Raw genomic sequence first — 71,152 nt, 5'->3', positions numbered from 1 at the left:
TTTTTGTTCGGTTCTTGTGTCTGAAGGTCGGGGGAAATGAAGTGTCAATTCAGGCTGATGTTAACAAGTGAAAAACGGGGGGGGGGGGCTCATGTGTTTGCAGGGTATCGAACAGGATTGTAAAGTGGCTCAGCTTAAAAATAAATAGGAATCAATATTTCATGAAAAAAAATTATAAACACACATTGTGTGGACGAGATGAGCAAATTAGCGTAAAATTGGGAGCATGAAAAGAGCCAAAGGGTCAAAGTGTAAACGTCACTAGTTTCAAGCGCCACCGTCAACCCACCTGACTCGTCTTCTTCGCCGCACTCTGTGGCGCGTGACTCTTTCTGTGTCAACACTCTAGGTAACTCTTACGTCGCCATTCTGATGTCCAGATTGGTGCGTTTAAGCTTGGAAGTGTACAATATTTTCACAGAACAGGTTGGGAGCCACGGATCTGGCCTCTTGATCGAAGTCGGTGGTGGCGGGTTCCTCTCCAACGAAAAATTAAAGACGCTTCTTGGAGCGCTTCTTTGACACTATGACTGGAAGACTTTCAATAAACGTGTTCGACATCTCTGCCTCAGACAAATGATTATGGAAGTAAAAATCAAATTTTCTCTTTTCCTGGACGGCATAATCTTGTTCCAACCGGTCTCGCCCACGTGTCTGAATGACCTCCATCTAAATGTGACTCTGTGTGATTCATTTAGGGAACGTCAAGCGGTCCAGACTCCGCTGTCACGCACCAGAACAACCACCTGAACGACGCTTCGCCAGATCGTTTTCTGGTTCGTCCTTTTCCTTTCAAAAATTCCCAGATTGATTTATTATTTGTTCTCATGTCACAAATCCAGCTGATCGCTGCCACGTGGTTTAAAAAACCCAAACAATCCACTTCCTCGGCCCTGTCCTCCTTAGTTACTGTTGCTACACCTATGAAGCGGCGCCATTGTTGCAGCCACACACAAGGTTTAGCATAACAATGGCGACGGATTTATTTTGAATTCTTTAAACAATGGGTCGTTGATTTCAGACGTCAGCAGGCAGACAAAGGCCGGAAGCTCTCGACTTGAATAGCTGAAATGAAACACGATGTTTGTATTATACATTTTTATTCATTTAATTAATTTTAAGCAGCCAGCGAGCTAATTTAGCTAACGTTGACTCGTGGGTAGAAGACACGGAAGACAAAGAAGCGTCATTGTCCTTGTGTTGCAGTGCAGACGGTGGCTCCACCTATCAAAGGGAAACGGAGTGTTTGTGATTTTTTAGAGGGTCCGTCAAACAAACAAACCTGAAGTGCGTGTGTGTGTGTGCGCGCATCTGCCTGTGAACACTCTGGAAGAAAGTCTAAAAGTGTTTGCGGTAGCAGGAAATGGCTTCCGGGCAACATTTTAGCAGCTGCAGAAAAACAGGAAAAATTACACAGTAAAACAAAAAGCCGTAATTAGCAGGTGCTTCTGTTATTACATGTCATTACATTTCATTTAGCGGACGTCCTCTGATTGAAGAACGGAGCCAGTCAGCCCTTGTTATGCTCAGAAAATCCTTTCACGACTCCTCGGTGGACGCGCTAGTCGTCAATACTGCTTTCACACAACCGGGGGGGTTTTGAAGGTGAGATGTTTACATCTGTGAAAACCACACTGAAAATACCGCAGGGCTAAATGTGGGTACGACGGATTTACAAGAAGAATACATAAATAACATAGAAGACAACCTGTGCGCTCATGTTACAGCCAAGAAGTGGCGGCTGGCCAATAGGGGGCCACGGGGCCTGGTCCCACCCACCTTGAGCTACACTAACAAATTATTATAATTAGATTTAGAAATTATACAAATTGTCAATATTTGTGCTTTGGAAATATGGAATATCCCAAGTATCGTTTTGGCCCAGAAGAGACCAGTTTAGCCTATTACTGGTTAAAGATATATATGAGTGATATATAATTTAGCCAATCAGCGATCAGCTTTGACCAAAGCTGCGTATTCTCGACAGGCGCCTTTTTAAAGACATGACAACGGGAGCGCGAGCACTTCTCTTCCAGAAAGACCCGACCCGGTAAAATCAACGGGGACGGATCCAGCGTGGACAGTTACGGGGAGTAACGCTACGTTCACACCAAAAGCCAACATTTTAACAGTTTAGCTCCACACCTTCCTTTGTCTTAGTTGTTTTCATCCTGTCTCACTAACTTTCATGTCATTCCAGATCCTGCTTCCCATCTCATCAGTCCAACTCCCTTCACCTGCCTCGGATCACTCCCTAATCAATTCCTCATTCCCTTCACCTGGTCCTCATGCCCGTCTCACCTGTTGCCCATTCCCTCGTTAGTCCCTGTCTACTTAGGTCCCCTCACTTGCCCTCTGCCAGATTGTCTTGTGTTTTCACCCTCGTGTGGTACTTGATGAGTCAATGTATTTCTTGGTGTTCTGTTCTGGATTATTCTCTCAGTAAAGATAATTATTTGCAGTCTGTCACCGGAGTCATGCATTTGGGTCCACCTTAATACTCCCGTGACAAAAATACTTGTATTAATAATTACGAAGTTATCATCCATTATAAAGAACTAACTACTAGTTCTGCTTTATACTGGTTGTGGAAGTCCCACAAACGTCTGAACATCCAACGCCCTCGTGTTTGGGTTCATGACATCAACTGTAGGCGCACACAGCTCGGTGACTTTCACAGACTAAGTTAACTGTTGTGAAATTATCGCCCCAAAGTTGAAATATTTCAACTAAGGGCGAAAATCGCGTTATCAGTGGGCAGGACATATATACTCTCAGATCCAGTGCTTCGCTCTCTCGCTTCACCTCCCAGCTGTGAACAGTCTGTGGTATGTGGCCTTTGTGTATTTTTGGTGAAGCTTGTGTCGGGTTCTCTGTCATTTTTGTTGGCTCTGTTTTCTCCTGTTTTGTGTTTACAGGGAGTTCAGTATTGTTTTTCCTTTTGCTACGGTAGTTCAGCGTGACCTTTTATGTTATAGTTAGCGTGGGGGTTTTGGTTTATTGTGTTGGCCTTGGAGACCGTGACACCTTTTTGCTTCCCTTTTAGTTTACATTAGTTGAGCCTTAAAGCTGTCAATAAATATTCCTTGTTTGCTGCTCAAGTATTTCACCTGACTTATTGTTTGCCGCCTCTTCTTCCACCCTTGTCAAGGCTGTATCTCTAATGCAAGTTACGGCCTGTGTACCCCTAGGCAGCCGAGCGAGGCCATAACATATTTCACTTGTGCTATTAGATTATATATATGTGATTTATATTATACTATATTTATAATATGGGTATTGTATATTTACATAATATGGTATTTATATATCATATTATACTGAATATTATTATATTTTGTATATATATATATTTAATCGTACGAGTAAGATGTCTTTATTATGTCAGTCTTGGAATAAATGTTAAATATATAACTACAGAGGAGAAATGCGTGTTTGTCACCCCCAGGACTACCTCCTCTTCTTCCTCCTTCCTCCTACTCCTCCTCCCTCCTCCTTCTTCTTCCCTCCTGGAGGCCTCCTCCACACACATGCCACTTTAACATACACTTTAACTTGAGGCCTTCTCCACACACATGCCACTTTAACATGCACTTTAACTTAAACACACGTCACATGTAACATACACTTTTAACTTAAGCACACTCCTAAACACTTTAACATTATTTGTTGTCTGAGCTCTTTATCTTTATCTTACCTTTCTGATACTTAAGTTCACTGTTGCTGTCGTGTTGATTGTTGTTTGTCTTGTCTAAATGTTGCACCTACCGCCAAAAAAAATCCTCGTTTATGTAAACATTCCTGGCAATAAAAGAGTTTCTGATTCTGATTCTGATTGATACTTTTTTTTGCTTTGAATCATCCTGGGATGTCTGCTGAAATTGATTGGATGACCCTACTAAAATTAAATGACCCCAAACAAGACTTTTTTTCCCCCATTTAATCTGACAAAGAGATGGACCATGAATCTCTTATTATCTCCCCTAACATTCAGAGCAACCTTTTGGATATTTAGTACCGTATTTTTTGCACTATAGGGCGCACTTAAAAGCCTTTAATTTTCTCAAAAAACGACAGTGCGCCTTATAATCCGAAACGCCGTATATATGGATTAATTCTGGTTTTGCTTACTGACCTAAGCGATTTTGTGTGGTTCACGGCGCTAAGTCAAAATGTTTTAGTACGACTTTGGTAAACTACAAAGCCGCACCGCTTGCAGCATTACGGCTACCGTAGCCAGGAGCGTCGCGGAGTAATACATACTGTGCTTCACCACAGCCGCTAGATATTGGTGTCAACAGGGCGTTCAAAGTTAAACTGCGAGCTGCGTGGGAGCAGTGGATGACAGAAGGCGAACACACATTCACCAAGACAGGGAGACAGCGCCGGGCGACTTACGCCACTATATGCCAATGGATCGTGGATGCCTGGGCTAAGGTATCAGTCTCAACTGTGGTCCGAGCTTTCACAAAGGCCGGAATTATCACTGAACTGCCAGCTAACAGCAACGACACTGACTCGGATAATGACGAGGGGAATTCGGGCATGTTGGATGCCGTAATCGCCCAACTGTTAAACTCGGACACTGAAGATGAAGAATTTGTGGACGAGGAATAAACTGAAAAAGTGAGTGTATTGTGTTGTATTTTACGTTTTACAACTGAATAAGGTTGGTAGTTATTGTGAATACGCTCATTAACGTTTGAATAATGTTGAGAATTATTGTGAACGCGTTTAATAAAGTTTGATCGACTGACTTATCTGACTGTTTTTTTCCGCTTAATGCGCCTTATAGTCCGGTGCGCTTTATATATGAAAAAAGATCGAAAATAGACCATTCATTGACAGTGCGCCTTATAATCTAGTGCGCCCTATAGTGCAAAAAATACGGTACTATGTCATTTGCATATTCACGTGGATGCATTTTAATTTGTATATCCAGCACAAACTACTCCTTATTGACGCCGGTGTTTTCGTTCCGAGAGAAAAACAACCAGGTCCCAAATGTGTCCATGTACACCAATACATCACGACCTGCTACACAGTGAATGCATCCATGGAGGTGACCCTGTGACCTTTTTTCCTCCGGCACCATAATCTTGCCAAATGAGCGTGCTTCCTCACACATTATTCATAATGCATTTCCTTCCCCGACCCTCCATCATTTTAAATACTCGTCATTCTGTGCACACGCACGGCCCCGACACGCCGTGACCTCGCCTTTCATGCACCCGGTGGGGCTGAAACCTGAGCTTTCCCCGTGTAAACATTATCCTCTGCCGAGCACAATGTTATATACGTGATAGTATCTTCTAAACACTGAGATGATGATGATGCTAAGGAGGCTTGCTTATAAATTTCCATTACGCTTCTGCAGTTTACGCTGAGAAATAAGGCAATTGAGGCTCGGTAAAAGTGGTTTCAATCAGCGTTACTGCAGCAATAACCAAAGACCTCTTCTCTGAGCGATGACCACGACGGACAGAACGCCACAGCGAGAGCTTGCAAGGTTATTTACCCCACCCCCGCAACACCGGTGCATGTTGCCGGAGTCTTTTCAGTGTGGTCACTGTGTAATTCGACCTTGTGGCGTGGCCGTCACATGGTGTTGCGCAACTCAAATCAATGGCCAAACTCTCCATATTTAAAGGCTGCTTCGTTTCAATGCAAGATACATCAACCTGAACAGTAGTGACATCTCCTCCAACGTTACTCAATTCATTCTACATACATTACAACATGTATGCATCCAGTAAGAATTTAATTAGTTTGTACTCACAAAAGAAAAGAAAAAAAATCGTCAACAAAATTCTAACATAATATGGAAAAATATGTTGATAAGTATTACCTCAGCTTCAATGCCGAATGGTAATACGTATAAAAAGAAGCACAACTAAGAACAGGAAATTACATTACAGAGTAATGCTAGCGGCTCTGAGAGGCGGTATTAGTATTAGTAACATGCTTACAGTTACAATGCTAGCATTCCATTTTCAAGCATTTTCTATTTTCGTTTACTGTGTTATACGTAGTTTAGCATATTAGCATGCTAATATTTGCTAATTAGCACGAAAGACCAACAATCGGCACGCACAGCTAAGGTTATACAACCAGTCAGAAATAGAAGTTACAGGTCACAGCTGAAATGTCAGTAATAACGTCATTGACATTGTTTTTATGGGATAAATCACTTTATAAATGAGGCCATCGCTAATCAAATGTATTCTTGTCATTCCGTGAGACGCCAACATCGAACAAGATGCCGAGGCACCGTTAGCTCAATGCGTGAATGAAATAAACTGGACGAATAAAGGAAGTTACACTCTAAAACAAGGAGTCAGCTAAATATCATCCGATGGTCTTTTTAGACCAAACGCTAATAATTTGTATCAAATATATCATACGTCAGTTTAATAATTCAAACCCATCTCTCTCCATCTGAAACTTTCTCCTATTTTTTTGTTGGCGTGCATCATTTTTGGGGAATGCCATGAGAGAAACAAGCCAACCAATTTAAAAACGTGATCACAATGTTTCTACCAACACCGATATAGATATTAAGCTTTAAGCCGAACAAAATAAAGATTATGAAGACCATGTACATCGGCAGTTGTGCAGCAGTTGATGCTCATGATGGCGAATGGCCGACAACACGAGGAAAAACATGAGGTCCACTTCGGTGTCAAGGTAACTTAACGGGAACCATTCGTTTCCAGTTGCATCCGCTGATGTATTATATATATGGTGTCAGAAATTACATGGAGCTGTTGTGAAATTACACCACAAAACATGACAGGATGATGTTACATCATCATTTGGGTCCGAGCGACTCTCGTAGTCGCCCTGAATGTCCGATTGATTTTAATTTGTTCACGTCAATCTCCACCTGCTCAGATAAGGTAATGAGCGTTACGTGACCAACGGCTACGGATTTACACGATAATTACAGGAGGTGGTCGTAGAGATGCATGTATATGTTATACATAGCGCCCCCTACTGGCAAAGGGAAATGACACACTTTATCCTAAGATGTCCTCCTAGTTTAGTGGCTTGGGATGCTCGAAAACTCATGCAAATGTATAATTACAATGCTAAGCTGACCATTATGTATGTTATGGAAGTGACAATTACTGTTTCAAAGTTCAATGTATGAACTTTTTCGACACAGCCTTGCACACTTGGCAGTGTGAAAGTTTAGAACTTTGAAAAATCGTCAACGAATATACCGAAAATTACCGTATTTCAGCTTCTGGCCTGGTGTGAAAAGGCTGACACCTCATACAACAGTGATGGATGCAGGCAGCGGTCACCTTTTGGATTCGACGATGCGTTTACTTTAACAGCGAACATTTATTTATATTTCTATGTTTTCTAATGTCTTCTCTAATGCCAGGCAGAAGTGTGTGTGTGTGTGACGACACACACTGAAAGGGGGAGTGTGTCAGTGTCACCGAGATTGTCCGTTTCAAATGTTAAGGGCCTCCACTCGACATGTCCCCTTTGAACATGAACGTGTGTGTGTTTTCCAAAAAGGAGTTTTGAAAGTTTCTGAAAGTGTGTGTGGGTAGGGGGAGTTTTGGAATGTGAAGGGACCGTTGGTGTTGAATTTGATATAAAGAGTCCCCCCCCCCCCCCCCTCCTGACGCGCCGCCACATAAATAAGGAGCGTGATGTTTTTGGGCTTTCCGGCTGAAGGTAAACTGTGACTTGACGTCGGTGCTGCGATAAAATGAAATATATAAGATACTCTTATCAAAATGTCGAGTGTGCCGGTTGTCGGGACACTCAAGGGGCCATTTGTTTTGTTATTCCTCTGTCTGGGAGCTGACAATTCACATTGGCAGTTGCAGCACATCCGGCTCTGCCCTCTGACCCCCCCCCCCCTCATCTCCTGAGGTTTGCTCAGCTGAAGTGGGACGACGCTCTGATGGGGCTTATCGAAATTCACGAGGGAGCTCTGGCAGCATCCAGGTTTTTTATTCTTCTTCTTCTGCTGGACGTGCCACGGTCGTTTTTGGAGAGCGACGTGGCGAATCGCTTCGTTACATTTACACGGGAAATGGAAGCATGAAGATAACGGCGTTTGAAGCCAGCGTTTGGAACATTTCCACGTCTCCTCTTTGGGTGCATGGATGGAAGCGGAAGACATCGTATAGCACGGCAGTACGTGTATGATGTATGCCTGACTTTGGTATCGAACAGGATGAATGTACTCTTTAAAAAAGGTTTAATACAGCAGAAAAACTGCTGTTTGCTCAATAAAGTATCCTCCGCCCCCATATGTGTGTGTATATATATATATATAAATATATGTGTGTGTGTGTATCTATATATATATGTGTGTATATATATATGTGTGTGTGTGTATATATATGTGTATATATATATATAAATATATGTGTGTGTGTGTATCTATATATATGTATGTGTATATATATATAAATATATGTGTGTGTATCTATATATATATGTGTGTTTATATATGTGTGTGTGTGTATATATATATGTGTGTGTGTGTATATATATATATGTGTGTGTGTATATATATGTATATATGTATATATGTGTGTGTATATATACACACACATATACAATATATGTATATGTGTGTATATATATATAATGCCATTAAATTCAAATTGACACCGATCTGGACAATTATAATAATGTATTAAAAACGTACAAGACATATACTAATAATAATAATAACTTTATTTATATAGCACCTTTAAAAACAAAGTTTAAGAAGTGCTCTACAGAGAATAAAGGCAAAACAAATGGAATGGTAAGATACAAATACAAAATTTAAAAAACAGAAACTGCATTCAGGGAACCAAAGAACTGCATAAAAGGACGACATCACTTAAAAGCTGTTCTATAAAAATGGGTTTTAAGACGTGATTTAAACGAAGTTACTGATTCTGATAATGTATATGTTCTCCTCAAAGACGCCAGAGAACAGTGGTGTTTACCTCGCTGGTCGCCATTAATCACACGTGATTCACGCATCAACCCAAACTATAAATAAGTCGGTCTGTCCACCGCCGACAAGTCAGCGAGCGTTAAATCGGGGAGCAGGATGGGGAAATAAACCGGTGTGTGTGCTGCTCAAATCTACCAGACTCCATTGACAGAAAACAGTCATTTTACCTCGGTAAAAACTACGCATTATGTGGCCTTCAGGAGCCTCTCCTCTGTTCTAACCACCAACTCTGAGTTTGAAAGTGAGACTGAATAAGTATGAGGTGTATAAGAAAAGCGTTTTCCTAACCTGCGTCTGGCTCGATGGTATGGAAGTCCATTCCGGCACTGAGAATGAAATGAGGCTCCTGCTAGTCATCATTATGAGAAGCTATCTCATAATTAGGAGATACTATCAAACTTTTGAGATATTAAGTCATAATTATGAGAAATTATCTAATCTAGTATATAATTATGACTTACAAGACCCTCATTTCTTTCACAGTGGCAGCAATGGGCTGACACACCCGAAGAAGTCCAGTGCAACAGCACGCTGTCCTCGTGATCGGAAAAGGAGTCGACGGCCTCTTCTCCAGGTTTTTCCCGTTGTAGCGTAGGATTCCGTTATTTTTTTGTTACTTCATCAACAAGGGGGTTTGTCTGGATAACTAACTCCTCCACTGCAAACGGTACGTATCGAACCAAATGAAACACAAAACACAAGCCGGAGTACAGTTTCATTGAGTTTCATTTAGTTTCATTTAGTTTCATTTAGTTTGAGTCTTCCTCGGTTCATCGTTCACCAGGACCAGTCAACACGACACTGGAATGTTCTCCACACACTGTCCTCTAACCAAAGAGACTCAGAGTCTGGAGACAACACAACATTGTTTTTTTTCTTTAACTCTTGAAAGTTCAAACGGTGTACAGAAGCTGAATCCTCCCTACGACTTATGTTCCTTCCTTCTTTAGCCTCTCTCGCTCCTCCCTCTGATCTTCATGCTGCTTGTTTTAACAGTTTGTTCTTCCCCCTCTTTTCTTGCTCACATGTGTTCTCATTTATAACTCATTCATAACTTTTCCTGTGGTGGGAGGGAGGGGGCCGTCCTCTGCGTTCCCTTTCTGCTACAGCGTGACGCAACATTTTTCGGCAAGACTAAATATTTCAATGTGTCCGTTCAGGATGTTCAGTTCCATTTCATATCCTCAGTGAACTCCTCATCAGCTGGTGGCTGGATCTGTGCTCCTCTTCTGGGGGGGGGGCTCAGCCCGGTGACAGTGAGGGACAATGCGATGACTAAACACACGGCCACAAATTATTTAAAAACGTTTTTACCGCTGGGTCTGTTAGGCTTGAATTATGCACGCCGTTCATTATTCATGCTCATGAATACATGACTCAGTGAGCAAGAGGCGGAGCAAGAGGCGGAGCCTCCCTCTCTCAGTTACAGCTGTAGTGGAGAACACCGGCACGTCGTGTGAGAGCGCACCAATGGTTAACCCCCAAGGCTCCACGTAACCAATCAGCAGCGATTATTTCTCTTCTTTTATGGGGGGGGGGGGGGTTCTCTCCCCTCGGATGAACCCGCCTAACGCCGGTCCGACCTCCAGCTCCGTTTAATGAGCCAACATCTCCGACCTCCGTCATCTGCAGGAAAGAACCGGGTCAATTCAGGAAGAGACGTCTCTCTCTCTCTCTCTCTCCCTCATCCCGGAGGCCCTGGGGGGCAAATCCAAGGTCAAAGGAAATGTGGCCTCCAGCCGGTAGAACTTCCACAAAGCAGGTGGGGAACACCGACACGTATTCTGCAGAATTAAGTCATTGTTGGACAGAAACTACACCGGTGGAGGAGCAGGTTGCTGGTGAGCAGGTTGCCGTGGAGCAGGTTGCCGTGGAGCAGGTTGCCGTAGAGCAGGTTGCCGTGGAGCAGGTTGCCGTGGAGCAGGTTGCCGTGGAGCAGGTGGCCGTCCAGCAGCGACACTTTATCACAAGGAGAGACCGGCTCAGTGGTTCTCAAACTTTTTCTGTCGCGCCCCAATTCGGAGGAAGAAAGACGTTCAACACCCCGACGAAACAAATTGGTCCACGCTGAATATTTAATGAAATAACAACTTTGTGTGACTCCTCCATCGGAGCTTTTTCCAAATAATAGAATCGCTCTGCAATCCCGTTAAAAAAAAGTGCATCGGAAAAAAAAGTGTTCAATCTTTCACAGAATACAAATACAGTGCAAACAACAACAATATGTGGCAACACATTGCTTAAAGAGATTTCAATTAACCTGGTATGCTCTGAATATATTTTCAAGACGATAACAATGAAGTGAAACTCAAATCTATTATTTCCACAAAAAAGTCTGCATTTCCCCCCCGCGCCCACCTGTAATGCCTTGGCGGCCCACTAGAGGGCCCAACAGTTTGAGAACCACTGGACCAACTCACCCAACCCCTGCATTAAGGGTGTAAGAGCCATTTGGTTCAACTTCGCGCCACCAGGGGGCGTAGAGGCCCCTGCCAATGAAGACGCAAGCCAATATTAACTTTGTGTTGAAATTTACCTGAAATATTCCAAACCTAAAATGAAAATCCCAGCCAGGTTATTTATTATCTAGCGAAGAAAAGCCACTAAAGGTCTCTGTGTAGTTTGGGTTTCAAGACTTGGTATCAATCAATCAAACTTTTATTCTGGATTAAAGGTCCAGGTAGTACAAAACATTCAAATAGAATAAAATACATACAACATCACAAGAATGTTATTGTTTTCTTGTTTGATCCATTCATAAAGATGGAAACAGCCGAGGTTCAAATGGGTCAGGACTTGTTTCTAATACCAGAGCTTTATTCTGAAGCACTCGATGCTGAGTGAGCCTCAGTTCAGGGCTGAAGGGCACAACAAGCGCTGTGATTGGCTGCCAGGTTGTCAGCCCGAGGGAAAGCTCAGCCTGAGGACCAGGACCAGGACCAGGACCAGGACCTGGACCAGGGTTGGTCTAGAGAGGATTTATGCACTGACCCCGTTGAACACCCATCAGACTATTTTCTTGAAGCCTTTATATTTTCTTTACAGACTCTTGACTTCATTTGCATTTTAAAATAATTTCTTGAATATTGAGGTGACAAACCGGTGAAAGTGTTTCACGACATGAGGAATGACAAGGCAGCTGCAGCGGATGAAATCAAGGTGAGTTGAGTTCTGTAATTTATTTACTTATTTGAGTTTCCAATTGCTCTGTGGGTGTCACACTGACAGGCACTCTGGATAACCAGGTTGCCATGGTTACGCAACCTGGTTTCAAAGTTTCTTCAAGCTCTTTTATGAAACTCGTGGAGATAAAGCTGACTGACACACGTTTCCTGAACCGGTGATCCGGCTCTCTGTGTTTGGTTGTTACAAGTGACGAGACCCTCATCGGCCGGAGGAAGGACCCCCACCCTCCTCCTCATCGCCTCCATCATGTCGCCTCCATCGCGGCCGACTCGCGGTCCTAAAAGCCTGGATGGGAACCATGTTTAGACGCCGTATGACTTCCACACATTATCTTCAGGGGCCGGCGTCCTCCTTTCCCCCTGATTCATGAATACACTCCTTTTTCCAAATAATATTCTGATATTTTGGATATGACTGCAGACAGGTGCACCTACAGGAACAGGGAGGCGCTTTGTGGAGGTCACGTGAGCTTCATGAGCACAACAACAACAGAGGAGGATTCATGGGTATTAACCTGGATTAATATATCTTTATTTCCTGTGATACCCTACATTTGTAATTGTGGTTGTTACTAAAAACTCACACTGTTCCAGTCTCAGTCTCTGGCCCAGTGTAACAGCCCACTCAGCTACTCAAATAAATGAATTATGGAACTCTAAACACCAGCATTTGCAAGATTATTTACATTTTAAAGATATCAAGCAGCACGGTGTTTGACTCTGCGGCCTCGTCATCGTCATATATAACAGAAATAATGTGTAAACACTCATTTGAAGGTTCAACGTGTTTCTTTTTGCTCTCAGTTGGTTAAACAATCTACTTGTTGAATAGTGAACTAATCACGGACACCGGGCCAATCAAAGCGCTTGAATGCCACACAATGAGCGGTGGGATTATTTTCACTTCGTTCATCAGGGGAATGAAAAGAATAAGTTAGGATCGCAATAAATGACAAGATTAGAACATTAAAAACAAATGTATATAATACATTTGCAGAAAAGTTGTTGGGGTAAGAAGTGGCCACTAAATGGGCGACTGTGGGTCAGTGGTCCGTCCTTCAGTCAGAGCGGTTCGATGCCCTTTAGCAAGAAGTGACCCCGAGCTGCTCCCGTAGCCGCGACTCTACGGGGTATCAAGCAAGTCAGCTAAACGTAATGATTGGCCAAACCGTTGGCTAAGAGGCTCCATACCGGAGTCCGACCAATCGGAGCCCTTCATGGTGTTTGTCCATCAATGGACACGTTCCACTGTCATGTGGCTGGGCATCAGAAATGTCAGGGTTTAAATGGTATGTTTTTTAAAGGCGAGACCGGATGACCTCACGACATCACAGCAGCTCAGCAGACACCGGACCGAGGCCTGAATCTCCATGCCCACGCTGGCATGAATATAGATATAACACATATATATATAGATCTATACACACCGGGAAACATTTTACAAGCATCACACGCCACACATGGTACATTCGGCCTATAGCAGAAATGCTTTTATGGCAATATTGGATTTTTCTCACATCAAGTATTTAATGTGAGTTATAGGAATGAACACTTCTGGTTTAGTTTGATATTTTTGGAGAATACACCATCCCACAACCTGTTAACATCAGTGATTACATTCAGAGAATTATTTTATTAACCGCTCCATGTTTAAAATATGCATGACCTCAAGTTCCCATCAGTTATTGCCATGCATAAAGGCAACTGGCTGATTTGTTATTAAAACAATTCTTTTACGCACCCTGACAAGTTTTATTTATTCTAAAGGACTGTTCATCTCGCCCCCATCACACACACCTCAAGACATTTATTCCCCTATTTGAGCAAAGTTCACTTAATTTTTCCTCAATCTCCCCGGGGAATAACCAGAAATTAAACACTCAAATAATATTAAAAGGACTCGGGCTGCAAAAAAATTGGAAACTATAAAAATAAAATTAAAAAAATAAAATTAAAAAACCATTCAAGAGACTTTACAGTTCATTTAATCCCAAACATGTGTGGGGGAGGGGCAGCTGCAGAGGGAAGAGCCATACAAACACTTCACTGTACACAGATTTACATGTTTGGGGACACGATGTATGGTCACTAACACCTGGTGTGTGGGTTTGTGTGTGTGGGCGGGGCCAGGCGGGGGGGGGCCGGCTGCATCACAGCTCCACACGTGCACAGCCAATACGTCCGTGGGGCGGCGAGGTGGCCGTGGGTCCAGGAGGCCTTCGGGGTCGTCTCAGAATGAACCGCTGCAGAGCTCCTCTACCTAAACAATAGACTCTGAAACTATTCATTACTACGTTATAACATAAAAGAAAAAAATTGGAATGCACACCACAGCGTAGGCAAACGGGAACGCCGCAAGATGATTTCAGTCTTTTCTATTATTTTTATGCAAACTCGTCCGGCGGAGCTGGGATGCAGACCGGACCGACAGGAAGAAGAGGAAGAATGTTTTTACGCGACTTCGTAAAATACTGCATCCGTCTCTCAGATATGTGGGAGGGGCTGACGTCACCCTCCTGAACCATGAGTCCACTTGATTTTTTTCTTTTCTCTTTTTTGTAAAACCATACTTTGTTCTGATAATAAAATCAAAAGCATGAAAATAAAATGAAAGTATATATAACTCTTTCAGGTCCATTTTACGTGCGATCGGCATTCCTTTCCCCCCCGCTCGTCTTCACTCCTCTTCGCTCTCGTTACCGGGCTCCATGTCTTCCTCTCCGTTTGCTTTGGAATCTGTTTTGCCGTCTGGACCTTTCTCATCCGCCTCTTCCTCCTCCATCGCTGCCGCCAGCTCCTCCTCCTCCTCCCAGTTCTGAGAAGGACCACAAAACAAAGTGTTGGTCAGCGGCCACGTCATCCAACGGTTACACTTCTGGAAACCCCCCGTTACTTACTTCAGAGTCGTCATCGTCGCCTGGGAGAGCTTCGTCACCAGAGGCCTCGTCTTCATCGGATGATTCTACCAAGGGCACACAGGGAAAAACAGATCGTAAAAACGTTATCCAGTCCATCAGTAATGGTACGGCCCACTGAAGGGGACACGACAGAGGCAGAGGAGCGAGAGAAGAGAAAAGCAAATAGATTTTTGCTTAATGGAAACATGTCGGAGCGAAGGGTCGTTTGGTTATGACAACAATAGCGCCTGAGGAGGAGGGGCGACGGGATTGGCCGACGCGGCAAACAGAGCGATATTGCAAATATGCCTTTTGGGCGAGGCTGAAGACGAGGGAAACGAGGCAGCGGTAATCATCAAGAACAGAAAGGTGTGTGGAGGCGGGATGTGAGACGTGGTAAAGTGATCATCCTGCACACGGAGGAGGAGAACCGTGGAGAATCAGACGGGTCGCAGCGAGAGCCCACAGCAGCGTGCTCTTGTTAGCTCCATCACCCCCGGGGGACGGTTTCTAGAGGCCTAAATCTAATCTGGACCGCCTCCTGTCACCGGACGGTTAATCAGTGCGTAATGAATGTTACCGACACAGATCAATTAGTTCCTGAGCACGCTGAACTTCCCATGTCAGAGCCATAATCAGCCCGGAGCACCACAACCTGTAACCAACGAGTCTCCTGCTCATCAGCTTGCTTTATGAACTTGTTTTAGCATTCTGGCCCTCTTGTGGAGGAGGAGGATGGGGGGGGGGGAATATGAAGTTTGTCTCCGGGGTTCAATAAGCACCTCATGCAGCACGGTAATGAGAGACCAGAGTGAACAGAGCGAGGCATTGTTGTTCCGCTCAAAAAAATACTAATAAGTAAATACTAATAATGGGGGGAGGATCTGAACGCTGCTGTCCAGGTTGCCAGGCAACAGGAGTCATGTTTGCGTGCGGTGCATCACCAATAGCGGCCGTAGGACGTGCAACGCCGGCTTCGTAATTATCAGCGGACTCGGCGCCGTCACGGCGGGTAAGGTCCTGGAGGACTTTCGGGTGCACCAGACGAGATAATAAATGCCAGTCATAAATAATCAGAAGCCGGCGTCCTGACAGCGCCGCCGTGGCCCGCCACGCGCGTCGATGTGAAACGTACCACTTGAGTCGGTGACGGCGAAATTAGATAATTTAATTTCCATCGGCTGCTGCTCAACTCAAATCGGTTCGTTAACAATGGAGCCGTCACCGGGGTCGACGGGCTGCGACCCCGTGTGAGGTTCTGAGGAGTTCACCAAGGAACTGAGACGCCAAGGAGGGAGGAAGGGTTTTCATAGCGGAAGGGCTTCTAGGAAGACAGATTAGGGAAAAGTGAACACGGAGAGGGACGCCAACACTCACCTTCTTCATACACCAGCTTCGCTGTGTGGTCGACTTCTGTAATGGTTTTGCTGCTGTCACTTGTCGCCACCTAGTGGTGAGAGGGGAGAACGGCTTTAGAGAGCAGCGTCCCGACCAGATGCACTTTAATATTTATTCACACGTCACTTTGTAATTAAATGACTCCTCACTTTAAAACGGTCATGTGGTCCTCCAATGCAATGTTTTACGATGTTCTCAAATCTGCTATTTAAATACCAGGCTGTGGAAAAAATGATATATGCTGCACATCCAATCCAAAGCTCTATTGATATTGATGCTAACAAAATATTAATTGATAAATTAGTTTACAAGAGCACCCTGATCTGCATTGACCGTAGAAGTTTTTTAAATGCAGGGTAGCTGCACTTCAACATAACATTTGGGCAGCAGCTCTGGAGGGAGATTCGTCTCCTTCATGGTGCCGCGAGCCGCTCCCAGTGGGTCTGGGTGTGTTACATCATTCTTAAGCTAGTTCATGGAGGCTGCTCTCTGTAAATGTATGACGAACATTAACGTCACTTATTGTGATCTCAATATTGACCAAAATATGGGTTTGATTTCTGCCAATCACAGCCAACGAGTAATAAGTGACATTTGGAAACATTTTTACACTTCTGCGGTTGCTGCAGGGTGCATCATCAGCCCTACATACAACACCAGTGTTATTTAAAAACCACTTGAGGGCAACGTGCAGTGCTCATTCGTGCGCGTGTGGACGCCTACCTGAGTCATCAGCAGGTACAGCTTCCCATGCAGCTTCGTCAGCTTGTGGAACATCTTCACCCGGCTCTCGATCATGTGGTAAAGCACTCCCAGCCGGGAGACCAGGTCTGGCAGCTGTCGGGGAGACAGATGGATCGATTGGAGGTACAAAACTAAATAATAATACACATTTCAGCAGCGGGGGAAAACAAAAAGCAGGCACTCGATGAGCCGACCTCTGCCGAGGTGCCCCTCCCCCGTTAACTCCCGCTCTGTCGTGTATAGAGTCGAGTGTGGAGGTGGAGGACAATAGCTCATAGAAGGTAAGCGGCGACCCGTTTGACAGGTGAGGGGAAGCGTCAGGAGTCAAAGGTCTCCAGCTCAATGGATCTCCAGCTGCCGGTTATGGAAATGTCTCCATAACCGTCAGCTGCAGACGGCGTGGAGGAGCCCGCGGCCGCGCATCGAAATGAGATTAAACATGAACGTCGATGCGCACAGGAGGACGCCGTATGTTAGTTTTACTTTAAACTGCCGCGCTGGGGAGCGATCCCGTTATGAGCATCCCAACACCACAAGGCGGGCGACAGAGCGGAGGCTTTATGGTGGCGATGTTGGTGCGCAGACTCACCGATGCCAGGTACGATGTGTGGTGAGTGAGCACGGCCTTGAGCCACCGCACCATGAGAACGGCCCTGTGGGAAGGAACAATTACGTATGAATACACACACACACACGATGCTTTTATATAATAGAAAGTTAAACATCAAAAACAGAAACCAATTGCACTCTGACTTACGTAAAAGGATGCCCTTGGAGCCTCTTTGTGATCTACAGGAGATAAAAGGGTTCATTAGATACACACTTAACACACTGCAGTCAACACAACTCACAGAAAATCAACCCACCTCTTCCACCAAAGGTAAAACAGCAGGGATGGGTAACCGAGCAACCGTTTTCTTTATCACAATCTCTTTACGAGTCTGGAAAACTTTCTGTAGAAAAGAGAAAGGAGGGGAAAGAAAAGCCAGTTAACAACTTCCTTAAATGCACTTTTCTGTGTGAGTGAGGAATCTGTGGGCAAACGTTGGAAAGTCCCTTTGGACCCTTACATTGAGGATGTTGGTGTCGCTGCTCTCCAGGCCCTGCACCAGCAGCACCGCAAAGTTGTCAGTCTGTAAAGAGGCCGTTCCTTTCGGGGCCCCCTTGTCGGCGGAGACGGTGGACAGATCGATTTCACCGAGCCGCTCCGCTATCGACATCTACGGGAGAGCACGGACACGTCAGCGGGGGGGGGGGGGGGGGGGGGCGGAGAGGGGTGTGCAATGTGTGGTCACGCTAAGTGTCCAGGTAATATAAAAACATGCCGTACGACACTTCAACGTCTTCTCATGGGTACGGGTCGGTTATTTCAGATGTGCTTTTAAGGGAGCAACAGATAAAACATGTTGTCAATGTAAACGTGATTTAGTAAATCAATGTCTAACTACACACTCAGAGTGAACACATGCCCTGCTCTATTGGGAACTTCTACTGGCCAACAGGAATAAATATGAAAGAAATATCACACAACTAAACGGACCAAATGGAGACACTCGACCCCGAATGGCTCCTTGTGTAATACACCTGGAATGACGCTGCTGAAGATCAATCCCTCCACACTCCCCAAGAGGAAACGTCTTCAATAGAAATCGCGGCATGGAGTTTTCAGATTTAATTATGATATGTTATTAGCTTTCTGAACCCTAACACCGGCCAGAGGGAATTAAAGAGCATTTGAGAAGTTCCATCAAAAACACTTTATTCTACATTTTTTCATATTTTGCCCCCAAATTACTTGTTTTGACTGAACTGCTGAGAGGCTGTGAAGATCTAAATAGTTCCAATATAAATAGCCTGTGGACCCTCATCGGTTATCCCCAACATTGGTAACACTTGGGGACACCTGGAGAACATGACAATACAGATTATATTATCCATTTTTATGAAATGAATTATCAAATATGTGCGTCGTGGCTTATTGCGCTAGAGACACATTCTCTCTCCTACGAGCAGACATTGTACCTGCAGAGCTTTCAGTGGAAAGACAAGGTCACGGAAAGCAAAGCAACATTCTTTAGAGCAGGGGGGGCCAGCAGGTGGATAGGCAGTGCGGGTAGAGCGCATGAGATTAAAAGAAAAGGATCCTCCCGACGGCATTTTCCACTTGATTGACATACAGAGCAGCCAGTCCGAGACATGGGTCACCACGCGCAGCCAACCGCACGACAAAACTACAATGAGCAAATTCGCTCATTAGCTGATTAGTTAGCCTTCCATAGCAACACAAGTGTCTGTCCGAGTTTGAGAGACGCTTTCAAGACTTTGCTTTACAGTCCAGTCGCTTCATTCACGTGCTGCGACCCATTTGGGGAGACATTGAGGTTGAATCACTCGTCTGGAGTGGAGGATGAGCTGTTGACACGACAGGCTGACATTCAGCTGAAGTCCAGGGCTCATGGCCAGCTTTGGAGGAAAGGTTCCCAAACATGAGGACATGTGCTGCCTTCTTGACTGCATTATTTGGCTCTACTTATTAATGCGAGTCAGCCTTTCCCCACATGAACAATATGAAGTCCAAACACCGTTCCACCATGACTATATATACAAATACATATATATATACTCATTATTTATGTCCATGGGTATAATTTCCGATGCACATCCTGAATATGAATACAAAAGTGATCGCATAAAGAAAGAGGTCCACGTCTCGTGGCCCGTTATGATGGCGTTAGACCAATGCGAGCGCCACCACGGGGTCTTCATGAGGCTCGTGTCTCACCTCTTTGGTATCTGTGTCTTTTTTTCTCTTCTCTGAGCCCAGTGAGCTTCCCTTGACGGGGGCTTGGTGACCAGGAAGTCCTGGGACCAACACTCGGCTCTTGGAGTTGACAACAGGGGTTTTCACCTGCAACGGAAACATAATAATATTAACCTCAAGTGTTCATGTTTTTTCCCTCCATGTTCTCTCGACTCAGTGAGATGAAAGAGTTACCTTTGAGACGGCGGTCTCCATGGAAAGGGACAAGCTGGTCTGGACATCCCGGGTCAAACACACGTGTCTCTCTGCCGTGTTGATCTCCTGCACGGAGAGGAGGAGAGAGCATTGTGGGTAAATCAGGAGTCTCATTGCTGTGACGCTGCCAAACCTGATGAACATCTTCATATTCACCGAGTAGCGATCAGCAGTGAATTGTCCAGTCAAAACAAAACATACGATAGCTGAGAATTATGTTGATGCCATCAAGCATGCAGTATTCCTGAATAATTATCACATAACATGTTGAATACTAGTCACAACTAGGGCTGCAACAACGAATCGATAAAAATCTTTTATTAAAATAGTTGGCAACGAATTTCATTATCGATTCGTTGTGTCGCGTGATTATTACGGCGCTCAATAAATCGCAGAGTATAAACAAAGTAGATTTGAGCGCAGAGCGGCGCAGGAGAAACCAGAGCGGAGGGAGAGGACAGAACGCTGCGTTGTGAGAGCCAATCAGCGCTGAGCTGCTCCTCTGTTAGTGAATCTAATTGGCTGCTGCTGCTCTCGTGGCGCTGGAAGCGGAAGTCATTCACTTGTCGGAGACATTCACGGAGCTGTGTGCGCCTACGGGTGACGTCATGAACCCAGACACCAGGGCGCTACTTGTTACCACGTGTGTGGCATTTCCACAAGAAGTAGAACGTAGAAAAGTGTTTATTTTTCCATGGCGGATAGCGGAAACTATTTTTCCACGGAGAAAGGCAACGGAGTTAAGCCACGCCCCCTCACCGACGCGTATGACGCGTTTAACCCACAAACAGTCGGCTGAGTAAACTCAGGAGAGTAAAGCGCTGTCAGTTCTGTTTGTGACGGGTTCATCCAAATGCTGACCAGTGGATCTCCAGGACCTTTCCAGGAATTTAAACCAAAATTTCCATGATTAAACATTTTGTGAAAACTCGGTGTATACATGAACAAGTGAGAATGTTGTATTTAAACTAAAAATGAGAATTCCAAAGCATACAGTATATATTCCGTTTGAATTAATATTTGAATATAACAAATTTGCATTACTTTTCCAAAAATTACTAATTAATTACATGTGGACAGCTTAAAGCCAATAAACCCCGTAAACAAATCAAAATGTCAAAATACAGAAAAGCCAACTCAAGTCTGCATTCCATTCCTGAAAGATTAATAAAAACATCTTATATTGATTAATTGAAAACTTAAGCTCCTTGTTCTCCTGCAGTCTGTAAAAGTTATTTCACATAAAAACAATTCAAGTGACTCGAAAATATATTAGATTAAAATGTTGTGTTTAATAATTAAAAGAATAAATCTTGGCATCAGTAGTTCTGATGCATTATTAGCTGCTTAGAGCTGGTGTTAAGTTAAACAAATCTTAATTTGTCTGCAATCCATTTCATATCGAGGAGAAAACATCTTTAAACTGGATGTAGACTGAATAAAATGCATGTTTCTTGCCAAAAACTACATTTTACTAAATTACATTTGAAAACAGAATACGGTTAGTTTACATCATATTTTTCTGAATAGAACTAATCAAGCTAATGACACCTCGAGGTGTAACTGAACCCTGACACACTCCACAGCGGGGCGCTGGGACCAGTCGAGTGTACTGGTGACTCACCACTTTCTCCATCACAGGCTGCAGGTGGTTGCCGTAGCCCAGAAGCACAGTTTGCGTACCGGCTTTAAAAGCGGCCGCCAGCAGGGGGATCGGCGCCGGGGAGTCCTTCGTGTCCGACATCTGCACCGTGCACGAGGGCGACAGCGGCTTCTTGCAGGGCCTGCGGGGACAGGCGGGATTAAAGTGACAAATGACTGCAGAGACGAGAAGTGATCGGCCACCAGGGGCAAACACAGGGAATGAATATGCTAAATAACTTTCAGCCACCATTGGGGGGGGGGGGGGGGTTACCCTCTCAAAATACAGCTGCTGCAACAGCAGAGCAGCTTTGTTTCAATTGAAAATCATGGATGTCCTTTATGAGGGGAATACTAAAAAGCAGGGTGTCTACAGGAATAAACCAGTGACATTTATGACTTTTTAAGACCACATCTAAATAAAATTTAAGACCTAACGTACGAAGGAAATATACATTAATCTAAATTAATTAATTCAAAGTAAACACACTGATGTCTGTTCAAAATTAACAGTATGGTGTAATGCAAAAGGATAACACAAATGTCATTGCTGTTGTAAATTATATTTATTAATACAACATTTTCAGAACATTTAGGTCCCATGAACAAATGTCTATAAAATCAAGTAAATATATTTTTAAAATACGTGCAATAGTTCCTTTTGAACAAAAAAATCTATAAAATAACATAACATTTCCAGCTGCTTTTAAAATGCAAATACATTTACATAATAGAATGTATGTGTGTGTGTGAGTGAGAGTTCTCATGTCTCTATGTGATGGATGTTTGTGCACAGGTTCATGTCTACTCCTGCGCTTTTGTGAATATACTAGGAAAACAATCCTTTTCAAACTGTATTAATACAAAAACTTCCAGTTGACATTTGGTCCATTCTCCTGGAAAAAAGAAAGAAAAGGCAGACATTAGCCAAACAACAGTCAACACAGCTCTTCATGACACCACCACTTCAGATTAATGTCAGACTGGATAAATAGGAATGAACACTATTTTTACAAATTAAGCAACGTGAGCCATCCCTTGAGCCTAGTGTATACTATGTAGACATATTGACAGGTAAACACCACTCTACTACCATTCTAAAACTATTTTTAATTAGTCTAATTAATGTGTAGTGCGCCTATGCATAGCTGTTATTAACTTGACACATGAGTAAAGCTTAACTATATGAAACACATACTCATATACAAGAGGATAGTTAATACATATATTTATGTTAGACTTACTTTGAGATGCTGAAGTAGGTCCTGGGCGTGTCATGGCCCATGAGCTCCATAGGATCCTGACGGGACCTGGTCATTTCACCAATAACGCACATGAAGTCCAGCTGTCTGCTCGCGGTGGTCTGGTCCAGAGTCTCGTGGAACAGAATGAAGAACGCACTGCAGCGTTGGACTTCGGTGATGAGCTCTTTGTTGCACGGCGCTGGATTTCCTCCGGTGACCTCCAGCGTTGTAGCGTTGACATTGTTGCTGGCGGCGGAGCAGGAGCTAGCCCCGCGGGCTGCTGGCGGCCTTCGCTAGTCTCTGTGCTTCTTGCTCTGCTCGTGAGATTCCACCGCTGGAAAGTCTCCCGACACATAACGCAGCTTCAGAAGCATTTCACCGACCGTGACCAGAAACACTCGTTCTTTTCAAGCCGTTGTTGAACTTGCATCCCCCATGTTTTCTAAACTAGCCGATGCTTCACGTTGTAGGGGATTGATGGGACCGAATACGCGGGGCCCCTTTAAGAGAAGGGGCGTGGCCCCGGCGACACCAGAGACGCCGCTGAGCAACTGGAGCAAAATATGGACCTGGCGGAACAGATTGCCTCATATTCCTAATGACATGACACACAAAAAATGTAAGACCAATCCAATCTGAATTTAAGACAATTTAAGACTTTTTAAGGCCTTATTTTTAGGAAAAGCAATTTAAGACTTTTTAATGCCCCGCAGACACCCTGAAAAAGGGTCCCATAAATGAGAAAAGGTAATCGCTTTTTAAACACGTTTCCCAAAGTGACCTCAGTGTGGTGTGTGGCCGTGTTTCAGTGCTTACCCATTTAAAAAGTGTTCAAAGAGATGCAGCTGGCCATCCTTGCACACCACCGCCAGCCTCACCGCCTGAAACAAACGTTTGCACGAGGCACAGAGCGTCAGCACGGGGAGGAACACTCCAGCAGAGCCTTGAGCTCAAGTCCTCAGCGTTACGCTCCCACGCAGTCAAATGAGTAAACATCGTCGCCCGCTCTGACCTCTTCCTTGCCGGTAGACGCGACGATGTCGACGTGCCGCGGCTCGTCCGTCAGCGTGAAAGACACCACTGAGTTCTTGTCCTTTCTGTCCTTTCGTACTTGCCTGCGGGGTAAGACGGCTTCATGTCACACGGCGTAAAAAATATGCAGCTGTACATTTCAAGCAAAGCAATGCCGGGGCGTCAACGACAACAGGGGGGGAGGGGGGGTGCACTCACCAGACACTGAGCAGCCGATCGTGTGCAGCTCCGGACAGGAAGTACAGGCCGTTGCTGTCGGGAGGCCGCGTGGTGGCAAAGCGCAGGGTCGTCACGGCCGTGGAGTGGCCTGTGAACTTCTGTGGAAAGGAGACGAGGACAAAACGGCAATTAATTGGACTGAAAACATCCTGTGTTTGGAACTGGGAGCGGATATTCTCATTAGCACCGATCCCAGCTCCCAGCGTATGTGTACGACACCCCAGAACAACCGACTCTGGTCCAAGAAAACTCCAAATGAACAGCACTGGTCTGGCACTCACCCTGTAGACCTCCTTGGTGTCCAAGTCCCACATCTTGATGACGAGGCCAGCTGAGAGCAGCAGTTTGCCGTCGGGGCTCACACACAGACTGGTCACCGCCCCGCGGTCCGCCTTCCACTTACTACTGTGACAAACACAAACGGCGGGTCGTTTTAACTGCATATTTACGGGATCATTGATTCTTCCTGCGTGATGTCGCCATAACAAAACGATTGGGAGCAGCAGCTTTGTTCTCCGAGTAGCACCATCGTGTTCCACCACAGCTTTTAGATTTAATGGACGATGGATGCGCTCCAGCCGACAGACGGCAAAGCACCGTCGTGATGATTCACGGCGACATTACGACTCGTGATTGTACCCCGCCGACAGTTCTGCCGCCAAATTACCAGAGTGACCGGAGTTTATGCTGAAATACAGAGAAGCTAAACACCGGAGGAGCCGTCGATGTTGCACTTGTTATATTTCAAGCATTTGATGGTTGGAGTGTCGGCTCCTGGTGTCTTCCAAATTACCAGTGCCGTTTATACACGAGTAGAGGCTGAGGGGACCAGAAAAGGAAATAAAACTGCCTTCAAACACTTGGTTATCAAGAGGACGAGGCTCTTAAAATGTGAGCTACTTTTGAGCGCTCTAGGAGCAGGTGACGGTCGGATAGAGGCGTTAGAACGTTTACTGCGCAAAAAAAAAAGGTTGGTAGTTATTCATAAAAGACTCTAAAAGACTTTTTCTTACACTTCTATCAAAACGGTTACCCCTGTGAGAGATTAAGTTAACTCCACCGATAACTCGTGGCACTTGTTCTGCAGAATCAGCCTCTCTTGTTATTTCACCCATTTGTCTCTTGGAGAACTAAAGAAACCTGTGATGTATGTTTCCTGCACTGAACCCCTCAAGCCTTTTTGCTTGGAAGAGCTGTAACTGACTTACTAACTGCTTTGATAATCTGATTTACTGCCCCTTCGTAGAGTTGACACAAAAGGTGTACGGATCTGCCAATATGGATCATGCCAAAAAAAACGTGATCATGGATCTCTAAACGGTTTATTTGCTTCTTTTTACTTTTGTGTGATCGGCGACTCTGAACACGCTTTGAGTTTTACAGCTCGTTGCTCCGCTAGTCGCCTCATCACAACATAGTTGGAGCTGATCGATTAAATTAAATTGGCTGCCAGATGTTTTTGGAAGCCGATGAGCTGTTGTCCCAGTGACACAAAGTTAGAGCAACTGTAGCTTCTGTGAAATTGGCCGGTACGAGCTCTTCAGATTGTGACATAAAAACAGAACGATCTCCCTCACCCCAATATAGACGAATAGGTCAAAATAAATTATGGTGGTGCATCTGACGTGAAAGGTTTTTCCTCTTGTTTTTTTTAACGTGCATCAGAAGCTACAAGGTCCACAAGGCCCAGGTTGTAAAGCTGCCGGAAACACACCTGAAATTCAGCTTTGAGTAAAAAAGTAACTTGATTCGACCGGTTCAGGTCGGTTGCGCTTTTGCCCTGGCCGGCAGATTGTATTCTACCAATCAGACTCCGTCGTACTTCTTTGGGCTGGACCATCGTTTCACCGCTGTGTTTTGGTTTTATTTCAATGCGATTTTATTGATTGTTCCTGTGTGCATCTTTTTTTTTTTTTAATAGGATACTTTGTTTTATTACATGACTTTAAAAAGACAACTAGAACCACATAAAAACACTGGACCCTGAAGGTACCATCGCCAGAGCGGCGGAGGACGAAGCCGTGAAACAGACGGTTGTTTCAATTAAGAGATGCTTCGTAATGAAAAATAAAACATCAGTTGAGTTTCTGTTCACCTCAGAAGGCTATTGATTGGAAACTGAAGCTTGTTGTTGGTCTGTGTTCTGGAGGAACAGAGGTCGACCTGCATTTTGTTAAACTTCAGCAAAAAGCAGCTCCAGACATCCAGTCTGCTTTATGGACCGAGGGCCCGTTTGACCTGTTTTAGGGCCCTACTCCTGGGGCCACTGCTCCCTAACTGTGGGGTATTCATAGTCAGACGCCACTTTTAATTTAGGAAAAGAACCCAGGTCTCCGGGTTGAATAAAATAAAAGAGTGAGCAGCCCAACTAACCAGTAAGAACATTGATCACCAGAAGAAATGCAGTGGAATCGGTCGGATGGACCCACCACATCGTAGGTTGAATATGTAAATAGGTCGAGTGTACGATATAAATCTATACGTCTAATGTTAAGATGAAAGTGTTGTAAAAAAGAGGGCCGTTTATAAGAAATGTGCTCTTCATAATAGTTATTTAACCCCAGATGGCAATGTGAAAACGAGCAAATGGACCTCATGACATCATCCACCCATTCACACAGTGATGGGAGGAGCCACGTGCCCATCAGGACTGACCTAACACAAACACACCGTAGACACAGGAGCTGTTTTGGGGTCACGTGTCTTGCCCGAGGACACATGGCTCGCGGTGGAATGGAACCGCCGGTCCTCTGCTTGAAGGACGACCCTGCTCACCACTGAGCCACCAAGGAGCAAAATGACAACCGTCCCCAGCAGCTCGTCAACCGTCGCTAATTGATGTTAATTCTAGAAAACAGCCGAGAGAAACACGTGTACTCTGTGAGTCCCCGTCCGTCCTCGTTAGAGAGCATACAAGAGTGAAAACATGAGTTCTGCAACACGCGTACATTGTTTTGGTAGTTCTACCGGAGAAAATAATAATAAGAGTGTAAGAGGCATTAGATGTCTTGCTCAATAACATAATTTGACTCTTGACACGAAGTGGGATGAACTGAAAACACAACATTTTCTTTTCCTCATTTAAAGCTTAAACAATATAACGAACACATTTTGGCTCTGTGAGCTTCGGATGCATCAGGAGGAACTCAATCATTCCTTCTTATATCCCGTTTAAAAAATATTGAATCTCGACTTCTATATTCACACTGCAGCGCTCTGGTGCCCAATTAAGTGGAGAAATGGCTGCTCCGTCTGCACGGAGGTGTGCAGGTAACGCACAGGTGGTGGGGTTGTGGTGACCGTCAGTTTAGAGTGAGGTCAAAGTGGCATGAATTCCGATGACTTCAAATTGGGGTTAAAATACTAAACAATAAATCCAGTGTCTGATTTAAGATCACAACAGTAAAGGGATAATGGAAATTTATAACAGAACTGAGTCTGATATTAGAAAGAAAACCAAAGATCCGGATGAGTGCAGCACAACGAGCTGCATACTGACCTCGTCTTGCCCGTCTGCAGGTCCCACTCTATGATGTTCGTATCATCTGAGCCGCTGTATAATAAACTATCTTCAGGGTGCCACTGGATACAGTTCACCCCTCCGCTGTGACCTCCATCCTGGCAGAAGGGAAATAGATGGTTAACAGTGCTAGACGACCCACACGGTGCCACGACTCTTTTGAAAAATACAAGGATGCTCGTCAAGGCCGGGACTCACCAGGGTGCAGTGCAGGGCTCCCTTCACTGCACTGTAGATAAGGACACTGCCCGCCGCCGTGCCCATCGCCAACAGGTCTGCCTTCTCCTCCGCCTGCCCGGCCTCTGATTTCCTCTTCTTCCTCTGGGGTCCATCCTGAAAAACATATTGGAGATATATACTTGCCTTAAGATCACAAACAATGATAAAAGGAGGATGCATACTTAGTTATCGCTGCTACTATTAAAATATCAAGTTAATTACAGCATTGACCTTCCTACATACACATACAGGGGCTGAAAAGAACAAACACGTTGTATTTGAATCACTGCAACCACTTTAAATGTGTTCAAAGAGCTCGCTCCACAAGCTACTGATAAGCTGTGGCCGAATTAAATATTTAAAAAAGTCAAACGACAATGAACACACATTCCACATGGTGTTAAAAAGCGTAATTACGTTTAATTGCTTACGTCATCGCCGTGTGAGAAACGGGGTTGCCCAGACATTAATGACAAACTTTTTTTCTTCCACCCCACTCGGACGTGTCATGGTGGCTCGCGCTGCTGACGCGTCGGTGGGCTATAGCTAACTTTATATAACGACTTTAAAATCGCAGCGCGAGCGGCCTAAATTGATGTCGGATCTCATCGCGCGGATCCAGGTGTAGGCCGCGCGTGACCCGTGTAGCCGGTCCGCGCTGAGCGGCTGCATGAACACGGTATCCCGTGTTCTCTCCACTACCACGCGGGACCAACATGTGCGTCCTGCGCAGCTGGTGTAAGCTAGCGAGCTAGCTGCTAACGTGGCTAGCTTATTCAAACCCCGAGCGGGGGTCTTACACGTTAACGCGCGCGCTGTAATGCACGTTAGACGGGTTGAAGCTGTCCGTGTCCTTTCCTTTGAAGGAAAGGTGACACTTTGTCTGGCTTTTCGCTGCGGAAACTCTCCGCTCTGCTCGGGCCTCGCTCGCGCAGCGTCACGTACCTTTACTGCCCGGCATGGTGCCCAGGCTATGCAGATACAAGTGGCACTCAGGTGGGCTGAAGGCACGTATTCTTGGTGAAGTGTTTTACTGTCTGTGTTCCAGATGCGCAGTCGGCCGTCCTGGGCACACAGCGCCAGGTACTGTCGGGAGTTGGGTGAAAACACGCAGGGTAGCTGCAGCGACGAGCTCCCAGTGTCGGCCGCCATTTCTGAGCCGCTGCTTGCGTCTGCGTGCGTGGTTCACAGCAGACCGACCACGTGTGGACCTGAGAGGACATGCGCGCAGGCGCGCGAGAGGGGAGAGCACCGCCCCCTGCGAGGCGAAGGAGCAGGGGGACTCGTGCTGCCTTCAGGTATCCTCGTCAAAGACGGAACTATTTTAAAAAATATATATATATAGAGATAGATAAACTCGTATGAATATATATATACATAGATAGATAATTCATATTAATGGATATATACAAAATAATATATATATAGAGATGAATAAACTCGTATAATTATATATATAGATACATAATTAATAATAATGAATATATATATAAAAATCACATCTAAATAAATATATAGATATAAATAAACTCGTATAAACATATATAGATACATACTTAATAATAACGGATATATAAAAAGTCGTGAAAAAAAATGTTCTTCTATTTTTGGGGAGTTTTTCCTGATCTTCTCCCTCGCTCTGCCTCCTCACAAAGTATTCACCTTTTACCCTTTTGGATGGAGCCGATTCCTTTCCATCACTCAGGGTACCTCCATTCCCTTCCGTTTCGTTTTACCCCCCCCCCCCCCCCCCCGAAAAATGACAATAAATAAATAAATAAATACAATTCCTACAATGTCTCCCCCTGCTGGTGTACTTATATCACTACATCGTCGCTCTGTAATGACGTGGCTCACGTGTGTTATCCAGCATGGTGACCTCCGTGGGCTGTAAATACAACCGGAGCTTCGGGGAAATGAAATGAGTGAGTGATTATTTACCAGTCGTTCATATTATATTTAATAACTATAGCTGTCATTTCGATTTATTGCTATTCATGTATTTTTTCCACACCTGCTTTTAATTCGCTGGATGTTATCTCAAGAAGGACTTTTACTCTGAGCTCACGTGGTTTGTGTACAATCTGAAGTAATGGCCGTGCACATGCCTTTAGCTCGACTCCTGCTCGTGCACAGGCTGCTGCGGACGAGCACATCCGGTCAACTGCGCCTCCGCAGCAGCGACGTGCTCCGCGAATGTAGGAGGGGGGCGAGGACTCTCTCAACGTTTCCCGTGAGAAGGAGCGAGAGCCAGGGCGACGGCAGCGACCCCTCCCCCCTAGGGGGGCTCCGTCGCCTGCTGCCCCAGGACGCTCTGTTCCCCGAGGTGTCGCAGCTGAGGGACCCGGAAGAAGACGCGAGCGTTGCGGGGTCGGACGCGCACGGCGAGGACGCGCATGTGGCAACCCGGGAAGAGGGCGACCGGCCGCCCGAGGCGAGCGCGCCGGCCGCGCTCCCCGGGGAGAGCTCGCTCGCGTTCGGGGAGCTGCTGGTCGCCGAGCACCACAAGAAGCGCCGGGTGGAGTTCAGGAAGATGTTCGAGCTTCGGGCGGGGGCGCGCCTGCAGAGCAACTGGGGGGCGGTGGCGCACGATGACGTGGCCGGGCGGCCCGCGGGGTGCTTCCTGAAGTCCAGCAGGGGCGTTCGCTTCCTGGTTCGCCGGGCCAGTCTGGAGGACTACGCGCTGTACATGAAGAGGGGCCCGGCTATCACCTACCCTAAGGTTTGGGGGTTTGCATGTGTTCACAGGCCAGCATGACTTCCCGATGGTTTTGTGTGACACTCTTGTACCCCCCACCCCCAGGACGCAAGCACAATGCTCATGATGATGGACGTCACAGAGGGAGACCGTGTGCTGGAGTCCGGCTCTGGGTCCGGAGCCATGTCTCTGTTCCTGTCCAGAGCAGGTGTGTGTGTGTGTGTGTGTGTGTGCACCAGTCAGGCGTGGTCCTTGTCTCACTGATCTTCCCTTATGTTGTTGTTGTTGTCCACAGTCGGCTTTAAGGGCAGCGTGCTGAGCGTGGAAGTCAGGGAGGACCACCACAGGAGGGCGGTGCTCAACTACAAGCGCTGGAGGCAGTCGTGGAGCCTGCGGCGGGGCGAGGAGTGGCCCGACAACGTCCAGTTTCACATCCATGACCTCAGCGAGGCCTCGGCGCTCCTCGCCAATCAGGGGTTCCACGCGGTCGGTGTCCGGCAACCCCCCGTTTTATGTGTATTTAATTAAAAACTCCACAGAGTTCAATATATATTTCCATGACGCCCGCTGTGCTCATGCATCGCGTGGCTCCTCTGCGTTGCAGGTGGCCCTCGACCTGATCCACCCTCAACTGGTTCTGCCCACCGTGGTTCCGCATCTGTACCCCGGGGCCGTGTGTGCCGTCTACCTCGCAAAGTGCGTACTCCACCGTTCAAAACCCAGAACCCCATACAGCGATGACTGTCTTTATTAGCATTAGTACAGTGATAACTGTCTTTATTAGTACAATGATAACATCTTTATTAGTACAATAATAACATCTTTATTAGGATTAGTACAGTGATAAGTGTCTTTATTAGTATTAGTACAGTGATAAGTGTCTTTATTAGTATTAGTACAGTGATTTGAAAGTTTCTCCAGCTGGTAAAGTCGACTGACAGCTGATCAAAAAGAGCCAGGCTAGCAGTTTTCATCTGTTTCCAGTCTTTGTGCTAAGCTAGGCTAGCCAGCCACTGATTCCAGCTCCATGGACGGCCACAGACACGAGCGGTGTTAAGATCTTCTCGTCGGTCACTTGGCGAGAAGGAAAATAAGCGTGTGCTCCAACGTGTCCGGTTGTCCTTTAAAAGCGGGGCGTGTCTTGAAATGTTTATAGGGTGGAAGAAGAAAAAAACCTCAAAAAATAACTTGATTATAAGATCTGTGACGGGAGCCAAGGCGTCCTGACTCTGACCTCTGTGGCCCCCAGCATCACACAGGTCATCGACCTGCTGGAGGGGCTCCGGTGTCTGCGTCTGCCCCTGCTGTGCGAACGCATCATGGAGGTCCAGCTCCGAGACTGGGTGGTGGCCGCGGCCCTCCAGAAAGACGGGAGCCACTGCGTCAGGAAAGCTCCGGTCCTGGACCGGAGGGAGGAGGCCTCCGCCGACGGAGGTGACGGTTAAGCCACGCGACCAGTGCGCCTGTTGGTTCCGTCAGAAACTGAGATGTTTAAGAGCATTTTATAACGTGTTTAAAAAATAAACATTATTTACTGTCACATTTCAGAGGAGACGAGCACAGAGGGACACCCGGCCTTCGGGAGTATTCCCTACATCGCCAGACCTCATCCCGAACAGATGAGCCACACAGGTCAGACACGCACACACACACACACACACACCCACACTCAAACACAAAGACACAGACATACTGTACACTCAGACACACTCACATCTCTAAGTTGATTGAAAGTATGAACAATGTACTGGTTTTAAGGATCTACAAGGGTTGTTGGCACGGTGACAATATTCTCTTGTGAAGGTTTTGGAGGGGATTTGACCCCATGACCTCAATGTCTTATATATAGGTAAATATATTATGTTGAATATAAAGCAGTAGGGTTATATTGGAGAGACAATTAGGTGTGTGTGTGTGTGTGTGTGTGTGTGTGTGTGTGTGTGTGTGTGTGTGTGTGTGTGTGTGTGTGTGTGTGTGTGTGTGTGTGTGTGTGTGTGTGTGTGTGTGTGTGTGTGTGTGTGTGTGTGTGTGTCAGTCATCTTCTCTTCTTTTTTTTCAGCGTTCCTGGTGAAACTGAGGAAGTATGTGCAGTAGACCTTTCAGCCCAGAAGGAACTGAGAGACGTAAATTATTATTTGATGAATAAAATGTTTCCTGTTTTAAAAGTGTCATCTTGTAAATGTTTGTGTACTTGTAAAGCGCTTTAACACCCATTCACACACTGATGGGAGAGGCTCATGTTCCACCTGCCCATCAGTTGTTAACATTCATACTCATTTATAAACCGTAAGGAAACAAGTTGAGGTTAAGTGTCTTGCCCAAGGACACAGACCAGCGGAGCCGGGGCTCCACTGAAGGACAGCCGTGCTCGCCACTGAGCCGCAGTCTAAATGATAATGACACCACATTCGCTGAGTGGCTCTTTAAGTCAGGATCCATATGATGCATCTCATCTCAATTCATTACAATATCGGAAATGTATTTCAGCAATTCAAAAAGTGATACGCATTATATAGATTCATTACACAGGGTGATATATTTCAAGCATTTATTTGGAGGATAATGGTTAACAGCTAAAACTCAATTCAGTATCTCAATTTGAATATTGCACAAGTCCATTCTTTTTTTTTTAAAGATTTTTTTTTTAATGCAGAAATATTGGCCCACTGAAACCTGTCATGTATGCACTCAATACTTGGTCAGGGCTCCTGGGATGGAGGCAGCATGGAGGTGATCAGCTGAGGTGTAGGAAGGTTGTTTTGACAGCAGCCTTCAGCTTGTCAAGTTTCTCATCTTCATCAAGCTCAGTGATACCATGGTCATGAAACCAGATATTGTTCTTCTGACCGTGGGCATGTGCTGGTAGATTAAATCAACATCTCCATAAAGCTTGATGCTTCCTGTGGTGTGGTGGCCCCTCTTCTATCACACGTTTTCCTTCCGCTCCTCTGCTTGGATACAGCCTGTGAACAGCCAGCTTCTCTAGCGATGACCTTCTGTGGCTTCAATGACGTTTTCCTTCTGGACAACCGTCGAGTCAGTCTCCCCCTGATGGCTTCGCCAACTGAACCAGACCAGGACCGTTTAAAGGCTCATTAGTGGATTACAACACTGAACTTATTCACAATATTCTCATTTTCTGAGATACGGAATCTATAGAATAGATAATTCACTTTTTAAATTTAATTATTGAAATAAATGTACTTTTAGATATTCCAATTCATTGAGATGCAACTGTTTATAAAGTAGTACGAGGAGGGGGGGGGGGCTCTATTCCTGTGATGAAAACGTAGGTGAAATGCAGAATAGACTCAAAACAAGATTTCCTTTAGCTCAAGCCTTTATTCAAAACTCAGCATTGTCGGATGAATCAACAGGCACATCGGCAACAACACTAAAAACACACACAGCCCTAAAAACACACACACACACACACACAGACATCACAACTTTCATTCAGACAAATTGTGACTGTTTTGGACGATTTCATTTTCACACAAATAAGTGGTGGAAGAAAAAACAACCCCAGAAGTGCTTCAGTACATAAATGAATAAATATATAAATAAATAAATACCAATAATTTAGTGCAGGTTAAACAACAATCCTAGAGTAACGATGGAATGACGTGAGCTCATTCTGAAAAAGGTGATAACTTAACTTTTTTCAGACCGGTTCTGTCGAGTCGGGTTGAAAAAAAGAAAGAAAAAAACGTAAAAGAAGAAAGAAGAGGTAAACGACAAACGCGTGAAGTCTTCAGACCTTTACTTCGGGGTAAAAGCAGCATGAAAGTGGAGCGACGGCGCCACAGAGCGGCTCGCTCGGTGCCCGGCGCTCTACTCCTCACTGATCCAGTCCATGGCGGGGTCGTACGAGGACCCACAGGAGGACTCGTCCCCTGAGGAGAGACACAGGGCACTTTAGGAGTTACGTTACATCCATGTGGGAAAACAGATCTGGAATCTTATTCTACACAAAGTACGTTACCAATACGGCTCTTTAGCAGGACAGATTCAGGTTCAGCAGAGAAAAGCAGGTTTAAACAGAGCGTGCACTATTTTGGAAAAATGAATGCATCCTATTTATTTTTGTTTTATAAACTGACTGAGTAACTCTTCCACTAAGTTTGTCGTTAAGACTTGATATAACTGCAAATCTGACTTGGATAACCTCGATGCACTGATCCTGGCACACTTGATGTTTAGCGCCCCCGTGTGGCTGGGAGTCACTGTGTTAAATGACAAAACCCCAGATTTATTTATCGTAGGAACTGATGGACAATGAACTCGGTGGTTGTTTTAAAACTGCTAATAAATTTAACAATTTGTGTCGGGGCCATAAAAATGCCTTCCTGAATATTCAATCGTTTGAAGTCAGTATTACAGGACATACAGCACCACCTTTCACTTTCTAATCCTGCTTTGTGAAGCACCTCCCAGGTGTAATCCAGATAAATCCCATCTACGCACAATTTAGACACGAAGTGAGTGAGTTTAACAAAGAGAGCTTTAATTAATAGAGCTGCTGGCGATTACTTTTAAACTCATGTTTAACCTAAGGTCCAGCAGCAAGGATTTCATGAATATGCACATTGATTGTGGAGGCCGACTGTGTACAAGTGTGGCAAACCGCATATGCAGCATAAAAAAATAAAATAAAGCAGGTAGTGAGTGGGAGTTTATCTCCAATAAGTTCTATATTTCAATCTTTTGGTTCAAAGTTGCCGAGATGGATGTTATGCTCATCTCAGCCTTTAGGGAAACCTGACACCTACTGGGAAGCTCAGCACTACAGCAGAAGGAATGCTGCATGTGGATTCCGATCTCTTCTGCCCTCCGGTGACAGGCGGCGGCCCGGGGTGGCGTGACCTCCAGGCTCAGCGTGGAGGTGAAGGGATGGGGCACTTCGGGGCTCGGGGTCTGCACCAAGCAGTCGCTGGAGGGAGAAGCGGAAAAGCCCCGATCTGACGCGGCCCCACGCTTACAATGCGGACAGGAGACCGGGAGGGCCAGGGGCCCACGGGGGATGCGAACTCGGCCTCGCTCCCCGTACTGCCGCCGGGCGCCGCTGTGGTGCTCCGACCTCTCTCGCCGCCACACAAGGTGAAGGGACACAATGGCCATCACCTGGAAGGACAAAGATAGGGAGACACAGACCCAGAAATACAGCTCCATCAGGAAAGAAACAACAGATAGAACGTCTGGCGGTAATCCAAAGCCATAAAAACGCACTGTGCAGCAGAAAACACCCTTTAAAAAAAAAAAAGAGTCTCAGATAAACACCATTCATTATTCCCCCTCAGGCAATTAATTCTGGCACGCACCTCCTCGCAGCAGCGCCTGCTGACAGCAGCTCTGTACTCGATGCGAGCCCACAGCTCGTCTCGCTGCTGAAGGAAGCGGGGGAAATGCTTCCTCCAGTTCTTGCCCAGCGCCCACGGAAAGATCTCGTACTTGCTCTCCTCCTCATCCTCCTCCATGGTATTGGCAAGATACCTAGCGACGGAGAGCACCAATCAAAATTAAGGGGTTACTTTTTTACGAGGATAACGAGATACAAAATATAGATTATACGATTTTTTCTCCCATTCAAATTTACAGTGCAATGAAGAAATTCTTCCTGGTGTACTCGGCGATAGTAAAGCGGGCCCTTTTGAAGTACACGAAGGTCATGGCCAGAAGGTACTGGGGAGTAAGGGAGGAAAGTCGGGAGTCAGTTGATTTTAAGTAGCCTTTAAACTCCCCATACACAATGTATTTAGTTTATTTACTGGACAGTTTACCTTGTCAGTAATTTTACAGCAACAGTCCATACAAAGAAAGTCGTGGATCAGGTCATCGTCTGTAACGGAAACACACACATATTTATCAATCAAACGCCCAAAAAATGTGTCTTCATTGTGTCCAAGAATTGAAAAATTATATATATTTCATGTGGGGAATCATTCACACCGAAAAGCCTGAAGAAGGACGCCATTTCCTGCCGCTGGATGACGATGGTCGGGGGCATGGTCATTTTGGCCCGGTAGATCTCGACCCGACGCGGGCCCAGCTGGCTCTTGCACGGCGGGCCAGGGGCCTCTTGGCCGTTGGCCCGCTTGAGACGGAGGCCTCCTCGCCTGGTCTGGGGCGGGTGCGAGCCGCCGGGTTTCACCACAGCGGCCGTCGAGGGGGAGGCCTGGCACCGGCTGCGCGTGAGCTTTATCATGCCGTCAGGTTCGGGTCCCGTGTAGCGGGGGGTCACGGCGCGTCCTGCGAGGATACGGAATGGAGAGTTACGAGGTTAAATAACTAACGTAAAACCCCAATAACATTCATTTCTTCTGCTTTTTTAGTATACACACAACGCATTTAATCTAGTTTCCAGAATACATCTCAATGTCAACCAAACGGCATCACTAAGCTAAATTAGCTGTCGACTAGCAAATTAGCTATGGAGCTAACTATGACGTCATTTCCTAACTTGTTCTGGCGAAAATAAAACAGTAAAAAACTTAAAGATAACGTAACCTTTAACGTTGACAACGTCCGTCATCCGAGTGCTCACCTCTCCGTCTCGTCCCTTTTTTTTAGTTACTCAGGAAAAAAAAGATCAAAAAAAGTCGCCGTGTTTCAGTGACCCAACGTGACAGACAGCGCGAGGAGCTGACGTGAATACCGCCCGTTGTGACCGGAGGAGAACTCAAAAGAACAAACTAAAAAAGTACTGCTTTTTAAAACCAGAGATAAAACCGTGAATAAAGATGTGGTTGCGAGCCACTGGACCGGAGAAGACGGAAGGTTTGCGCACGCGCGTCAGCATCCGCGCTAATCTCCCAGCAGTACACTTGCACGCGCAGACCAATCGCGGCGCCCTTCAACTTTTTTTCCGGCAAATTATGGCGAACCTCTGTCTCTCTGTCTGTCTGTCTGTCTGTCTGTCTGTCTCTCTCTCTCTCTCTCCAGCCTGTATTTAAAAAAAAATATTTAACAAGTAAAAATACAAGTTGAGTTGGAGAGACAGTCAGATGAAGATAAAACAAAAAAATGGAACATACTTTGTTTAGAACAAATATATATTTGTTAAAAGCATTATTGAAAACAGTTTAGTTATCCCCATAGTGTAGAGATCTGAATTTGAATATGCCAAATTCAATTTAGTTTGACTTCACCCATTGGTGACTAAATCTGTCCTTCTGTACACATTACATCTATTGCACCTGTCTATCCTGGAGAGGGATCCTCCTCTGTTGCTCTCCTGAAGGTTTCTTCCCTTTTTTCCCCCCTGAAGGGTTATTTGGGAGTTTTTCCTGGTCCGATGCGAGGTTTTGGGGCAGGGATGTCTGTGTACAGATTGTAAAGCACTCCGAGACAAATTTGTAATTTGTGAAATTGGGCTATACAAATAAACTGAATTGAATTGAATTGGTGTGCCATTCACAATAAATACACTAATGAGGACTGATTTAGACATTTGATATTTTATATGTATATAACATTTCAATACCTTATAGCCTTATAGAGGAACGAGAGCAACAGGGCAGGGAATTTTTTTAATGTGAAAATTTGACATTATATTGGGATAAAATAAAGGTTTGTATGTGACAAGAAATATATATTTAAAGAGTAACCAAATAAGAGGATTTAAAATAGATTGCCAAATTAATTAATTTGGGACACTTAGATAAAATGTGGTCTTTGTCAAAAAATAAAATGTAATTAAATCATGTTTAATTCTACATCGGTGTCATTCTAATCAAACCATAAAGCTAAGCCTTCTTTTATAGATATATTCATTTGAAATTATATTTTCTTGACCAGATTAAAACATGAATGCCAAAAAGAAACGACTACTTCAATTATTTTCTCTTTTACTTTAGTGTCTGCTACAAAGACAGGTTCAAGTTATTTTTAAGAACCTGCCTGTATAACAAATGTAATTAAGTCTGTTATTAGAAATGTCAAATTGAAACATAATTGCCGTTATATTATTTTTCTGTATCGTAAATAACATCAACTATCTAGTATAACACTACTATTAGTAGTATCTGCATAAAACAGCAACTGTATATATAATTTAAAAAACGTTCACCCTTCGTTTAAAATCTATTTATTTTTCTTCTGTTTTTGCAAAAGAAAAGCAATACCCTTTGGGCAAAATAGGGAGATATTGTTCTGCCGACTATAAAAAGCCACCTGAGGCCAACTCTCCTTGCGCAAATCAGCTTATAGTCTTACAAAGAGGTGAGTTTTACGCGCTTTAACGTGACATATGTGCACGCTGAGGAGTTCACTGAAAGCCTCGCTAATCCTTTCAGCTGCTTGTCTTGTGCAAGGTAGAGAGGGATGTGTTTCCGAACACGCTACAAGGGCCTTTTTTTGAAACATGGGCATCGATCGGTGGATTTATTTTGCCTATCTATGAAAGGTGGGAGAGACTTGTAAAATGGATGTATCAAGGTTTTGTTTTGGCAGCATCCGTGTGGGGAGGTATCTCATCAGACTTGACAACCTCAGCCATCCTAAACTGACAGATACAGCAGGTGTCTAAGGGCCGTGGCTCTTCTTTGCATCATTCACTGGACTGCCGTGTCTCAAGAAGATCATCAACTTGTATTTGAAAACATCCAAAATGGGTTGCTCACCATCCAAAGGTACCCATTTTGGGACTCTGGGTCCCATGAGGAAGGGAAGGATGCTTCCCCCTGCACCTCAAGGAACCCCCAGAGATTCCCATTTCGAAGATGGAGAGAATCGTAATTCGAATGGGGATACAACGGAGATCAAGGCAGCTGGACAAAGTCAGGTATTTAAGAAAGAGGCTCATTTGACGCCACAGAAAATGAGATCTGGAACTCAGCTAGCCCCTGAAGCAGTAAACGTGGATAAACTGGGCAGTCAAGGAATGAACAACAACACAGTTGCACAGAGAAAAGACAATAATGTTGACATGCAGGAGGTGGCAGAAAAGAAGTCTGGCAGAAAACCCAAAAAAACTACAAGAGGTATTAAGGGGATTAAAAGGAAAGACAAGGACAAAGAAAAACCACCAGAAGAGAAAGTGGACTTCCCTGAACCTTTGGTCCAGGCTCACCAAGCTGCTTATGCCTTTTTGAATCCTAGCATAAACAAATATGACATTTTACTGGGACTTCTGGAACAAGCAACCCAAACACAGACTTCGGTGCAGACCATGGTAGCTTTCATGGCTCTACGCTATGAGGAAATGATTCACGGACTGGAGGAGATAGCATACGAGGGAGAAAAAGTTTTAAAAGAAAATGGAGAACATCTTGCTTGGCCAAGTCAAATGAAAAACCTCTCATCTTCTCCATCTTTGAAGTCTGGCTCTGCTAATATTGAGCCCCCGCCGGATTTGTTGCAGCAGCTGCTTCAGTACACCACACAGAGAATGCGAAATGTGAGTCATACTGTTGCCGGAATTGGGGAGTGTGCGTTGGAGGAGGCAGTGGAATACTTTGCCTCTGTCTCAGAGCTTTTAGAGGAGAAATTGAAAGTCAAACGTGCAGTAGAGACGAGGCTAATGCGACTCTTAACTCGCATTGAAATGGCCTCTCTGTGCAAGCCTGGGCCAGAAGATTCTGCTCTCTTGAGTGAGGACAGTGGTATTGGGGCTGAGAGTGAATCCCTTGCTGGATCTGAAAGACGCCTTAGAAGAGGGAGTTGTGCGTCCACTAGGACAAATAGAACTACACCTGCCAGTCCTATGGGATACACTTCCATGAACATTAGGCAAGAAGTATCAAGACGAAAGTATCCAAGTCAAATAAGTCCAAGTGTGTCCCTCACCTCACTCAACTCATTAGGTTCCACATCTACCTTAATGGGAAGTAACCATAGAGACTCATTGTTAGGATCAGTCTCCTTGGATTATGGGGAAGAAGACGACAATGATGAGGAGGAGGAGGAGGAGATGGATAGAGGCAAGGAAGATTTACGGATTAGAATGCAATCAAATTCTTCAACTATAGACCATGAACCTCAACGCCCATGCCGCCTGCCCCCAAAGCGCATAGAGAATCCTAAAAATGTCGAAATGACTCTCAAAATGAAAGATGCCATTAGTGGTAGGATACAGTTTGTCCCATCGCAGAATGCCACAACAAAGGTAGGTGGCAGCCCCAAAACCAATAGACGCCAATGGATGGAGGAGGAGGAGGAACCTTCTCCAAGGAGGCCTCAAACAACAGCACCTTTTCGTAAGGCAGTCGTAAAAAAGAGCACAGTGGCTAGAGAACGACGTTCCCAGTCAGCGGAATCCCTGCGCAGCAAAGGTGAAGATCATACTCTGCTTGAACTAGAGAGGACCCAGAAGGATTTAAACCAGAGGTTGCAAAGGATGAGTAAAAGCAAGGCAAGTGGGAACCTGAAGACTGCTCCATCAAAACAAAATCAAGGAACCTCACCAGCACAATCTCCAGCAATTCATCGCAAAAATCCCTCACTACACAAGAACAGCAATCCTCAACCACTTGATGACAAAGCAAGCCTTACAAGGCGCAACAGTTTAAAACAGGAAGTAGCTAGTGCTGTGGAAGATGATAAACCTATGGACAAGAAAACATCCAAGGGTCCAATAAAAGCCACCCCACCTCCTAGTCCTCCTTCATCACCACGGCCATCTTCAGGCCTTTGCAGAGGCAGGAACTCAGTCAAAAGACTGATCAATACGTTTAGTCAAGGAATAGAGGCTTTAGAAGGTCTTCAAGTTCTGGGGCCCCTCAAAGGAGTACGGAAGTGTGGTGTTCCGGTGTTACCTGGCTTAGGGAATATGGAAGCCGTGCTTAGTAGTGGGATAACAAGCTGTAGACCTGATACCCCTTCATCTGAGAAAACCAACCATTTTGATCTGGATAGTCTTCCTCCGCCTCCGCTGGAAGTATTAATGGACAATTCCTTTGAAAGTGCCCAGAATCTTTTAACTGGTGGAGCAGATGAAGGGGCAACAAAACACGGAAAGTCGCCTTCATTAAAAAGGGCTGGACTCTCACAACGACTGAGGGCCTCAGTTCAGTCAGTGATAGTGCTGCCAAGTAAAGGAGGCCTGCCACAGGCGTCCAAGGTTATTTCCTTTCCTAGAGCGAATCAACAACACACATCTACTCCGTCAATGGTCAATCAACCAGACATCCAACTGAAGACAGACACCAGGAAGGAAAAGGATTCCTTGTACCAGCAAGAAAGAAAGAACATACACCTACGACAGTCTTCAGACTTACAAAGATTGTCAACAAGTTACGTATCAACAAATCCATCTGCCATTCAAGGAGAATCAGCAGACATACAAGGTGGTGGCAACTTTTCAGTGCCTGGATGTAATACTACAGTATCTACAGTGCCTCCTCCTTCTGTGGTCAGGAGTCAACCACCTGCCACACCACCTGTAAATAGGGGGCGAATGTTACCCTCAACACCTTCTACAGCAAGCATTCTACATCGAAGACTTCCTAGTACTCAGCACTTTAAAAGGCAACCTTCTCCACCTTCTTCAGCCAGCCCCCCTGTTAACAGGAAACTCCCGACATCACAAGCGGTTCCAGGAAGGCTCCCCAGCCCAGCTGTCACAAAGCAGAATATTCCAAACTCAAATTTGTCTTCCTCCTACCCTTTCAAAGCACCGTCTCCACCAGCCTCGCCAAAACTACAAAGATGGTCAAGGGAGAACAGCACTGAAAACTTATCCAGTGCTCAGATAACCAATAACGCACGTTCAGTCTTCTGCCCCGCGTCACCATCACTGTTTGAGGCCCAGCCTTGTCCAGTTCCCCGACCACCACAAGCATGGACCTCCACCGGGGTCTCCTTTCTCTCACGTTCTTGGGGGAGTCGTGGGAGGTTTCCTGTATTTGTTCAAGGACCTCGACCCTTCATCCGACGTAGCCAATCAGATCGAAGGCCGAGTCTAATTGTGCCACAGAGATCGGCAGGCATCTCGGTGGCTGAGACTTGTGGGAGTGAGCCATCAATATGCTCACAGGGGTGAGTGTTTATCATGTTTCTATGTTACACATTCTAAGTGATTTAAAATGGCGTTAATTCAATCTTTTGGGATGGTTTATTTTACAGGTACCTTCAAGTTCCTGTAAATGTAATTAATGTGCTAGTATGGAATGTTTAAAATGGAGAACGTCTCTAGTTGCATCATTGCAAACAGTATATAAAGAGTCTCAAACATACTTGACAATGCTATTATACTACATTATTAGATGATCATTCAATGCCCCTTCATGATTTTGACTTAATGATGACAAGTTTCCAAGATATAGTGAAGTATACCTCAAGGATAAAAGAGAATATTGAATTATAGAGAGTGAGTGTCACAGAGTATAAAATATATAATGCCAGTCTTTTTAATCTCCCTGCATTATGAATTTAACAGGCCTTTTCTAGATTGGATACTGCATTGATCTTAAATGTTGAGTTTAAGGGTTGCGTGTCTCGAGTAACACAGCAAAACAATCCAATGTTAAAAGTGAAAGGCTAATTTTCGAAATCATAGAAGTGGCCTTCCATGATTTCTTCCAGAGTGTAAACACACACATACATGCACGCACGCACGCACACACACACACACACACACACACACACACACACTAATCTCAGTAATACACCCTCCTTGGTTCTAACCCCACCTGGCCCACTTCCCTAATTGCTCCTGACAACATTCTCCATTCATTCTCACAGGCTCGTTGATGAACCAACCAGGGACGAAGAATTCTGGGGGAGCCAATCAAACCTCAGAGCTCCTCTACGCTCGGCATCGCATCCGGACCTCTGTGTTGTCGGACAGGCCTTGTTTAGAGACTAAAGGGGACCAATGACGTGCCAGTGGGATTATGGATTAGCAGGCTTTAACAAGGAGTTAAGAGGGTGTTCATGCCACGGCAAAGAGAGCAGGAGCAAATCGTATCCACTTTGCTGTGGTAGCGCATCTCCACAATGTTTATGATAATGTGTTGGGTGAAAAGGTGTGCATATTTGCATGCATACTTGATTATGCACACTGTCTGTGTGCACTGTGTACACAATTCCCCCTTTTACAATAAATGGGACTCATTACCTTCGTAAAGAGGCAGATTCAGGTGTTTAGTCATGCTCCATACACGGTGACATACTGCGAGTTCACTTTCAGTTCACTCAGGCCAAAGGTCACGTCCTCAAAATGCTAATCGTGTAACTTCTCGGTGGCTCAATGGTCGCAGGTGTCTGTTTCAACTTCTATTAATTCCCCCCAAAATTAATTAAAAACAAATATTAAAGTGTGTTGATAAATAATGGAGTAGTCTTGCGCCATTACTGACAGATAAGCATCCCTGAATGAGCTGAAAGTACCTTCATTGCTTCAGTTCCATGAACCATTCATTTGAGTCTCATCAGAGATATGTCTTTGTGTTAATCAAAACAATAACACAATGAAATGTCATTTTTGACTGGTTTAGTTCTTTCAGTGAGATGCCATTTTTCTCTGAAATCTTAAAACGAAGTCGACCTCAATCAATTTTTTTATTTTAAGTTTTTCTTCTATCCAATTGTTTTTTTCCGTTTCATTTTTACAATGTGTTTATTAATAAAAAATAAAACATCATACAATCATTCATACTTTTGCATCTTTCTTCATACATTTTATGAACAATAGTTGTGTCCTTTATTAATTAATGAACAAATCAATTACTTAACTAATACCTCTTGTGCTTCAGTGAAACTAAACTTAATAATAATAACTTTATTTATATAGCACCTTTAAAATCAAAGTTTACAAAGTGCTCTACAGAGAATCAAAGGGTTGATGCAGCGCGTTGTTGCAATCCCATAATTAAAAAAAAAAAATAACGGTCAACATTGAGGCAGCAGAGGGTGAAATGTACAAATGTCTCAAATACCCACAATGCAAACCAGCGGCAGTAAATATGCATTAATTCTATTCCACTTATTAAACTCTTAATAGTTTGGACTGCATGCATGATTATATATATATATAATATATATAATATATATATATATTGTATTTAGTATTTTATTTGTATCTTTTATTAATGCTCTAATGTTCACCCGCTGCTGTGATACTGCAATATCCACACTGTGGGACTAATATAGGAATATCTCATCTAATCTAATGATGATGACATCACTGGGGCTAAAATGTGTATGTATGTATGTATGTATACTCTCTTACAATTGGTCTTGGTGGATAATTGAGGCCGCGCCCTTTGAATGTTTTCATCGTTTCACCTTTCTCAGTCATTAGTAATAATCATGATCTGTTCAATGTTTAACCCTCCTGTTACCTTTATATTTACTACCCCTTTTTACCCTCGATTATAATATGACCCCTTAAATCTCAGAAAATTAATTAAATTAAAATTATATTGTTTCAAGGAGTTTATGGTAGTGTTGTTTGTTTGTTTGTTTGAACAATTTAGAATTAACACACATTAAACATCAAATTGGTCAAGGCGAACAGACAGGAGTATTATTGATCGGGTCAAATGATGACCCGAAGGCAACACAAGGGTTAAGAGAACATCCACACAAGACCAGAACTTGGGAAACTTTAGTTCTCACGTGATGCTCATTTATTTGCTGACATGTGTTAACGAGATAGAGGTCGTCAATTAAGCCGAATTTGCAAAATCCCCAATTGTGGTCAGCGAAAGCCGAACATGGAGCCTGAAGTCTCCGAGCGGAACAAATCCACGAGGTCACGCGGCTCGGCCTCGACTCCCTTTAACAAAAGCCAGTTTAATTACTGTCACTGGTCCAGAAGTAGAAGGTGAACGCAAGGGGTCGCCTAATTATACAGGGAGAGGGGCAAAGAATAGGATCAAGGGGTTAATTGTTTTAGCCCGCTGGCAAACAAACAGTTGAAATAGCAAACTTTGCACGGTTGAAGCATGCAAAGCTCTGCATGAAATATCCTAGGATTTATTTGCGTTCTTTTGTAGTTTGGGCCTCAGACATTTCCCTCCCCACCGCCTGTATTACCCGGAGAGCTCTTCATGATTACGTCTCATGCCACGACAACAACATCATCAGCTCCGTTAAACCAGAAGCACCGGAACCTGTGATCCAGGGCGGGGGCGTATTTCCTGTTTGTGGCCTTTAGATGATAGAATCATGCATCGTAATGAGGCCCTGAGGATTCCTGTATTGAATATATATCATCTGTTTACCTTCTAAATATTGAAATGTATCAGGAAATAACAGTGTAACATCTGAGCAGGTTTGATGTGAGGATTAAAGAAACAAGTTTATGCTCAACATGTTTTCTTTCAGAATATGTACAGAGCATTGTATTTGAATGTGTGGCCTCCTGCTCTGCTTACACACATCATTTTGGGTATAATTGCATATTGTGGTTCTTTTTATCATTACTTTTAATAACTTATATTTCAAAGGGTCAATAATGTCCTCCCTTTTATTTTGTCCTTTTCAGACACTCCCCGTTCAGTTCCTATTTGAAGCTATGAGGCGTAATAAAGCTAAAAGTAAACCTTTATGTTTCACTTCCATTCAAAGGTGCTTTTTTGGCGTGGAAGTTTCCAAAAAGTAATGTTGCCAAAGCATCCAAATAATAATGAAACAAATATATAAAAAGGACACAAATAATATGAATATGAACACAACTTTAACATAACATGACGATTAATAAAGACAAATATATACACAGTATTACAATTATATTGGTTTGTGTGTCCAGGTTCACTGTCTGTATTTATCAATTAGATACCTTTGTGCTATATATATATATATATATGTATATATATATATATATGTATATATATATATACACATGAAGTCCGTGAGAATGTTGAATACAATTTGCAAATCTCAATACAATATTTATAAGGGTTGAAATTAGGGCTGTGAAACGATTAAAAATTTTAATCGGATTAATCACAGGTTTTTGTGGATTAATCATGATTAATCACATATTACCGATATTCTCGGTATATTTTGTGAGAACATAGAGATTTATGACAAAAGACGGATATATACATTTATACATTCTTCTATACAATGGTGCTGCAACTCAGCAGTTATTTAGCAGTTTTCTTCCATATGGAACATTAATACATCTTCATCCTAAACAGAATGTTTAACCCTCCTGCTACCTTTCGGGTCAATTTGACCCCATTCAATGTTTAATGTCGGTGTTCTTTGGGGTCAATTTGACCCCACGCTGTTTTTCACTGTGTCAAACATATAAGAAATATCAACTTTTTATTTATTTAAAGGGCTATTTAGGTAGTCAACAAACAAACATAAAGTACCTCACACTTAAACTTGGGAAGCAATATTAATTCTAATAATTTTCTGGAGGTTTTAATTGCTGGGGTCAAATTGACCCCGAGGTAAAATATGTTAGTAAATGTAAAGGTAACAGGAGGGTTAAACAGAACATTTTCTCTTGTTTGTCAACCATTAACTCCACCATGATACAATCTAAAGGCCTCTAGTCTTCCTCGAGCAGCTGCTGAGGCAAACTGACTGTGTGGGTTTTCTTCATGAACTGGGCCGTGATGAAAGGGACGGCGGGGACACCGCTGCAAAGCTGAAACCTCACCGGCCCGGACAGGTGGACAGATTGACAAGTGACTTTTATTTGCTCGGTCGATGCGCGCGCACGGAGCTCTGTGGCGCGAGACGGAGATCGATAAGTGTTAACGCAACGCGAAGAGACAGAAATGACATGCTGCTGTGGAGATACGATCAACAACAGACGTTTAGTTTAATAAAAGAACAAAGACGTGCTATAGAGAACATGTCAGGGGCGGGCCAATCTTTTGAATGTCATGCGATCTACCAACACTACGCCGCGATCGACTGGCAGGTCGCGATCGACGTGTTGAGACCCTGATCTACAGGAAGTAAAAGTCGTCACAAGGTTTCCGTAGGTGAACCTGCGGAAGGATCATTACCGATGAACAGCACGACCGTCTGCATGAGAGCGGACAGAGTTCAGATTGAAGTGGTGTATTGGAAACTCATTTTGCAAGTGACTTTTTTTTCGTCCCGACGACCAACAACAGACGGATTGGAAGCTCATTCTGCGCATGCGTTAAATGCGTAAAAAAAAAAAAACTAGTTAAACCTGTAATTGAATTAACTGAGTTAACGCGTTATTTTTTACAGCACTAGTTGAAATACATTATATTTAGGATTATTTATATATTATATATATATATGTATATATATAATATATGTATATATATATATCAGACGTAGACACTATATATATTATATATATGTATATATATAATATATGTATATATATATATCAGACGTAGACACTATATATATTATATATATATGTATATATATATAAATATATTTTATATATATATATCAGATGAAGACACTATGTACAGTATATATATGTCAGACCTAGACACTATATATATATATACATAGTGTCTGCGTCTGATATATATATATATATAGTGTCTACATCTGATATATATATATATATCTATATAGAAATAATCCTAAAATCTGATGTATTTCAACCCTTATAAATATTTAATTAATATTTGCAAATTGTATTCAACATTCTCACTGAGTTCAATAACATTTTCACCTTTTCTCAAACAAGGTTTATACTTCCCAGCTAGTAACTTTTTTAATTATGTAAACAAACATCCACAGCAGTGTGCTAGCTCACATTTGATGTTAATATGTAAAGGTTATATTAAATAGCTATCGATTTGCTGTCATAAAAATGTTAATCACACGTTTGTGTAGAGTGATGGGAGCTGGGCTCCTGACAGTTTGGCCGATATATTGAATCTGGCTTTTTATCAATCAGATGTGTGAGCATGAATCTTGACACCCTCCTCAGTGATTGTGTATATACGAATTGCTTTTTATGATGTTATTGTGATAACCTTTTTCTCTATTAGTGAAGGCTTGTCATATCTGGCCACAGGGACAACGGTTGAAATGTAGCCTTAGCCAAGACTGACACATTTACCCCTGGGTGGATTGATGTGTACGGTCCACGTTCCAAGAAATAAATAAATGAAATACATTAATTATGAGCCACAACTCTGTAATACAAAAATAAGGGTGAAATATGCTTGTAAATGTCCAGAAATGCAATATTAATGTTTTCTAGGCTGCATAATGACGTGAAAATAAGAATGCTTTTGTTCAGTGAGCCCTTTATTGTCGAAAGACAGCGGGTCCTCCCCATGGAGTCCACTATGTTGCTCCGCCGTGCGTCACGTCGGCCACCGTAGTTCTCTTCCACCCTCGGCCGCTGCATGCCATCTGCAGCCTCACCGCTAGATGGCGCCAACTCCTCCACACTGGCCCTTGTGATGAAGCGCTGCTAAAGAAAACCCAGCTGTTCTTCTTAGGGATTAAAACACATACAATACATTAACAACATATTTTAATTGCATCAAAATACACCGAAGAAAGAAAAAAAATAAGACAATAAAAACAATATTTCATGAATAACACATCAGCTCTGGATAGTCAATGACATTTATTAATTTCTACTATGAATAAATCATCCACTAAATATGAACTGGTCTCGAGGTAAAGGAGCTGCAGGAGTCGGATTGGTGGATTGGTGACCATCTGTCCTCCAGGTTAACCCACCACCGAGGACAGGTTGCAGCTGCATCACCTGCAGTGACACCCGTCCTCCACCAGAGGAGTGTCTCACCCCACAGTCCGTTTCCCATCACCATGGGGAGTGAATCCTACTTGAGGGTGCACAGGGCCCCTCCAGGTGGAGCTCACCTGCTCATGTCCATGGGGGGTCGCTGACATGCAGATGTGTCGTTGATGCTGTTCAGCCTTCAGAGAGTCAGAGACGAGCTCTTTAGATTTACGCTGCGTTGCATTGAGACGGACATCTATACTTTTATTAATGTGCAAAACAGCCGAGGGAGATTACGTTCCCCTTGCCGACCAATTATTATTATTTTAAATAGTTCTGATTGTGCCTTCACAAATCAAATGTTCGAAGTATATCAGAAGTCGCGGGTCAAACATTATAAAGTGACTTGTTTTTAATTAGAAAAAAATCTGTGTCTCAGACTATAAAATCCCATCTGTGGGAAGGATGTTTAGTGTCATGGGCGTCCATGTAATGTGTGTGAAGATATTTTAGTCTGGACTCAACCGATTCGACCCAATTCAGACTTGCCCAGCTTCCTAGCCAGTTAAAGGGCCAGCGGTCTGAGGTTCCTCAGGCCGTCAAGGAAACTACTTTCATGAGCTCAACACCAGCTCACAACCAGCAGGCCTGGAGCCTTCAGGGCCCACTGGAGTTCTGGGGTTCCACAGAAGTAAAAATGCAAAAGACAATACAAGGATTCTTATCTCAGAAGGTAACCGGGGTTACGTTTGCCAAAACTGGCCACGAGTGACGATTATAGGATCATTTGAACTAATAAAACAAGTCGAGAAAAGTCATTAAGACGATAAACTGACTGTTAATCATCAACACACTGTGGTACAGTGAAATGTTGTGGCTGCAGGAGTCAATACTTTCAAAGATGTTTTAAGAAATCCAATGTTCAAATCTATGACTTTTCATGATTGTTTTGATCAAATATAAAGTTCAGTGCTACACGCTACCTCTCCCAGCTGTGGAGACATTGGTACAACCGTATATTTATAAATCATTTGTAGTTATTTGTATTTAACCTGTGATTTAGTACTATATAATTATATTTTAATGTTTTGTACTATCTGAACATTGAGTCTGAAATAAAAGTTTACTTGATTGATTGATATTCATTTGAAGTTCACATTCGCAAATATTAGCTGCAGAGGGGCTTCTAGTCTTCTTCTTTTTCATACTTGATATTTTATTTAGGTATTTTTATGGAAATACTACCTTCAAAATTAGGAATGTATAATAATAATAACAAACATAAAAATAAATAAAAATAAAGTACAAATTAACCATGCATCGGGCCAATAAGGGCCATAAGTAACACAAAGCAAGAAAATAATTATAAATAAGGTAGCAAAAAAAATCCAAACAACCATGAAACATTTTACAAAGTCCCGAATCCTGTGAGTTTAGGGAGGGCGTGTCACTTGCCAACTTCCTTATTTTGACATATATTTTGTCCATTTTGTCCATGTAGCTGTGTATATGTCCCCTCTCAATTTCAAAAGGAAGGTCATTCTTTCCATCTCGTGGATTTCTTTAATTATTTCAGTCCAGTTTTCTGTTGAGGGTTTGTAACCATTTACGAGTTATTGCTCTTTTTGCTGCTGCTGTTTGTATTTTTAGGAGGTACCTGTCATTTCCTGTTGTTCCTTCTGGTAGATCAGGGGTTTCTAGTTTTCTCTACACATTCCCACTCGGCTTCAAGTTGTGGCCCACTCCCAAATCCCACGCTCACCAACTTCCTGCCTCGGCTGTCCCACTGTCAGAACCAGAAGCGTCTGAAGGCTCTCGCAGACATTTTGAGCCCTTTGTGGACACACTGTGCCCGAGGGAATCTTCCACAATGCATAGCAGGGTGACATGAAATGTAAACAAATGAGGATGGCACATGAAGGATGAAAGACATGAAATCAGAGGACTACGACTATGTTACACAGATTTACTACTACTACTAATAATAATACATACAATTTCTATAGCTCTTTTCATAGTACTCAAAGACGCTTAAACAACTTACTCAACAAAGATTTCATTTTGTCATTGAAGCCGTTTTTGTCGATAGAGTATTTGACTATTAAATGTAAATGCAACAGCCATGGAAGTCATTCCAATCAGGGAGTAAAAAGTATTAAATTACTTTTATTCAATTCAATTCAGTTTATTTTGTATAGCCCATTATTACAAAATACAAATTTTCCTCAGAGGGCTTTACAATCTGTACACATACGACATCCCTGACCTTTGACCTCACATCGGATCAGGAAAAACTCCCAAGAAATAGAAAAAATCCTTTCACGGGGAAAGAAGTGAAGAACCCTTCAGGAGAGCAACAGAGGAGGATCCCTCTCCAGGATGAGACAAATAAAGACATCTTTTATTGCTGATAACTGTCATGATCCAGAGTTTTTGTGTCTTATTTTGAAGTCCATGTCTCTCGTGTCCTCTGTTTCTCTGCACTTCCTGTCCCTGTGATGGTCTGCCCTGGTCCTGATTGTTTCCTCCTGTGTGATCCCAGCCACTAGCGTAACAATAACGCGTTATGAAGTTGTCATGACCAAGCGGCGGTATTTGGCGAGTTGGAAATGTTGGAGATGCTCTGTGATTGGCTGTTTCCTGCCGCTGTGAGCCTCAGGAGTTGCGTGTTTACTTCTACAGGGTTGTAGTTTCTATTTAGTGTACCGTGCTGCGAACAGATCGGACCCGTCTACGTCCAGGATCTCGTGAACGTGCTGGGCTGTAAGGCATGTTCACTCCGCTCAGCATCAACCAATCGGCTTGCGACTCGGTCACTTCGAGCTAATCACTCGACAAAATCCAAACTGTTTGCTGTCCTGGCTCCTCATTGGTGGAACGAGCTCCCCCCTGACACCAGGACGGCAGGAAGTCTCATCAACTTCCAACGGAAACTAAAAACAAATTTTTTCCGACTATACCTTTAATACAAGTGTTAAGGTGCGTTCACACCAAAAGCGAAACTATTTTTCGCGTCGCCCAAAACGCGTGAGTTTACTCGCTCGACCATTTGTTGTGTTCAAGCCATGAGTGTCGAGACGCTCCGCGAGGGGCGGGGCTTATCTCCGTGTCTTGTCTCCGTAAAGACCGTTATCATCTCCTTCATCCACCAGAATAACTAACCACTAGTTCTGCTTTATATTTGTTCTGGACATCACACACCCTAACGCCCTCGTGTTTGGGTTCATGACATCACCCGGAGGCTCACTCAGCTCGGTCACTTTCACCGATGAAGTTACTGTTACGTCTGAAAGACTTCCGCTTCCAGCTCTACGAGAGCGGAACACGAGAGCTGATTGGCCCGAGTTGCGAGATGACCGCCTCAAAGTTGAAATATTTCAACTCGGGGCGAAAATTGCGCCGCTGAAAACGCGCCGCTGTAAACGCGTCTGCCACATCGCGTCGCCCCAAACGCGCCGCCTGGGAAAATATCGCGTCTATCGCAGCCACACGTTGACTCTTCATGGGATTCGGTCGCGCGAAAAAATAGTTTCGCTTTTGGTGTGAACGCACCTTTAGAGTCATGGTTAATTGCGCTTATTGTAAGACACTTTGGATAAAAGCGTCAGCTAAATGAACATAATGTAATGTAACCTGCTGAGAGCCATTCAGCAACAGGAACTCTGAACTTTTGTCCGCGCTCTCTGCATTTAGAAACGTTTGTTGGAAACTGTTCTCGTTCCAAATCACGGCAAGCACCCTCGGCATGGCGCCGCTGCTCCCCGGCTCTGACTTTAATGAGAACAAGAGCATTGTACCTTTGTGCTGCCTCCAATAGAAAAGGTGGGACGGAAAGTGGACGATGACTTAAAACGGAGGATGTTCATTGTTCTGGGTTATTTCCCTGTTAATGAGATGGCACTAAACGGATATTTACTGAACCAGCTCCTCTCATAATTGCCTACTCCACGTTGTTATTGCATGTTTGCGCAGCCTGTCAGGAGGTGAAATCAACATTTGCCTCGCTCTCCAGCTCTTCGGAGGACGTCGCGGTTCCAAACATTTGCATATGTGGCCCGGATCTGACTGGAAAAACAGACGCGGGACACGTTCCAACTGTAAACACACGGAAACACACAGAAACACACATGAGCGATGACAACATTACTTCTGATCCTTGTCGAAATGAAGACGTACTCCTTTAAAGAGCAGTTTCTGTCTGTGCCTTTGCAAAAGCAATCCACACCGTTGGTAGGAGACAAACAGAGGGCGCAAACAATGGTGTCTGGTGTTGCCAGATTTGACAGACACAACCTATTCCCAAAGAACCCGCACCCTTCAAATTATTAGAGAAAGTCGTGGAAAACCGCCCAATCTGGCATTTCAACTCAATTCAATTTATGTTGTATAGCCCATTATCACAAAATACAAATTTGCCTCAGAGGTCTTTACAATCTGCACCCTGACCTTTGACCTCACATCGGATCAGGAACAACTCCCTAGAAATAGAAAAAAAACTTTTACGGGGAAAAAAGGGAATAAACCTTCAGGAGAGCAACAGAGGAGGACCCCTCACCAGGATGGACAGAAGAATAGACGTCATGTGACCACCACTTCACATTTTCTCCGCGTCTCACTGCAATCTCAACGGCAGCGGGCCAGGTGACCCCCCCCCAAAACCAAAATGTATTGTTTTCCAGAAAGCCACACATAACCAAATATTTATAACCCTTTCCGGGATCTTAACTAACCTTTTCGCCATTATTCCGTTCTATTCGACAGGGGCTAATTTAGGATTTGCGAAGCCAGACAAAAAAACAAAACAGAATGCGTCTCTGGTATTGTTCAGGGGACTGGGCCAAATGTGGAGGCGGGCCGTATTCGGCCCGCGGGCCGTAGTTTGGGGACCACTGGTCTTGAGAATAGCGTTATAATGATATCCTCGACCAAAGCGATATCTTCTCCTCCTTCCGCCATTGTGGGTTGAAAAAATAGCTTAGTAGTACGCAAATTAATTTGTTTATCAAATTCAGTTTCCTAGTTCTGAGGTTCTGCATATACCTGCCCAATATTGGTAATCCAATCAAAAGACGTGCACGCACTACGCCTGCTAGCTGGCTCCTGTGTAACACTGGAGCCAGCTAGCAGGCCTACAGGAGCCAACTCTAAAGCTGATTGGTTGACACTAAATTTTCATTTCCATTCACTTGAAGCTACCAGCGCCCGCACTGTTGATTCTGAAGGCTTGAGGGCAGATTTTAGACCCCTGGCAACACATGATGGCTGAATATGATTGGATAAAAGATCTAACATAAAGACCAGCCCTCCAAATCTCAACCTGGGGCTGGAAGCAGTGCAAACAAGAGGAAAGCTATGAAATGAAGAGTATAACTCTTACTCTGGGGAATAATTTAATAAATATTTGTGGGAAAATATATACACTACCGTTCAAAAGTTTGGGGTCACTTAGAAATGTCTTTATTTTTCAAAGAAAAGCACTGTTTTTTCAATAAAGATAACATTAATCAAAAATACACACTATACATTGTTAATGTGGTAAATTAATATTCTAGGTGGAAACGTCTGGTTTCTAATGAAATATCTCCATAGGTGTATAGAGGCCCATTTCCATCAACGATCACTCCAGTGTTCTAATGGTACATTGTGTTTGCTAATCGCCTTAGAAGACTAATATCTGATTAGAAAACCCTTGTGCAATTATGTTAGCACAGCTGAAAACAGTTATGCTGGTGATATAAGCTATACAACTGGCCTTCCTTTGAGCTTGAAGTTTAAAGAACAAAATTAATACTTCAAATATTAATCATTATTTCTAACCTTGTCAATGTCTTGACTATATTTTCTATTCAATTTTCAATTCACTTGATAAATAAAAGTGAGTTTTCATGGAAGACACAAAATTGTCTGGATGACCCCAAACTTTTGAACGGTAGTGTATTTTTTAAAACTATATTCTGATGATGTTTAGGCCAGCAGAGAAGGCCTTGCTGGCCCTGTCGGCCCACCACTGCTAAAAATGCAATTCAATTCAATTTATTTTGTATAGCCCGTTATCACAAATTGGCCTCAGAGGGCTTTACAAACTGTACACATAGACATCCCTGTCCCAGAACCTCACATCGGAGATATGTTCAACACATTTTAAAATCTACACACAATGCCTTGCGAGTAAATGCATTAAAATGAAGACCGCAACGTAAAGAAGCTAGCCTCTTTACTAGCTCGTTAGCTCTTTAACACAGAAGTCAATGGAGCAGCGTTAGCGCGAACTCGGCTTTATTTTACTTCGCCGATCTCTCCTTTCAACTTTGTTCGGATTTACGAAATTTGTTAACTCAATATAATGATTGCCTTTCATTTCCTTTAAGGACGCATCAAAACTGACCAATATTGTACTTAGATTGAGAGACAATAGCAGTGCCAGCTTCTCTTTTTTTCCTTAAAATGTTCGCTCCATTTCCTGTTACCTGTCTTTGATCCAGGGGGCGGGGCCGGATTTGGAAATCCCAATCTGCCGGTATCAGGATCACTTTTATCCAATCCGTCAAACTTTTGAAATACCGGGATGGATCAGGTTGATCCGTGGCTGAGGACAGGGGGATCTGGTTATCCGGATCATTCTGATCTGGATTACAAGTTTTGAAATACCGGCCCCAGATGTCAACATAGCATCCCCCCTCCCCCATTCATTTGACTAGTTCAACATTTTTTTTCTTTTTTCTGTACCAAAACAAAAGAAAGATAGAAAAATTTCACCCACCTCCACCATTTGCTTTACATATGACACATCTTCGGTCCATTTACCTTGAGATGCATCAACGACTGCACCCGTTACAGACTTTTTAAATTGTTTTCATTTTCCATGTGGTTGCGATGGAGCATGTAGCATCGGAAAGACAGTCTGCGCTCGTGCTCCGTCCAGTCCTCGCTGCGGGCGACCTCCAACACGACGCCACGAAGCAGCGCTATCTACATCCAGATTCCATTTATCGGACAACAATCCCGAGACCAAGGCAAACACTCGAGTCCACAGAGTCTCTCTCTCTCTCTCTTTCTCTTTATCCCGTTTGCACAGCCCGGTTCCTCTGGCGGGCTCACGGATGCACTGAGCTCTCTGGTCCGGAGGGGCGGAGGACAAAACACGACCCGTCGGCTGCCATGGATGCCTCTTATCGGGCCCCCGTGTGTGTGTCCAGCTCCAACATGGCAGCTCCCAGATCATACCATCTGATAACCATCTGTGTCCAAACAGCCGTGACCCGTAGGTGAGCTCCAGCTCGAATGGCGTTCAGAGAGTTATTCTTTTTTTTGGGCCTCGCTCACACAACTCATCTGCTGTTCCCGATCCACATCCGAGTAAAGAGCTCTTGTCCTACTTTGTGCATGAAATAATGCATTTCTGTTATTTTGAAATTGTTTAGACAAATTGATTCCTTTACATACGCTCCAAAAATAATGCAGTGAACACACGGTCCTCCATCGGGAGGGCGTCTCCGAACCGACGGTGCGTTCAAGGTCGTCATGTCACCAGTGAGTTTGTTGATGAGCAATTTAGAGATTCAGATCAACATCATTCAATCTAGAGAGAACAAGTTGTTTCTCTATTGGAATAAAATAGAAACAGACAGGGTAGGAAATTGAAATATTTTTTAGGAGGCAGTTTTTCTCCCACTGAAATCCAGGGGCATTTAAAAATAAATTGAGGGCACTTTTTGAAACTTGTGAAATCAAATAACATTTAACTTTTGTGCAAAAATTATAAATATACTTATTTAGGCTTACACTATATGAGCAATGGTGATAAACATGGCAATAATAAGACTTTTAGGCTGTAGTCTACAGACTCAAAGTGTTTTATGAGATAAAAAAACATAAAAAACATAAATCAGACAATCATATTCAATTTTATTCTTATTTCTTTGTGGTTATTTATTATTATTATTCTTATTCTTATTATTTGTTTAACAACTATTAACAATTATAACTTATTTCATTGTATTTTAATAATTCAAAATTATATCTATATATATATTTCTATATACCTATAGTACAGGAAGTACAGATAGGTCAGACAAAATAAAGAACAAAAACAAAACACCATTATTTTATTATTTTGGGTGCATTGTTTGTCCCTCTCCTCGTGATATCAGGGACAGCAATATATTTCTTAGGGGCAGTTTTGTCCTCGTGTATTTCGGACGCTGGTAACAGACACACACAGGACTGTTGTCCAGGAGACCGCTGTTCATGTCCTGTGCAAAGCTAAAGTAGGCCAAAAGTTGACTTTCCTTTCACGTCGGTCACTGATTGCTCGATTTGGAGCATTCAAACTTGTTCGCGCCGCGTGTTGATGTTTCTGTAAATGACTTTGGTTGTTAGACTATTTTACTGCAAACACGAGTTGTCGGAGACAGACAGCAAGGACGAGAGGTTTGGAGTTACTCGTGTAACGCATCGTTACAGTCAGGTAGTTACAGTCAGGTAGTAACAGTCAGGTAGATACAGTCAGGTAGTTACAGTCAGGTAGTTACAGTCAGGTAGATACAGTCAGGTAGATACAGTCAGGTAGTTACAGTCAGGTAGATACAGTCAGGTAGATACAGTCAGGTAGTTACAGTCAGGTAGTTACAGTCAGGTAGATACAGTCAGGTAGTTACAGTCAGGTAGTTACAGTCAGGTAGATACAGTCAGGTAGATACAGTCAGGTAGTTACAGTCAGGTAGATACAGTCAGGTAGATACAGTCAGGTAGTTACAGTCAGGTAGATACAGTCAGGTAGTTACAGTCAGGTAGTTACAGTCAGGTAGATACAGTCAGGTAGATACAGTCAGGTAGTTACAGTCAGGTAGTTACAGTCAGGTAGTTACAGTCAGGTAGATACAATCAGGTAGTTACAGTCAGGTAGTTACAGTCAGGTAGATACAGTCAGGTAGATACAGTCAGGTAGTTACAGTCAGGTAGTTACAGTCAGGTAGTTACAGTCAGGTAGATACAGTCAGGTAGATACAGTCAGGTAGTTACAGTCAGGTAGATACAGTCAGGTAGATACAGTCAGGTAGTTACAGTCAGGTAGATACAGTCAGGTAGTTACAGTCAGGTAGATACAGTCAGGTAGATACAGTCAGGTAGTTACAGTCAGGTAGTTACAGTCAGGTAGATACAGTCAGGTAGTTACAGTCAGGTAGTTACAGTCAGGTAGATACAGTCAGGTAGTTACAGTCAGGTAGTAACAGGCAGGTAGTTACAGTCAGGTAGATACAATCAGGTAGATACAGTCAGGTAGTAACAGTCAGGTAGTAACAGTCAGGTAGATACAGTCAGGTAGTTACAGTCAGGTAGTAACAGTCAGGTAGTTACAGTCAGGTAGTAACAGTCAGGTAGTTACAGTCAGGTAGTAACAGTCAGGTAGTTACTGTCAGGTAGTAACAGTCAGGTAGATACAGTCAGGTAGATACAGTCAGGTAGTTACAGTCAGGTAGATACAGTCAGGTAGTTACAGTCAGGTAGTTACAGTCAGGTAGATACAGTCAGGTAGATACAGTCAGGTAGTTACAGTAAGGTAGATACAGTCAGGTAGTTACAGTCAGGTAGTAACAGTCAGGTAGTAACAGTCAGGTAGTTACAGTCAGGTAGTAACAGTCAGGTAGTTACAGTCAGGTAGTAACAGTCAGGTAGATACAGTCAGGTAGATACAGTCAGGTAGTAACAGTCAGGTAGTTACAGTCAGGTTGTAACAGTCAGGTAGTTACAGTCAGGTAGTAACAGTCAGGTAGTTACAGTCAGGTAGTAACAGTCAGGTAGATACAGTCAGGTAGTTACAGTCAGGTAGTAACAGTCAGGTAGTAACAGTCAGGTAGATACAGTCAGGTAGTTACAGTCAGGTAGTTACAGTCAGGTAGATACAGTCAGGTAGATACAGTCAGGTAGTTACAGTCAGGTAGTAACAGTCAGGTAGTTACAGTCAGGTAGTAACAGTCAGGTAGATACAGTCAGGTAGTAACAGTCAGGTAGATACAGTCAGGTAGATACAGTCAGGTAGTTACACTCAGGTAGTAACAGTCAGGTAGTTACAGTCAGGTAGTAACAGTCAGGTAGTTACAGTCAGGTAGTAACAGTCAGGTAGATACAGTCAGGTAGATACAGTCAGGTAGATACAGTCAGGTAGTAACAGTCAGGTAGTAACAGTCAGGTAGTTACAGTCAGGTTGTAACAGTCAGGTAGTTACAGTCAGGTAGTAACAGTCAGGTAGTTACAGTCAGGTAGTAACAGTCAGGTAGATACAGTCAGGTAGTTACAGTCAGGTAGTAACAGTCAGGTAGTAACAGTCAGGTAGATACAGTCAGGTAGTTACAGTCAGGTAGTAACAGTCAGGTAGTTACAGTCAGGTAGATACAGTCAGGTAGATACAGTCAGGTAGTTACAGTCAGGTAGTAACAGTCAGGTAGTAACAGTCAGGTAGATACAGTCAGGTAGTAACAGTCAGGTAGATACAGTCAGGTAGTAACAGTCAGGTAGATACAGTCAGGTAGTTACAGTCAGGTAGTAACAGTCAGGTAGTTACAGTCAGGTAGTAACAGTCAGGTAGTAACAGTCAGGTAGATACAGTCAGGTAGATACAGTCAGGTAGATACAGTCAGGTAGTAACAGTCAGGTAGTAACAGTCAGGTAGTAACAGTCAGGTAGATACAGTCAGGTAGTTACAGTCAGGTAGTAACAGTCAGGTAGTTACAGTCAGGTAGTAACAGTCAGGTAGTAACAGTCAGGTAGATACAGTCAGGTAGTTACAGTCAGGTAGTAACAGTCAGGTAGTTACAGTCAGGTAGTACCAGTCAGGTAGATACAGTCAGGTAGATACAGTCAGGTAGTGACAGACAGGTAGTAACAGCGTGTCAACTAGGACAAGATGAACTCGACAAGTAACAAGTAAATGTTGGCGAGGCTAAATCAGGAGTAAATATGGTGTCGGAGTGTCACAGCTGCGATTGTAGGTAGAGACGTTGGGCACACAGACGGAGGGTGAGCTATACCCAGCATGCAGTTCGGCACTGTGCAAGATAATATTGTAGCGAGGGGTGAAGGACGAGCCGTACCCAGCATGCAGTTTGGCACTTTGAAAGATAAACAATGTAGTGAGCGGTTGAGGGCGTGCGCTACCCAGCATGCCTTTGGGCGGTGTAACAGAAAACATTGTAGCGAGCGGTTGTTACCCAGCATGCCGTTCAGCAGTGTAACGGGGAGTGACAGAGGACCAGCTAATTTGAAGCTGTTTTTATCCCACTTTACAAAGACACACGCTACAACATTAAAGGCTGATTTTAATATTGCGACAATTATACGAGTGTGATTGTAAAATGACATCTCTACTCCTCTGCAGCTCTCTGCACATACACATGTTGCACACTCCAAGCCGGAAGATGAAATTGCCTTTTCAAATTTGATTTCCATGTAAATGGGTTAGGGTTAAGGTTAGGCTCGTATGGGAGCCAGTCATCTTGTGGGAGGTTTGCGTGCTGCACTCTAAAATGCACTGTATATGCACTCGGAGAGCGTATGGAATCATAAAGCTCAGAGAAAACAAGCTGTGTACATTCAGCAGCCAGGCAACTGTAAACACACACACACACATGCACACACACACACACACACACACACACACACACACACACACACACACACACACACACACACACACACACTGCGTTGACTAGATTGTGGCTGAATATTTTCATTAGAGTTCTGCGAGGTTGCTGCAAATAAATACAAATATGATCACCAGAAAATGTGTGACTTTGTTTACTTGTATCTTTGTTTTATTTTGTATTTATTTTCGATATAGATGATAATATGAAAATATATAAAATATTTTACATCTATAAAAAGAGAAGAATGTTTGCATATAGTATTTATAGAAGATATACAGTATATATATATATACTGAGTCAGTGTTGGATTTTTAGGGTCATTTGCATATAGATACAAGATTCAAAGATCCACAATGACACGAGGGTTGGCCATTTTTGTTCTTCCCCATGCAGATTGCTTAAGTGTCAAACGGATGAAAAAAAAAACTTTTTAAAAACTTGACTATTAACCGGACGGGTTTATTCAGTCGCCTGGGCGATAACAAGCAATAATGAACATAAATAGCAGGGGAGGGAGAGAGGCTGGTGGATAAACATTAAAAAAGGGATCTCGAGAAAAAAAGCTCTCAGACGCCCCTCGAACAGTGTTCGTTGTTTTGGGGCTATTAGTTGGGAGCGTGTACACACGTCTGTGGGCTTTGTACTCACCCACCGCGCGAGGCCCTGGGGGGCCCCGGAACAGGGCACTCTGCATCTCAATCACGCCATTAGCATTCAGGCTCTGTCAACTCTTGACTAGAAATACAGGGAAACTAGGATGAGGGGGGGGGGTTTGGTTGGATGAATGCAGTTCTACTTACATGTTCCCCCCCCCCCCCTTTTTTTTCTTGGGTCTGCAGCCGCTCCTGTGTACGGAGAAGGAAGGAATGAAGTGACTCGAGCGGTTTTCCCATGCACCGGGTGGCAGTGTTGGCAAAGGGATTCTTGGTCATGGCGCCTCACTCACACACACACACACACACACACACAAAAACACACACACATGCTGCACCGCTGCTGACACGATCACTCATTTCGGGCTGCATGTTCAACCCGATATGAAGTTGAGGTGAAATGGGAAAAAACACGTTCCTTATCACACCGTCGCTCATCAATCTATAACATATGTATAAATAAGAGGTGATGCGTGTGACAGTCACCGGGGGGCGAGAGAGAAAAAACTGCTGTGCGCAACATCAGTCCACATAAGAGAGCATAACTTGGAGCTCGTTTGGTAATTGAGTCCTCTGAAGCAAAAAGGGAGTGTGTGTGTGTGTGTGGGGGGGGGGGGGAGAGAGAGAGAGAGAGAGACTCGGCGCATTCTCCCGATATGCTGCTGCTGCAACAGCCTCTGTGAAAGGTCAGGTAAGCAGCTGTGACATTATTCCTCTCGGCAAATGTCACAATGTCCCAGAGATCGACATGACTGACACACCTTATGTAGCGGAATAACGCCACTGCTGGCGGAGGGGCCCGTGCAAGCGGGGGGGGGGTCCATTTCATGTGAAAAGACAGAAAAATATACACAAAACAGACACAAATTAATGTGCTGGATGTCAGGAGGATATGAAATGATGTATTTGTTCACAACCGACCGACTACACCCATGACGTGCATTGACCCTAAAAACGGCATCTATGTCACACCAAATTCAGGCCCTCTGTTCCCAATTCATGTCATCAGATCTACTAGCACACAGTCAATGAGTGTGAAGTTTCACTGTCTCGGAAATTGATGGAAAGAGCAAAAGAGTCAGGAAAAAGAAAGTTAATTCACCTGGAAAGAACAAAATATGCAGATCCATATGCCCCCCCCCCCCCCCCCAGCATCTGTCAACAATAACTCTCAACAGGAAACTTTAGACACAGGCTTTATCTGCACTGGATGGAGTGAGCGGTGCAAGGAGTTGCACATAGCAACAGAAAGCATTAACCACATGTTGTAATGGATATGTTGGCTTTTCAAAAAGATGGATCTTTTTCTTCACCAACAAAAAGGACAATTGGTGCCGTTTTGAGCGTACCGTGGTCAGCTTTGACTCTGCGGGGGGTCAGTGGCATTGTCCTTGTAGGGAAGGAGACAATCACTCCACTGTGTCCATGTGGTCGATTTTTTAAAAGTCTCCAAATGATCTGTGAAACCCAACCAGAAAAAATGGAAGAAATGGAAACTGAGAACCTTGATACAGAAGTGCCATGTATGCCAGTCAATGACCAAAACGTCTGCGTCATTACCGAGTACTTGGCCAAATCAAAGAGAATACCACCATTACACAACACCCCAATCGAACAGTGCACCAAAGGGAAGCCACCACCGACATGCTTCATCCAGAGGGAGCCCGTAATGCCAAGGACCAACATCCCCAGGTCTGACAACTGAAACAATCACACCACAAGCCACTGTTTATGGATATACCTACATTCAAAAAGGCCATTACATGATCTATTACATGAGCAGTTTTCCTTGTGACCTTGTTGCTACATTACTTTATCCCTTTGTGCATGAACACATAAAAATATCTCTTTGTAAATGCATTTAATGTGTAATTACTATTTGTAACATTACAGATGCTCACATTTCACAGTAAGACAATATTGATGTAATCCGTTTGTGAACTTCCCTACTTGCTAACGTAGGTTAAAAAATGATGTCCTTTTTCTGAAAGTTAAAGTAATTATGGTGCGATAAAAAAGTGCCCTCTCTGCGGAAATAATGTCCTTTACCAAGACTACACATCTGAGTTTTACATTTTCAATGACAGGGTGTTGCTCACTCTTCCACTATGTGCACTCCTGCGCTCTGCTTTAGCTGTAAGTGTTTTTAATATATTAACTGATAAAACATGATGATAGCATTATGTTTGTAACACCCTGTTCTGTTTCTCCTGTGTTCCGTGTCTCCTATGTCTCCTCTGTGTCTTCTCTGTCTTAATTGTTTAATTCCCTGCACCTGCCCTCAGCCACTCTTGTCTCGTTACTGTCTGATGTCGTACACCTGTTTCCCCCCTATATAGTGTGTCAGTCTTTCATTTGTCTGGTGTCGGATTGTCGTCTCTAGTTCCGTGTCCTTTTCCCGTCGTCCTGTCCGTGTTCCTGGTTCTGCCTGTTGACCCTGCCTGCCCCGAACCTGGATTCTCTGCCTGCCCCGTTTGGACCTTGTTTTTTTTGTAAATTGTTTTGCCTCATTAAAGAGTGCTTTTTTTGTTTTTTATATTGTGTCCAGCCTGTCACTCTGCGCCTGAGCCTCACCCCGTCACAAGAACCTGACAATGTTAGGTGCTCTGTTGAAACATTTACTTTGAGTGGATGATTTTTCTCTGAAGTATCCATGATTCTTCTGGTGCATGTTGTGTTCTGAGTCTTCCTCTCCATGTGCTGTTTCCTCTCTCCAGAACAAGACAGCTTGTGGACGCCATAAAACTCTTTAATAAAAACACATAGCGTCACCAGACAGACTTTCCATGACTTCCTTTCCCTGATGGACTTTGAATTTCAATTCTTGTCATTGCTTATGCCAACTGGAAAGTGGCTTTCGATGTGCCACATAAATTGATGAAATTCATGTCTTGGAAACATTATCTTCCACAATATGTATTATATGCATGTAGTCCAGGCAAACTAACTTTTGGAATGGAAAAAATTGCAACAGAATTTATTGTTGCACAGAGGTCTTCTATGAAGTGTCCTGAATAACATACTAAAAGTCCTAAGAAATTAATGTTGCGGAAATAGGTTACATATGCAAAAATCCAAGATGGCCACCATAAATCTATAATGTCTCATATCTTTGCTATCACAAGAGATATTTTAATTATTTAAAATACTATTATACAGTTTTTGGACATAAGGAATCATTTAGAATAGGTTACGAGTTGATTGGATACAATCATCCAATTGGTCAGTGGCGTGCTGCAACGCAACACCAAAGAAGAACAGAAGCATATTCCTAAAGCAAATGTGACCGCTGCAGACATTGCTGCTGTTGGTCGCACCAACATTCGATACTTCAAGATCACTCCAGCACTACCATCTCTTACATATCTACCCCTTGTATTGTTGGAGGCAGAAGATCCAACAGCACAGCTAGATGTCTTATGGAAGAGCTCACGACTCCTTCATTCTCCAAGACCAGCATGGGCTGGTATGATGCAGATGTTGCATCATTGTCAACACCCAGGAAAGGCCTCAACGGTGTTCTTGCCAATGATTTCAATTCAGTATATTTTAAATAGCCCAACATCACAAATTTGCCTCAGAGGACTTTACAATCTGTACACATAGACATTTCTGAGGAGCGTAAAGACGCACGGAGGCCTGACACGAGGAAAGAGCATGACCGAAACTCAACGCCTACTGTGGGTCATGTCCATACCAGCAGTCAACATCGCCAATGGCATGACGGCCCAAAAAGGAGTCAACGTTGACCGATCAAGAGAAATTGGGGAAGATATTCTCGACTCCTTGGTCGGGGTATCTGTAGAAGATTATGTCTTCAGGAAATCTGACCAGGCCACGACACCTGGATCAAGATCAACAGTGGAGGTCAAATGACAACCTGTAACGGTGGATACACAGTTGATAATTCAGAGGTTAATAACTATAGGACAGCGTTCAGAAGATGTTTTATCCTTATTCAAGTATGAGCTCTGCACTCATCCACCTGCACTGTTTGAATTAGCTGCACTCCCCCTGCAGGCAAATAAGGCAACACTGGCCGATGTGCTCTGGAGTTTATGAAGGGAGAGCAACGAGAACCCAGTGCAAATGTCCAGTATGTACTAGATGGTGGTGTTCTACTTCATTGCATGCCATGACCAAGCTGATCTACATCTGACAGTGTGTGTCAAATGTACGTTGCGTACGTCACACATACGTATGGAGCTGCTGTCGTTGTCTTTTATGGGTACAAAGATGAGTCCGCAACTAAAGATGCTACACAACTGAGACGAACAGGGGCTTGTGCTGGTGTGACAAGACACTTCGTGGTGACATAATGATTCAATCAAAGAAAGAAGATTTCCTGAACACCAAAGCAAACAAGCAGCGATGCATCCATTATCTAAGCGACAAGCTGGATGGAACTGGCTGTAGCATAGACCAGGCAACGCACGACGGCGTTGCGTTAATTGTTCAAACAGCAGTTGCTTCTGCCCAAACAAAAGACACTGTACTGATCAGGGAGGACACAGACTTGCTGATTCTCCGACTGCACCATGTCAAAATGGACGCACACATGTTGTTCGTGGCACCGGAGCCGAAACAATCCAGCAAGTAGAAGAGAGTCTGTTGCATAAAACAATCCAGGGAGTTGCTCGGTCCTAAACTTTGTGATCACCCGCTCTTTGTCCACGCAATTTCAGGCTGTAATACTACCTGTCGTCTGTTTGGTCTCGGGAAGGGCGTGGCACTCAAGATAATCGAGAATGACCTTGTCTTTTACAATCAGGCCAAAGTGTTCAGTCAATCTCATTCAGCAATGGAGGCGATCATTGCAGCAGGAGAGAAGGCATTGGTGTCAATGTATGGTGGTGCCGAAGACGAAGGAATAGACTGCTTCTTATACTGGCGTTTCTGTGACAAGGTATTAAAAGTCACCGCCGCCATGGAATCCCAAAGTCTACCACCAACCTCTGGCTCCTCTTAGTATCACAGCCTTTGTGTATACTATTAGGTTATGGAATAGGAAGATGCCTGCATCGATATGAGCCCAGAGGACTATGGATGGAACGTTGTTGACGGGCGATATCTGCCAATACAGATCGACCAACCAGCCGCTTCATCAGAACTGCTGGATGTCAACTGTCATAGCTGTAAAAAGGACTGTACCATCCGAAAGGTGCACATGCCGAAAATATGGCCTGCCTTGCACAAATGTGTGCAGAGAATGCCGTGGTGTAAGCTGTACCAACTCAGTTACCAGATTTGTCAAATGCATATGATGACGACGGTTGAGTTGGACCCATTCCAACAGTGTATCATCTACAATGATCAATCACTGTATTGACAATAGTAGCATGTTGTCACCTTTCTGCTATACTCTTCATGTGATGTGTAGAATTTATGTTGATGAGTATGTTACTAAAGTTCAATGTAGTTAATAAACTACAAAATACTTACCTGCCTTGATTATATTAGTATACAATTTAATTTAATTAAATGTCATACATCAGTGCACATACAGGACTGTCTCAGAAAATTAGAATATTGTGATGAAGTTCTTTATTTTCTGTAATGCAATTAAAAAAACAAAAATGTCATGCATTCTGGATTGACATTATCAACAACTGAAATATTGCAAGCCTTTCTGATTTATTGTTTATTGCTGATTAGAACTCAAATATCCTATCTCTAAATATTAGAATATCATGAAAGAGTATACTAGCAGGGTATTAAACAAATCACTTGAATTGTCTAATTAACTCGAAACACCTGCAAGGGTTTCCTGAGCCTTGACAAACACTCAGCTGTTATAAATCTTTTTTAACTTGGTCTGAGGAAATATTAAAATTTTATGAGATAGGATTTTAGAGTTTTCTGCTGTAAGCCATAATCAGCAATATTAAAAAGGCTTGCAATATTTCAGTTGATTGTAATGAATCCAGAATGCATGTTTGTTTTAATTGTTACAAATAAAGAACTTTATCACAATATTCTAATTTTCTGAGACAGTCCTGTATATGATAAGAAATGGATTTTTGGTGGCCATATTGGATTTTTTCCCATGACCATTACATCCGATCAAGTCAAAACATACTCTAAATGATTTCTCATGTCCAAAAAATGTGTAATCGTATTTTAAATCATTCAAATGTCTCTTATAAAAGTGGAGATATGAGACATTATGTATTTATGGCGGCCATCTTGGATTTTTGCATATTTAACCTTTTTCCGCAACAGTAATTTCTTAGGACTTTTAGTATGTTATTCAGGACACTTCATAGAAGACCTCTGTGCAAAATTAATTCTGTTGCATTTATTTCCATTTTTAATGGTAAAATTGGCTAGATAGCCTGGACTAATGTACAGGCAGACGGACATGCTCGGGGACGAGCAGGACGGCCAAGAGGCGGACGGACATGAGCGGCGGCGATGGGACACAGGGAACTGGGGATGGCGACGGGACACAGGCCGTAGTGGCGACGGGACACGGGGAACTGGGGGCGGCCGTAGTGGCGACGGGACACGGGGAACTGGGGGCGGCAACGGGACACGGGGAACTGGGGACGGCCGTTGTGGCGACGGGACACGGGGAACTGGGGGTGGCGACGGGACAAGGGGAATTGGGGGTGGCGACGGGACACGGGGAACTGGGGGCGGCCGTTGTGGCGACGGGACACGGGGAACTGGGGGTGGCGACGGGACACGGGGAACTGGGGGCGGCGACGGGACACGGGGAACTGGGGGCGGCCGTAGTGGCGACGGGACACGGGGAACTGGGGGTGGCGACGGGACACGGGGAACTGGGGGCGGCCGACGGGACACGGGAAGCAATTCGCTTTAATAAACTAGTTTTCACATGAAGTTACAGTCTGTGTTTGTATTGATAGACATCTGGAGAAAACTGATGACTTCCTGTAGATTTGAACCACAGTGTATTTATTGTGATCTGTTGTGTCCGCCCAATAAGAAACAGGATTAAGTCTAAAAGGTCAAAGTTACGACTCAGTGACTCATCTAACATTACATCACAGTGGTAAGCCGAGTAGAATTGTGTTTTTGAAGGTTTCAGTGGGGAAGGTTAGTCACGTGAATTTTTTACATGACTTTCAAACATAAATCATTGGAGGGCTCTTATTAATACAAACTACATTGTGACATTTTCTCAGTTTGAGGCACAACAAAATCCCCACAAGGTGAACATTTGACCCACATTAGAACATCTTGGTCTAGGAACGCTAAATCACATCATTTCAAAGTCTGAATTTTCAGGAATAAACTAAAGGTACTGCTGAGGCTGATGGCAGAGCTACCAACTCTCACGGTTTCGCCATGTGACACACGCTTTTGCATGTTTTCACACACACTCACGTCACACAACCAATTTCCCACTGCAAAAAAATTCTGATTTTGGGCCGAGGCGCGTTCGTTCTTTTTTAAACTCCCCGACGATAGATGGTGCTAAGGAGCGCATCTGTAAACCTATTCGCTGCATACACATCCTATTTACCCCAAAGAGTCCCGAAGTTAGCAACAGAAGAAGATTTCCAAACACAACCGCGGGAGAAACTCAGGAGGAGCAGAGACTACGGTATGTTAATGACATGTGGTTCAATTACGTACTCACTCTTAAACTTTAAATCTTGGAAGAAATTATTCGTTGTGTTTGTGCGTGTGATTTTGTGTGGTGAATGTAAACTCAGCTGTCATAACAAGTAGCAGGAGAGCACCTTGTTAACCTCTTGGTATACTGCATGCTCAAAACATCATAGCATTGTTTATTAAGGCTGCTCACATAGCATTTATCTTTTTATTTACAGGCCAAAGAAAAGGACCCTCTCAAGAATTTTCCAAACAGCACTTTGAACAGGTAAGATGTATTCCAAAGAATTTAACATAAAGACAGGACATTTGTGCAATAGAATTAGGCATGTTTTTGTAAATGAGAGTAGAGTTATTAAAAAACATTTAAATTATTTAAGGTAGCAAAGATGTCTCGAAAAAGACCTTTGCCAGGCCCAGGACAAAAGGAAAGTCTGTTATATTATTTAAAGAACCAGCCAAGTCAGAAAAGATAGACAAACACACTGTCAGAACAGTCAGCGGAGCAACACACAGGACAGAGAGAGCCGGAGATGGGACAGAGAGAGCAACAGACAGGACAAACTGACAGACAAGTAGAGGAGCAACAGACAGGAGTGATGGAAGCACATGCAGAAGAGCAACAGACAGGACAAATAGAACAACCAACAGTGCAGATGGAAGAAGACACAGGGACAGACAGAAGAGACTCCCCCAATCCAACAACAGGGCCAGAAGAGGCGTGCTTTGGCTGGAGCAGCAACATATAGAACCCTTTTTCAAAATGAGTGGACCTCTACATGGCCATTTATTACAAGAGGGAGCATCAACACGCACTACTGGTGTGCAGTCTGCCGTATTGAGAACTCAGGGTGTGACAGATGAAGTGCGCCACATAAATACTAAAGACCACCGCAAGTAAAGCAACCAGCTCTTCAGTCCACAGCCACAATATCACAACACACAATGCCCGTTCCCTCTGTTGGAGGAATGTCTGCACAAGAGGTATGATGTGTGTAATAGTCCTGTCAAGGTTTAGTCAAGAGTTTTGTGTTTTAGTTGAATACGGTAAATTCATGGTTGATCGTTTTGACTAATTTGTGCTTTGTATTTCAGTGTATTACAGTCCAATTTTCTTAATTTGAGATCTTAATTACTGAATGTGTTTTTTACCTGTGCCCTGTTAGCACAGGTGTCCATGTGAAATAAACTATGGTCTTTTGGGAAGATTAATCATTTATAATTTCTTAAAGACAAGAAGGGCTGAGGTCAAAATGATAGCTGGGTTGGTGGTCCATAACGTTCCTCTAGCCTTTGCAGACAACCTGGGGCCTCTCCTTAAAGATTGTTTTGGAGATTCTAAGATGGCGCAGGACTACAGGTGTGCCAGGACTAAGTCATCCTGCATTATTAACAAAGCGCTGGCGCCTTATTTCACCCAAGAGCTTGTGAAGGAGCTCAAAAACGGCCCATACAACCTTGTTACGGATGGGTCAAATGACACAGGTATTTCATGGCTGTCCTTGTCATGTGGCACATAAATCTGCCAAAGCTGCAGGAGGGGGATCTTTGTGCAGGAAGTGTACCTGCTGTTCTACCAAGCCACCGTACCAACCTCCACTGACTTCAACTTGCTTCTCCAGAGACAGCAGTCAGCCATATATTTGTTACATGATGAGGTGGGTTTGGTTCTTGCTGTTTTCCCCTTCTGTGTTTCTTGCTGATATCTGCAGGGATCTAATACTATTTCTGTAAATGTCGGTCATAGATGGTGAAATTAGTACGCAAGCTGCGTTCAAAATGTATGGTTCCAGCAGCTCTGCAAAGCCATGAGGAGCCTTGTGCAATTGCCTATGAAGAGAAGGCAAACCATTTGCCAGGTTAGTGTTTG

The 71,152-nt window shown here is 43.7% G+C and overlaps 4 protein-coding genes across 8 annotated transcripts; 2 read left to right on the top strand and 2 right to left on the bottom strand.

Annotated features, from left to right (window-relative positions):
- Positions 1 to 14,137: 14,137 nt before the first annotated feature.
- wdr43 (WD repeat domain 43) lies at positions 14,138 to 29,294 on the bottom strand. Of its 2 annotated transcripts, none has more exons than XM_056427012.1 (18): positions 29,044 to 29,294; positions 28,078 to 28,212; positions 27,859 to 27,977; positions 24,641 to 24,764; positions 24,339 to 24,457; positions 24,121 to 24,223; positions 23,925 to 23,989; positions 21,848 to 22,007; positions 20,203 to 20,289; positions 19,990 to 20,115; positions 18,278 to 18,427; positions 18,074 to 18,160; positions 17,965 to 17,996; positions 17,797 to 17,860; positions 17,187 to 17,300; positions 16,443 to 16,512; positions 15,066 to 15,130; positions 14,138 to 14,983 (listed from the first exon to the last, which is right to left on the bottom strand). In XM_056427012.1, the coding sequence occupies exons 1-18, from the start codon at positions 29,248 to 29,250 to the stop codon at positions 14,846 to 14,848; spliced, it is 1,965 nt and encodes a 654-aa protein (XP_056282987.1). In that variant the 5' UTR covers positions 29,251 to 29,294; the 3' UTR covers positions 14,138 to 14,845. The 2 variants fall into 2 exon arrangements, with proteins under 2 accessions (XP_056282987.1, XP_056282989.1); XM_056427014.1 differs by having other exon boundaries at positions 24,641 to 24,761.
- Positions 29,295 to 29,975: 681 nt separating this feature from the next.
- trmt61b (tRNA methyltransferase 61B) lies at positions 29,976 to 32,964 on the top strand. Of its 2 annotated transcripts, XM_056427016.1 has the most exons (8): positions 30,003 to 30,023; positions 30,213 to 30,820; positions 30,902 to 31,004; positions 31,092 to 31,282; positions 31,401 to 31,492; positions 32,046 to 32,230; positions 32,345 to 32,428; positions 32,856 to 32,964. In XM_056427016.1, exons 1-8 carry the CDS (start codon positions 30,020 to 30,022, stop codon positions 32,888 to 32,890), a joined length of 1,302 nt encoding a protein of 433 aa, XP_056282991.1. In that variant the 5' UTR covers positions 30,003 to 30,019; the 3' UTR covers positions 32,891 to 32,964. The 2 variants fall into 2 exon arrangements, with proteins under 2 accessions (XP_056282990.1, XP_056282991.1); XM_056427015.1 differs by having other exon boundaries at positions 29,976 to 30,820.
- A 1,164-nt stretch (positions 32,965 to 34,128) lies between these two features.
- spdya (speedy/RINGO cell cycle regulator family member A) lies at positions 34,129 to 37,585 on the bottom strand. Of its 3 annotated transcripts, XM_056427018.1 has the most exons (7): positions 37,304 to 37,585; positions 36,746 to 37,045; positions 36,577 to 36,635; positions 36,393 to 36,478; positions 36,118 to 36,289; positions 35,569 to 35,920; positions 34,129 to 34,692 (listed from the first exon to the last, which is right to left on the bottom strand). In XM_056427018.1, exons 1-7 carry the CDS (start codon positions 37,326 to 37,328, stop codon positions 34,631 to 34,633), a joined length of 1,056 nt encoding a protein of 351 aa, XP_056282993.1. In that variant the 5' UTR covers positions 37,329 to 37,585; the 3' UTR covers positions 34,129 to 34,630. The 3 variants fall into 3 exon arrangements, with proteins under 3 accessions (XP_056282993.1, XP_056282992.1, XP_056282994.1); XM_056427017.1 differs by lacking the exon at positions 34,129 to 34,692 and having other exon boundaries at positions 34,701 to 35,920; XM_056427019.1 differs by lacking the exon at positions 34,129 to 34,692 and having other exon boundaries at positions 34,701 to 35,920; positions 37,341 to 37,585.
- Positions 37,586 to 39,126: 1,541 nt separating this feature from the next.
- On the top strand, positions 39,127 to 44,388 carry pcare1 (photoreceptor cilium actin regulator 1). Its single transcript, XM_056427010.1, has 2 exons — positions 39,127 to 42,772; positions 43,478 to 44,388. The coding sequence occupies exons 1-2, from the start codon at positions 39,405 to 39,407 to the stop codon at positions 43,599 to 43,601; spliced, it is 3,492 nt and encodes a 1,163-aa protein (XP_056282985.1). The 5' UTR covers positions 39,127 to 39,404; the 3' UTR covers positions 43,602 to 44,388.
- The last annotated feature ends 26,764 nt before the right edge of the window (positions 44,389 to 71,152 follow it).

The sequence above is a fragment of the Pseudoliparis swirei genome, chromosome 11 (assembly GCF_029220125.1).
Source record: "Pseudoliparis swirei isolate HS2019 ecotype Mariana Trench chromosome 11, NWPU_hadal_v1, whole genome shotgun sequence".
NCBI lineage: Eukaryota > Metazoa > Chordata > Actinopteri > Perciformes > Liparidae > Pseudoliparis > Pseudoliparis swirei.
This window is presented reverse-complemented; position numbering and strand designations above follow the sequence as displayed.

Bases quoted from the DNA above. Each gene is read 5' to 3' on its own strand.
- wdr43 (XM_056427012.1), bottom strand. From the start codon at position 29,250: ATGGCGGCCGACACTGGGAGCTCGTCGCTGCAGCTACCCTGCGTGTTT. The intron at 24,765-27,858 runs GTCAGTATGCAG...TGTTTGTCACAG, and splicing joins CTGCAGACGGGCAAGACGAG to TAGTAAGTGGAAGGCGGACC. The intron at 20,116-20,202 runs GTAACTCTTTCA...TTTCCGTTGCAG, and splicing joins TGGAGACCGCCGTCTCAAAG to GTGAAAACCCCTGTTGTCAA.
- trmt61b (XM_056427015.1), top strand. From the start codon at position 30,191: ATGGCCGTGCACATGCCTTTAGCTCGACTCCTGCTCGTGCACAGGCTG. The intron at 31,283-31,400 runs GTCGGTGTCCGG...TCTGCGTTGCAG, and splicing joins CCAATCAGGGGTTCCACGCG to GTGGCCCTCGACCTGATCCA. The intron at 32,231-32,344 runs GTGACGGTTAAG...GTCACATTTCAG, and splicing joins GGAGGCCTCCGCCGACGGAG to AGGAGACGAGCACAGAGGGA.
- spdya (XM_056427017.1), bottom strand. From the start codon at position 37,328: ATGACGGACGTTGTCAACGTTAAAG. The intron at 36,636-36,745 runs GTGTGAATGATT...TTTCCGTTACAG, and splicing joins GTCCTTCTTCAGGCTTTTCG to ACGATGACCTGATCCACGAC. The intron at 36,479-36,576 runs GTAAACTGTCCA...CTTACTCCCCAG, and splicing joins GCTGTAAAATTACTGACAAG to TACCTTCTGGCCATGACCTT.
- pcare1 (XM_056427010.1), top strand. From the start codon at position 39,405: ATGGGTTGCTCACCATCCAAAGGTACCCATTTTGGGACTCTGGGTCCC. The intron at 42,773-43,477 runs GTGAGTGTTTAT...TCATTCTCACAG, and splicing joins CCATCAATATGCTCACAGGG to GCTCGTTGATGAACCAACCA.